The following is a 60,948-nucleotide window of genomic DNA, read 5'->3' as shown; positions in this document are numbered from 1 at the left end:
TCATACACTTGACACCCACAACTCATCTCTATTCCATTTCATCAGAATTTTCATTGACTTGCTGTAAGTCACAGTAATGTGAGCAGAAGTTTGGACATTATATTTCTGTATCTCTAGTGCACATAGTGGGGAACCTCCCATGAAATTTGGAGCTCTTGCATCATCTCAAAAAATTACAAATTTTGAAATGGTGTCTAATACTACTAAGCAAATTTAAATGTTTGTGATTGGTACAATAATTTGCTCCTTTTTGAATAAGTTTTCATGACAGGACACAACTTTAGGAGACATTTTATATTGTCAAGTTGATGATGGATATGTGAATGAGGAGCTACGGCACAGAAATGTTTATTGTAGCATCTGGACATAGAAAAATAAAAATGAATAAAATCTCTAGATAGGATGGATAAAAAATTGTGATCTAATTGTGATTCAATGGAAAGCTGTATAGAAGTGAAACTGAAGGAACTGGAGCTAGATGAACAAGTTGGTTGAATCACATCAAAAAGTAGCAAGTCAGGGCTGGGAGTGTAGCTCAGTGGATACAGTACTCACCTACCACACATGAGGCCCTGGGTTCAATCCTCAGCACCCCACACACACAGAAAATACACCTATCCTGAAACACATTAAACCTTTAAAAAGATTGCTTTAAAAAAATAGCAAGTCAAGAGGTTGAGGTTGTGGCTCAGAGGTAAAGCACTCACCTCACATGTGCAAGGCCCTGGGTTTGATCCTCAGCACCACAAAAAGTAAATTTAAAAAAAAAAAAGTATTGTGTCCAACTACAAATAAAAAATAAATAAATAAATAGCAAGTGAAAGAAAATACAAAAGGTACTATTTATATAAAATTCAAAGACATATAAAGATGAACAACATATTATTTAGGAGTTCATAAATAGAATATGCCTATACATGTCTTTACATACTGTCTTAGCCTGTTCAGACTGCTATAACTGAATACCATAGCCTGAATGGCCTATAAACAACAGAATTTTACTTCTCATAATTCTGGAGGCTGGGAAGTCTAAGATCAAGGTACCATCAAATCCACTGTCTGATGAGAGCCCACTTGCTGGTTCATAGCCTGGATCTTCTCACTGTGTTCTCACATGGCAGAAGGGACAAGTCAACTCTCTGGGGCCTCTTATAAGAACATTAAACCTATTCATGAGAGTTCTTCCCAAAGGCACCATCTCCAAATATTATCACATTGGGGATTAGATTACCACACACAAATTTAGAGGGGGACACAAACACATGTGCAGGGAAATGATAAATCCAGAAATGAGGATAGAGATCTCCTCTGGGCAAGAGGGAGGAGATTTGATCAGGGAAGTGTATATGTAATGACTTGGGCTTACCTGGGTTTTCATTTCATTATACAATATGCTTCATAAATAGGCAAACTATATTTGATATATATTTTATAAAAATGACATTAAAGATAAATTCATTAGCTGATTTTGAGACTATATTCCTATCACTTTAAAAAAGGAAGAGGGTTTTTGTTGTTTTTTTAAAAATTCTTACTTCTTTTCTTCCACAGTTCATGGGTTAAGTGAAATCAAATCATTCCCCAACTCTACCTAAAAGGTTAATGGTAGAAATACAAATTGCCATGGCTCCCTGTTAGTTATCAGTAACAAGTAGATTAAGTAGACAGATCATCTGTCCTCTCACTCCCATCCCTCTCTTGTTCATTTCAGATGTTGCTTTTGTAGACATGAGTGACTTCTCCAGACAGCCTTCCCTCTTCTACCATCTTGGAGTCCGTGAAAGCTTTGACATGACCAATAATGTGATCCTGTACCATGATACTGATGCAGACACAGCACTGTCACTGAAGGTAAAGAACATCGTTCACCTTCCTCTGAGTGCATCATTTTGGAAAAGCAGAATTTTATGTCAAGCTGAAATGTAACATAGCACAGGAATTATATGTGAGAAAAGTAATAAAAATTGCTTTTGCAATACCTTTTTTCCTACCACTGGTTCTACCTCACACTTATAAATTTCTGGCTGCTCTGTGAGCATCATTGCTACATTATGCTTTTGCAGGCAACCTGAGCACTTCCAGACTCATTAGAGAAAAAGCAAAAAATATTCACTTCCATTGACACAAACATACTACTCTGAATCCCTTTGTGGACAATTTGATCCAAACTTACATGTTATAAAAATTAGTTCTTGACTTGGATAATGACAGGGATATATTTAACAGTTACCAAAATAAGCAGAAAATTTTACCATAGATATAATCGACATTTAATTTGTTATTATACTCTAATCTGAAAACATAGTAAAACTGAAAACAAGTGTATTCCTATATAAAACAAGTGTATACCTATATTTTCAGTAATATTGAGAATTTCTGAAATGTATTTTGGCAAGATTGAAACAAACATTTTTTGATAATATAGAACATTTAAAAAATATCTTTATTTATTATTTATGTGGTGCTGAGGATCGAACCCAGTGCCTCACACATGCAAGGCGGGTGCTTTACCACTGAGCTACAGTCCCAGCCCATATAGAACATTTTTAAATGCTTATATTTTCAAAATATAAATGTCTGATGTCCGTTATTCTAAAATTCTGCTAATATTGTTGAATATCTTAGAAAATCCTGCTTTATGTTAAATCATTTAAAAATTAATAGTTTTACAGCACTGTTTCTCAACCTTGATTGCACTTTAGAATTACCTAGAGAGCTTGTAAATATCCCAGGAGCCAGGCCACACCCCAAACAATCACGTCACAATCTCTGGGGTGTGCTGCACAGGCATGGGACTTTTTTAAACCTCCCAAATGTGCAATCAGGTATGAGAACTAGTGGGTTTAGAGATTGGTCTTTACAGACATCCTTTTTAAGTGTACAACTCCCTCAGTACTGTAACAAGACAATTTTATGCCATACTTGGGCTGTGTGTGTGTGTATGTGTATGTGTTTCTTGTTATTTAATATTAACCAAATTTTTCTGGGTTCTATATTGGTTTGAGATTATTTCCTGATAGAAACACCACCTGCTTCTGTTGTATAATCTGTATTATGTGTTAAACCTCACATGCATTTTATGTAGATAGGTGCTCTGTAGTTATAGCACATAGTGTATTTGAAGAAGTCATTTGTATGACAGTGAAAAAAAAGAAACTTATCAGTGTGCTTTATGTTGTAGAATAGTTTCTACAGTTTAGAAACATATTTAAAGTCTATAAGCCAACCTAAATAACTTTAGAGATTTAGATATTAACTGCTGCTTTTACTGATTTTTCTCTGTGCTTAGAAGTATTTAGAATACTTAGAATTTAGAAAATATGAAAGTATATAGATTATTAATCTATACTTTGATGGGAAACATGAAATTTTAACATTTTTTCCTAATTCAATACATTTTTCCTCAGCTGTGCTTTAGAAAAGCCCTCTGGAAAGTTCTATGATCTAGATAATTTTAAAATTATTTTACAGGGCTAGAGATTGAAAATTTTTGATTTTTAACGAATCAGACAAATATTTCCTACAATGGAAATGGGTAGTTAGTCATTCCAGAGGAAGCAATCTGAACTTCTTATCAAAAATAGAAATCTTGGGCTAGGAATGTGGCTCAGTGGCACAGTGCTTGCCTAGCATGTGTGAGGCCCTGGGTTTGACCCCCATCGATGAAAAGAAAGATTCTCTGATTATATAAAACTTGTTTTACAGGGAAGATATTTAATTATGTTTTCTCTTGCAGAAATGTTGGTTTCTAGCATATAAATAAATAATATATACTCAAGGTCTGCATAACCATCCTGTTGTTAAGTGGCTAAAATGGACATGAATTTGAACCTGCCTAGACAGTTCTAATAGGGTGTCAGGAATACTTCCAGTAGTACTCTTTCTGTAGGAAGGGTGACTATGGTGTTTCTGCAGCCTTTGCATTGATCTATTCAAACCCCAGGATGGCACAGTGTTTCCCAAGTGCTTTCTTACTGTCACTGTCATTCTTCTCTGGGAAGGTGGGATGCAGAGCACTCGGTGCCACAAATATGAGTCTCAAAATATCTTTTGGGGGGTTAGCGCTTTAGCTCAGTGGCAGAGCATTTGCCTAGCACATGTGAGGCACTGGGTTGGATCCTTAGCACTACACAAAAATAAACAAATAAAATAAAGACATGTCGTTCACCTACAACTACAAAAAGTAAAATAAATCTTTTGGACAAAAGTATTGTCACTGATATGGGAAAACCATCATAAGCAGAAATGCCCTCCAGTACTTCCAAAGCTAAACAATTATGGTTAGTTTTCCATAGAATGTGAATTTTTTGATTATCAGAGGTTCATTTCTATTTGAAGCTTTCAGATGGTGGGGGTTCAAATGATTAATTCTTGTTTTAAGGTGGGCACTATATGATGTGGGGAATATTGACTAATGCTTATGAAAATTAACTGTTTAGAAAAACTATGTTCATCTTTTGTTTTTCTTTTCAGGATATGGTAACTCAAAAAAACACAGTAAGTATTACATTTTCAAATTTTTAGCCTCAAAAGTGTAAATTTTTTTAAAAATATAATTTTTTAGTTGTAGATATACACAATACCTTTATTTTATTTGTTCATTTTTATGTGGTGCTGAGGATCAAACCCATTGCATCACACATGCCAGGTGAGTGCTCTGCCACTGAGCTACAACCTCAGCCCATAAGTATAAATTTATAAAATATTTGCCTGAAAATATCACAGGTAGCAAGGTGATTTTTAATCACATGTTTGTTGTTTTTAAGGAGGACAGTTGGAAACCCTCTATCCCTCAATCCACCAGTTAGCTTAGGCCCCACTTGGCCCTTTGAAAGTGTGGGACAGGAGGCAAGGTCAGACAAGTGTATATTCTTTATTACTTCATAGGGCTTTGAGCTTGGAACCACCTAGGTATATCCTGAGCTGGACCTGCACTCCCATGGACCACCAAGAGTCTTTTTACTGGAGTCAATACCTCCCATACTTCCTTACCAAAGTCGCCCTGATGATGAAGGAACATGAACTTATACCCCAGTTAACAAGGGGATCAAGCCTGAATTTCCCTGCTACAAGCTGAAAAGAAGTGGGATGAAATTCTACTTAATTCTGCTCCTTCCTATTCCTTTATTATGTACTGAAATTTCCTGATTCAGCTTATAAGTTCTTGTGATTACCTAGTCTTATTGCCATGTTGGTTTAGATAGTATAATGAAACTAGAAACTACCATCCTAAAAAAATATTTGAATAAGATTATGTCCTCAGAAATTGTGCCAGGGTTATCCTATACCATTGTATGTACCCCAAGCTTCCTATTCCCTTAGATCTGTGGTGGTGTAATTTGAGAATCCATGACCTAGACTCTAGACAGGGCCTTGGTCCCTTTCTTTTGGATCTCAACATCCCTCTTACTAGCACTTCTATAAGGGAAGGGTCTCTCAGTACTTTTCCTATTCTAGTTGGAGTTCCTAGAGTGACCCAAGAAAAGGACACAGGAGGCGAAGCTCTCCCCAGGTTGCCCTCTGCAGGGGAGTAGGAGCTTTGCATGACTTTACCCCTCACAAAAGGCCCCTAGCAGGGGAGGGGGGGCTCCCCAGTACTCCACCTAACAAAAATACCCACCTAAGGGGGAAACTTGGACCCTCCTTCCCCACCAGAGGATGAAATTCTATAAACAAAGCAAGTGAGTTAGTTCAATTAGCATTGGAATGTGGATTTATAAGCTGGTTTGTAAAATAAGGCAAGAGGTTCTGGTTTCAAGTTCCTCTTGGAAAAGAACAGGACAATGTGTCATTTTGTTTTGTCCCATTGACGTACTGATGTTTTTCCATTTATGGGAGTCTGTCCTATTCTTTCCAGATCTTGATTTTTCATTTTACCTCCTTCATGGAGAAATGGGGGAACAATCAAAGGAGATTGGGCTTGAGGCCCAGGAGGTGTAGTTGGAGTCGCATCCAACTTAAGTCACATTGGGCAGTTGTTCTACCCTTGTCTGGGTCATATCAGTAAAATGAGAAATGTTGACCTCTGTCCTTTTGTTTGTGGATGCCTTCCAGTATTCAACATCTGTGGTTCCATATTTATTGCACAAGCAAAAAGTTGTAACTTGGATTTAATGCAAGAAATGCCTATGAAACACTATTCCTTAAAACAAAATGAGCTACATGAAGGCAAGAAGCTATCTTTTTTCATTTCTTACTGTTGGGTGTATATATACTTCTATCTATCTGGATTTTCTTTTGTACTGAGTATTGAACCCAGAAGTGCTTAAACACTGAGCCACATCCCCAGCCCTTTTTTTTAATTTTGTTTAGAGAAGGTCTTGCTGAGTTGCTAAGGGCCTTGCTAAATTGCTGATGCTGGCTTTGAACTCACAATCCTCCTGCATCAGCCTCCTGAGTCACTGGGATTGTAGGTGTCCGCCACCATGGCTGGCCTGCACTTTGAAATATTTTTGTCTTCTAAAAGACTTAGTGTTATAATAAATGTTAAGTAGTGTTATAATTCTAGTGTTACAATACTATGTAGTGAATTCAGTTATAATTCCACTATGTATTCTCCTTCTGGCAAATACTCCCTTCTGAAATACCCAGGAATTCCTTTAATATTGATAGTAATTCTAAGCACACTTTGGCACCATTCTTCCTAGGTGTTTTGATTGTTTGTTAGGAATTAATTTATTCTACAGGATTTGACAACTAACGTCTCTAAATTACATTAGAATTCAGTGCCCAATATTGGTTATCATGCTTGGAAGGTGTGAAAAATTACAGCATTCAAAAGAATTTTATTTTATTTTTATTTTTTAAAAATATTTTTAATTGGGGGGATGGGGTTGTAGCTCAGTGGTGTAGAGTATTTGCCTAGCACACGTGAGGTGCACTGGATTTGATCATCACCACCACATAAAATAAATAGATGTCTACAGCTAAAAAAATTTTAAAAAATATTTTTAATTGGCACATAGTAATTGTATGCTTTTATGGGTACAGTGTGACATTTCAATACATGTATACAATATGTATGAACAGATCAGGGTAATTGGCATGTTCATAACCTCAAGCATAATTTCTTTATGTTGGGAGCATTCAAAATCCTCTGTACTACCTATTTTGAAATATTCAATTTTGAAATATTCAATTAATAATTGTCAACTATAGTTACCTACTATGCTATAGAACATTGGAAGTTATTCTTTCTATCCTGCTGCATCTCTATACTTTCTACTCTTCCTCTAAAGCTCCATTCCTCCTTTTTCACACCCTTCCTGAGTGCTGGTAACCACTCTTCAGAAGAATTTTGAAAGGGACCTGAGATAACTTGAAGGCTAGAAAATAGTACCGAAGAGTAAATGCTGAAGGGATGTAAACCTTGGAAGATACCATTGATGGTTATCCTTAAATGTTATCCTCTTTCTGAAAGTAAGGAGACAGTTATTTTTTCCGCTCCAGATGGAGTGGAAATAGGGCAAATAGAAAAATGGTTTGGATCAGCAGAATGAACAGCTTGCAGTTAATGGCGATTAAACATTAAAACAGAATGTCAAAGTAAATTGGGTGATTTTTAAGGAGAGTTTGCTTAGTTGTCTCTTGCATGTGGATTGGGATAACACTGGAATCGGGGAGCCTGGGTTTTATGACTCCAGACGTTTCTGGAGACAATCTGATAAAATCATTGGTGATCATTTTGGAAAGATTTTGGTAAAACACACATAGATATAATGTAGCCAGAGTGAACTTTAAAGTTCTTTCAGTCAGGGGTACAGCTTACATGCTACTGCCTGAACATGTAGCCAGATATTTGTGTGATTGTGAATATATGAAAACCAAGGTGCTTTGAGATCTGTCTTTAGGGAGTTATGTGCCTGATGCCACATTGAATACACCTTTATTTGGCAGAAGGTTGGGCACATTCATTTCCATTTCTAGAAGTAGTTGCTTAGCAGAGATGGAAAGGCTGGGAAGCTGATCTCAGGGCTTCAGGCTGGGCTGCCCATAGCCATTCTGTGTGCCTTTGCTCTTTGGAAACATGACATCACCTTTTGTGCTCACCTCTTTTTCAAATGATGCTCATGTTCTTATGTACCAGGTTTTGTTTTTTTAAAAAAATTGCTTGGGGCTGAGGCTGTAGCTCAGTGGTAAAGTGCTTGCCTCCCATGTGTGAGGCACTGGGTTCAATCCTCAGAACCACATAAAAATAAATAAAGATACTTTGTGCTCATCTTCAACTAAATAAATATTTTTTTAAAAAACTGCTTTACAGCCAGGCATGGTGGCGCATGCCTGTAATCCCAGCAGCTCATGTGGCTGAGGCAGTTCAAAGCCAGTCTCAGCAAAAGCAGGCCACTAAGCAACTTAGTGAGACCCTGTCTCTTAATAAAACACAAGGACTGGGATGTGACTCAGTGGTAGAGCACTTGCCTAACATGCATGAGGCACTGGGTTCGTTCCCCAGCACCACATTAAAAAAAAATACAACAACAACTTTACAAAATAAGGCTGGGAATGTGGCTCAGTGGCTGAGTGCCCTTGAGTTCAATCCCTGGTACCAAAAAACTGCTTTACTTAGGTATAACTTGCATACCTACAAATTCACCTGTTTTAAACACACATAATTCAATGACTTTAAAAAAAATATTTTTAAAGAAAGAGTGAGAGAGAGAATGAGAGAGTGAGAATTTTTTAATATATATATTTTAGTTTTCGGCGGACACAACATCTTTGTTTGTATGTGGTGCTGAGGATCGAACCCCGGGCCGCATGCATGCCAGGCGAGCGCGCTACCACTTGAGCCACATCCCCAGCTGAACTTTTTAAATTTTTACATAAATTTTTTTTTTTAGTTGTAGATGGACAACATGTCTTTATTTTATGTGTTTATTTTTATATAGTGCTAAGAATTAAACCCAGGGCCTTACAAGTGCTAGGCAAGTGCTCTGCCACTGAACTAAAGCCCCAGCCCTAATTCAATGACATTTATTTATTGATTGATTAATTTATTAAAGTTTTTCATGCCTCTTTTTTTTGAGAGAGAGAGAATTTTAATATTTATTTTTTAGTTTTCGGCGGACACAACATCTTTGTTTGTATGTGGTGCTGAGGATCGAACCCAGGCCGTACACATGCCAGGCGAGCGCGCTACCGCTTGAGCCACATCCCCAGCCCCAATGACTTTTAATAATCTGGTTTTGGAGCGTTTCTATTACCTCCTCAAATACCTTTTTACAGACCATTCCTGTTCCTACCTCCAAACCCAAACAACTTCTAATCTGTTTTATGTCTTATAGATTTACCTTTTTGGGCTTTTCAGGTGAATGGAACCATACCATATGAGGTCTTTTGCACCTGGTTTCTTTCAATTAGCATGTTTTTGAGGTTTTTCTATGATGTAGTGTATATCAGTAGTTTTATCCTTTTTATTGCTAAATGACATTCTACTGTATGGATAGTCCACATTTTACTGGTCCTCTCCCCATTGATGGGCTTTTGGGTTGTTTCCACTTTGGGGATACTATGAATAATGCTGCTCTGAACATATGTGTACATAAAGACGTACACATATTCATTCTTCTTGGGTAGATACTTAAGAATGGAATTGTTGGATCATATGGTCTATACATGTTTACTTCTTAAGAAACTGCCAAAATGATTCCAAAGGAACTGTTCCATTCTAAATTTCCACCAGCACTGAGAGGTCCAGTTTCTTTACATCCTCATCAATACTTGGTTGAGTCCATCAGCCATTCTAGTGAGTATGAAGTGATATCTTAGTGTAGTTTTAATTTGCATTTCCCTAGTGACTAGTGATGTTGAGCATCTTTTAATATTCTTATTAGTCATTCATGATCATCTTTGGTGAAATGTCTACTCATATATTTTCCCCATTTTAATTGGTTGTGTACTCACTGTAGAGTTGAAAAAGAGTTCTGGAAGCAAGATTTTTTATCAGAGGCTTCAGTTACTCAATTCAGTTATCAGTTATTACTTTTATGGATCAGGCCCTTTTTGTATCTAAGAACTTTTAGCCCAACTCAAGGTCAAGAAATATTACTCCTATATTTTTTAAAAAACTGTTAAACCTCCATTTAGGTCTCAGATCCATTTTGAATTCATTTTTATATCTGGTATGAGATAGGTATCCAAGTTCATTCTTTTGCGTGTGGATATTCAGTTGTCCCAGCACCATTTTTTTTTTTTTGGGAGGGCTATCTTTTTCCCTATTGAATTGTCTTGGCACCCTTGCTGAAATCAACTAAACCTATATGTAAGGTTTATTTCTGGATTTTTAGTCCTGTTCCATTGATATGTATGTCTAACCTTATACACAAGGCACACGGTTTTGATTACTGTTGCTTTGAAGTAATTTTTTAAATTGGGAGGTCTGAGTCCTCCAACTTTTTTTTTTCATCCTTTCTTGGGACATTTTGGCTCCCTGCAATTCCATATGAATTTAAGAATTGGCTTTTCCATTTCTGCAACAGCAATAATAAAAACCCTCACCATTGACAGGGATCGCATTGTATCTGGAGATTGCTTATTGATAACAATATTAAGTCTTACAGTTTATGAATATGGACTGTATTTCCATTTATTTAGATCTTCCATAATTTCTGTCAACAATTTTTATAATTTTCAGCAAACAAGTCTTCACCTCCTTGACTTAAACTTATTCCTGGATATTTTTTCCTTTTGGATGCTCTTGTAAATGGAACTGTTTTTTAAATTTTCTTTTCAGGATTAAAAAGTGTTACAAAAATCTTGTGAATACTCATCACATTTTAATTCATAATTAAATATTTGATTAAGTTGAAATGTAATTCAGTTTTCAGCCAGAGCTTTACAAAAATGACTTTTTGCTTTTCCTGTATTTTTATCCATTTCTATTTTTATGATGTTGCTTCAGACATAACAAAGGTAGTCAATCTTAGCATTTCAACAATTCAGAAAACTTGTTTATATAATTACAGATCAAGGTTGCACCTTCATGAAAGCAAAAGAATGAAAATGCAGCCAACCACGAGGCTACTTTATTGGTTAAACCTTGGAACTTCCTGATGGTTTGCCTCTAGTGTACATAGTCCATAGGTATTCTGTAACTTCCTTTGTTTTCACTTTCCTTTGCAAGAATAACCAGTTTTGAATTTGTAGCATATTTCACAGATTGATTTCCCCTGAAGCAGAGTCTGAGATTGAATTTAAGGTCCAAGAGGTTCATTAAGGAGTGCCTTTGGGATTGACACTGGGCAAGGGGAGGGAATGAAACAGCACTGGGCAGAGGGAGAAATGGAGCTGTGATGCAAGACCAATGACAGCCTTGGCAAACCCCTAAAGGAAGTCAAGCTTGACTGGCCTTTCTGAGCTGTCCTGTGTGAGGATGAGATGGCCAGGGTTTTATACCCCTGCATCCATCCATCATCAAAAAGAGTGTAACCTTGGATAAGGTGCTTTCTGCAACTAAGGCAGTTCCAGAAGGGGCTGACAGTAGGGACTTCAGGTTAAAGAACTTCCAGTAGCTAGGGCAATATATCCTTCCCTGAAAGGGGGTCTTGGTAGCACACCTGAGTATCTATCACACATAATAATTTCATATGGAGAATATATAAATTATATATACCCCAGGACTAAAAAAAATAGATCTTCAAGGCTGATAGGCACAGGAATAATATTTTCCTGTTGAATTGGTTGGTAATTACCTGAAAACTGCCTAGTCTTGCCAGAGAGAAAACATGGGGACACGCGCATTCCCTGTCCCCAGTAGACTTACTGAGAGAAAATGAGGTGTTCCACCCAATACTTACAGTTGGAATTGTTAGAAGTATACTAGATCACATTTTCATTTGTCATGTCCTGAAGCCAGAGTTCACAGTTTTTTTTTTTTTTTAAAGCAATGTTTCCAAGCTTGGATCACATTATTAAAAAGTACTTTATTAAAAATCATGTTATTAAAAAACTAATCTGGTTCCTGACCTCTGGACTAGGTGATTTTCTTTTTCTGAAAAATCGGTGAGATTTAAGAGAAACTTGTTCCCATTAAAATGGTTATCTTTATAATCCCAATAAATTGGAAATTCTTTGAGAAACACACATTGGCAATACTGAGGGCATTGTGTTCAATACTGAAGTCTTCCTCCTGGCTTGTGAACATGGTTAGAGGGTAACAGAATTTCTCCTGTTCTTTCTTTCTTGCTTTCCACAAGTCTAAAGTTTTCTATGAACTGGGCTCCAAAATTATTAAACATATAGAGTGTTTAGGGACAGTTTGGTAAAAAGTCAATTAAATTTCTTCTTTCCATGTCTTTTGGGTTTTCTGAGTTGAAAATTAAGTTTTCTACCACTTTTATTATTAAAGACTCCATTTCAAATGGGAAGGCTTCATCCCACAGAGATGGAAAGGAAGAATTTTATTTTATCCACAGAATATGAATCATGTAAAAATCTCTGCTCTTTGAGTATTTATTTAGCTTGTGTGGCTATTTTCTATCATTTCTACCTCATCTTAAATTCCCTATTACAGTCTTTTTGTTTTTTCCTGCGTGGCTATGTTTTCGCTTCTGTTTGTTCTCTTAAATTGAAGTGCTCTAGAGGTGTGAAATATAAAACTTTGCACTGTACGTCTTGAATATCACAGGGGTAACATCAGATGTCACAGGACCAATGTCAGAACCACATTATTGATATTAAATTCTGCCTACCAACTGAACAAGTCCTTGGAATTCAGGACACCCATTTGTTTTCTTTAAATTAAGATATAATTCACATATCTTAAAATTCACTATTCCCTCATATGTTTGTGTTGCAAATTTTGTGTAGCTTAATTTATTTAAGGGCATTTCAGAATTAAGTTGAAGTGACAAAAGTCCTAGGAAGGGAGAGGAAAGGCCTGAGATTTGTCGAGCTCTGTAAGTCATCTGTGTGCCAGTTGCTTAACATTCTTGGGTCTCAGATTCCTCCTCTATAAAATGAGACAATGGGGCTGGAGTTGTGGCTCAGTGGTAGAGTGTTTGCCTAGCATGTGTGAGGCACTGGGTTTGATTCTCAGTACCTCATATAAATAAATTAATTAAATAAACATCCAACAACTAAAAACTAAAAAAAAATGAGACAATAGGGTGCTTTCTGAGATTTGTGCCAGCTTTGAAAAAATTGTCATGTTATGAGAATCATTCAGTTGTTTGAACAAAGTGGATCAACTATTGCAATAGGTCAGTTAGCACTCCATGGTTTCCAGCAGGGATATTTTCATTTACTTTTAAGTGGTACAGTAGCCTGATTTTGCTATTGAAATCATTATACAGCTTCTGTATATTTATTCCTCCTATGACCAGATAAATATGGAAAGGTAACAATGTGGAATGTTCTTTGCATTGATCATGAAAAACAAAAACCAACCTACATTTTTCTGGACATGCATATGTGCTGATTTTTTTTGGAGGGGGTACTGGGGGTACTGGGGATCGGAACTCAGGGGCACTCAACCAGTAAGCCACAACCCAGCCCTATTTTGTGTTTTATTTAGAGACAGGGTTTCATTGAGTTGCTTAGCATCTCGTTGTTGCTGAGGCTGGCTTTGAACTCTCAATCCTCCTGCCTCAGCCTCCCAAGCTGCTGAGATTACAAGCATGCCCCACTATGCCTGGCCATATGTGCTGATTTTTAAACTTCTCTCCTAACTGGCTAGACAAAGATATGTTTATGAAACTTAATTTTTTTGTGTGTGAAAAGTATTGCCCCGTATTTGTTCCTTAGCTTGCTAAATTTTCTTAGACAGAATCTTCTGGGCTTTTTCAGTTTTGGTCTTCATTAAAGATTTGTGACTTATTTGCATTACAAGATCCAAAGAACCACATCCTGCCAGCAGACAAGATGTGCATTCTTCTGCAAGTGCTCAGAACTTAGTTCATCTTGGCTGATATTAAACCACTGTCCATCTGCCATTAATGCTTTCCCCTCTCTTCTGATGAGGCCATGTGTTGACTGATTAAATGTTTGTATCAGTATAAAAAAATGTTCTCTGAAAGGTCAACCTGAAAGTCTCATTATGAAGTTCATCAGGAATAAACTCTAACATATCATATTTTCTCCAAAGAATTAATTTATAAACCCTGTGCTGCTATTAACCACCAGCAACTAGCCATAAATAAAAATAAGTGCTGCTCTAACTAGGTCCCTTGGTTTGTGTTTCCATCTTGGCTTCCTTGGTTAGTGGCCATGATAGAACCTGATGGACAAGAGGAGGTTCCAACATACTCTGGTCTCCTGAGCTGTCCTGGATAATCCAGGCAGCTATTTGTGGATGAGAAATATGCTGAATTACTAGAAAGCTTTATTTGTGTATCCAATGAAGGAACATTGACATTTTTTGGCTACAGCTGGGATGTTACATATGATGCCTCTGCAAAGAGTCCTGAGAGGCAGTGCTTAGCCTTTTGGGGATGTGGGATCCCTTTTTCATTCTGGAGGAGCCTATGCATTACTTTTGAGAATATGTTTAAATATGCTTAAATACAAAGGATTACAGGAAGACTATGTTGAAATGTAGTTATCAAAACTACATTTAGATAGATAAGTACATCTAGGTTGGACTGGTACTAGGATTTAATCCTTGGCCCCCTGAATCCTTTGAGTTGGGATGAGACTGACTTCTTATTTCAATGCTAATAGGGTCTTTCTTGTTCACCTAATCTAACATATGTGAAAAAACAAAACACTGCTCAGTTCTGTTTAGAGGGTGATGAAATTGGCATGTCTTCATACTCTGCTGGTGGGAGTGTAAATAAATTGCTTCATCTTTTATGACACCTAAGCCACACACATCAAGAACTTTATACTTGTTTTAGTAATTTCACTCCTGGGAAGCTATCTTTAGGGAAACACCATGGTACAAAGATGCTATATGCAAAGATGTTCATCTTAGTGGTACTTAGAAGGAAAATTTCAAATCAAACTGAAAGTAAAGCAATAGGAGAATGGTTAAGTGTATATAGTTAATATCATAACGTTTAAGACTATGTAATTAAGCTTTTTTTTTTAGTGATGATATAGGATGGTTTGGTTATGGTAGTGATATTTATAGATGGTATTAGTTCTGTAAAATTGCAATTGCTAGATTAGGAACTCAAAACTTTACAGTATCTTCCACTTTCTACCCCCACAGTGTCGGAGATCAGTGGTTTTTACTCTGCTCTCTGACCTCACTTACTATATGAGAATCATCCTTTTAGAAATATTTGGAGGGTGTTTAGAATAAGAGTTTACATATTAATGTGGCTAGAACACTGATTCTAATGCTTCTTTATGTAGGAAACTAAGCTGCCTTTGTTAAATTTGTTTTAATGAGCTGGATTCTTGAGATGTTTTCATTTAAAAATGTAACAATTAAAAATAGCTGATCCTCGTTCACTATTGAACATGTATTATGTTAATCATTGTTTTTCTTTTAAGTTTCTGGTCTCTCCACCAACAAAAGTTTGAATGTGGTCCATCATTTGGAGATGTTTGGGCCCATTCTTCCTCTTTTTAAGAATAAAAGTACTTGCACTCAAAAGCCTGTGCTTTCATTTGGAAGTTTATGAATTGCTTTTTAAAATGTAGTCATTAGTTCCAATTTCTTTCTGTCAGATTTCTTAAACTTTAATACAGTTTCTGAAAGATTTTTTCAAAGGAAGTATTTTTACCTTCCCAAGTCTCTAGATTCCTGCTGTGTCTCCTCAGTCCTGTTTATTAAACTCTCAGCTGGTTTCAGAGTTCATGCATTTCCTCTCTTTCTTCTCATTTTTCTCTAACTATGGCTAAAAATTTGCTCCAAAGATCACCTCCTATCCTAACTGCAGGGTCTCTGCTGCTGTTGCTCTGCCTCCTTGAACAACAACTTGTCACAGCACATATCTTATAGCTGTCAAAATCCTATTTTTCACACCTCATTATTTAGGGTTTGAGCAGGACTGGGGCAAAGTTTATTCTTGTGCTGTTTGGGAAGACTAGGTTTGCTAAAGAAATAATGTAAACAAAATTTCAGTAGAAACATTTGTTTTGGAAACAGTTGAAGATATAATAATTCTTTACAAATAGATTTGATCGTTCACCTTCAATTTACCTATCTACCATACAGAAGCATATGATTATTTATTTGTAATGTTTATGAATACTTTGTTATAATTCTTTTGTGTGTGTGTGGTGCTGGGGATTGAACCCAGAGCCTTGTGCTTGTGAGGCAAACACTCTTGTCAACTGAGCTATATCCCCAGCCCACAATTATGTCTTTTAAAAAAATATATCTTTAAAAAAAATACATATATATTTTTATTTGTAGTTGGACACAACACCTCCATTCCATTCATTTATTTTTATGTGGTGCTGAGGATCGAACCCAGGGCCCTGCGCATGCTAGGCGAGCTCTACCACTGAGCCACAACCCCAGGCCCCCCACCACCACAAAAATCTTTATTTTATTTATTTATTTTATGTGGTGCTGAGAATCGAACCTAGGGCCTCACATGTGCTATGCGAGCGCTCTACCATTGAGCTACAACTCCAGCCCCACAATTATGTATTTTAATGAAACTAAGAAAAGGAAAGAGAATTAGGAGAGGGAGAGAGAAGGAGAGTAAGAGTATATGTGTGGTATCTATTTTTTATTTACCATTTTTTGTTTTTTCATTTGTTCTTGTGGATTTGAATTACCATTTGGTGTCACTTCCTTATTCCAAAGCAATTTTATTCCCACTTGTGTGCTATGCTTTTTATTGTTATTGTCAAATAGCTTACATCTCTCTATATGTTATAAACTCCAAAATATGGATTATATACATCCTTTTCTACATTTAATTTTTAAGTTGGTTAAGAGAAGAAAGGAAAAGAAATTTATGATCATACTGCATTTTATAATTGCCTACGTAACTACTTTTATTAGAATTTTTTGACTACTCTCAATTTCTTCCATTCTAAAGAACTTCCTTTAGTATTTTTGTAAGATAGGTCTACTAGCATAAATTTATCTCAGATTTTGTTTATCTGGAAATGTCTTTTTTTGATCTTCACTTTTTCAGCCTTAATCTTTTGGAGGGGGTACCAGGGATTAAGCTCAATCACTGAGCCACATCCCCAGCCCTATTTTGTATTTTATTTAGAAACAGGGTCTCACTGAGTTGCTTAGGGCCTCCGTTTTTGCTGAGACTGTCTTTGAACTTGCCATCCTCCTGCCTCAGCCTCCCGAGCTGTGTGTCACTGCACCCAGCTGAGACTTTACATTTTTAAATGTCTTTATTAAAAAGAATTTTTACTAGTTATGGGTTTTTTTTGGGGGGATAGAATTTGAGAAGCTTTTCACACCTCCAGCCCAGCTTAATTAGGATTGTTTCTTCAAAGGTATTTTACCTTCTGTACCTCACTGATCCACACAGCCCTTTCTTTCCTCCCTCTCAATCTGAAATAGGAGGGCTTTTACCATGGACTTAACCAATTTCAGATAGAAGAAAAATATTTTCACTTCTGAATTTATAAATGGCATTTAATTTAGCAACATGGTTTTCCTGGCATGGATGAGGGAGAAACTTCTCTAACCTACCAAAACCTACTAGTTTGCTGGCTAGTTTGAGTCTCTTTGAGAATTCAAAAGTGTTGCAGGGAGGGGAAGAGTCTTTGTTCTTTTGGTACAGGCAGTTCCTGCTGATGAAGAAGTAGATCTGAGCCACCTTCCTCAGCAATCACCCCCACACACCTTAATTCTTGAGCCTTCTATTTATAACACTGGCATTTGTATTTTGAGGGGGTTAATGCCAATAGCTGGTACCCACAGGGATGGTCACCCAGCTGCTGCTTTGCAGCAGGTTCAATATTCGCAGAAAACCCTCTTTTCAGGGATAATGCAATACAAGAAAGTGTAGTCTAAAATGTTGACCCATCACCTGTTTTTGTATGGGTTGGGAGCTAAGAATAGATTTTTACTTTTTCATTTTTATTTTTTTTACCCTTTTAAATGGTTGGGAAATATGAAAAAAGATGATTATTTCAGGACATGTAGATTATTTCAGGACATGTAAAGACGTGAAGTTTGAATTTGTGTCCATATATAAAGTTTTGTGGACACATGGCCTCGCTTGTGTATTTGTGTATGGTCTGAGTCTGCTTTTGTGCTACAACAGCAGAGTGAAAGAGTTGCAAAAGACACTGAGATATGAAAGGCCAAAATATTATCATCTGGCCCTTACAGGAAGTTAGCTGATCTGGTCTAAAAATGTGTTTTAGTGGAATAATACCAGTAATTTCTTTTAACAAAATATTTTAGGATTCAAAATGTGTAATAACAGGGCTCTAGAAGCCCACTAACATCCAAAAGAGAGAGGTTTCAATACAATTATTTATGTCTTAAATTAGGATAGAAATGTCTTCCTCTAAGCAGATCTTATTCAAAAGTAAAATTTCTTAAATATATATTTCATGTCATTGAAACTAATTCCTCCATATTGTAAGTTTTCTAAAATGGGCTGTTTGATCTGAGATCATGATATTCAGACAGTTTTCTGTGTAGCTAATGAATTGGTTTTTAATTTAGAAGAAAATTTAGTTCTTATTCTATGTCCCATTCTTGGAAAAGGAAAAAATATATCTGTCTATATTATGTCAAAACTACCTAGATACCTCCGTTAATTCATCTGACTTCTTACATTTTTTAAACTGAACTATTTCTGGCATCATATAAATTCTTTATGTAGAAATACAGGGATTTAAAAGTCTGAAATTTTAACTTAGTTGCATTTTATGATAGTGTAGGCAAAAGATTGATGATGATATAAGAGTGTTGTTAGAGAATTATATTTCAACCTTCAAATGTGCTAAAAAATTGAGCATAGATATAATGCTATTTAAAGATGTTTATGCTTTATAAAGAATTATAATTTTTAGTCAAACTATAATTATTCCATAGAAAAAGTCTACTGTTTTACCTACTATTAAAGGTAATTTGAATTTTTTATAAAAAAAATTTTAGTGGATCTTTTCAAAAGATCTCTAAGACTAATCATAGTTATTAATATATGCTTCCCCAGGGCTGGGGTTGTGGTCTCAGTGGTAGAGCACTTGGCTGGCATATGTGAGGCATTGGGTTTGATTCTCAGCACCACATATAAAGCAACAATTTTAAAAAAATATATGCTTCACCTAAATTTTTTTTAAACAAAGTTTATATTTCACCTGTATCAAATTATCAAATAATACATTTTCATATATGTTGAAAGAAAAATGATATGCCATATTGTAATCCTTGGTTCTCACTGGGTTCAAGTCCTTCTGGTTTGAGGGCCATAAAATGAATCGATTGTTTTTTTTTTTTTTTTACACTTTTAAAAAATTGATTTTATTTTTTAAATAGATGACAGTGGAATGCATTACAATTCTTATTACACATATAGAGCACAACTTTTCATACCTCTGTATATAAAGTATGTTCACACCAATTCATGTCTTCATACATGTACTTTGTATAATGATGTCCATCACATTCCACCATCCTTGCTAATCTCCTACCCCCCTCTTCTCCTCCCAAACCTCTGCCCTATCTAGAGTTCATCTATTCCTCCCATGCTCCCCTTTCCTAACCCCACTATGAGTCAGTCACCTTATATCAGAGAAAACATTCAGCATTAGTTTTTTGGGATTGGCTAACTTCACTTAGCATTATCTTCTCCTACTCCATCCATTTATCTGCAAATGTCATGCTTTTATTCTCTTTTATTTTTTTATTTTTTTTAGTGTATTTTTTTTTTTTTAGACTTCCGACTCTAACATTTCTGCCAGTGAAATTCATAGACATTTACAGGTCAGCTCAGCATTTGAAACCAAATTTCTGTCCTATTATTTAAATGATAAGAGCTTTTGAAATTGAGAGGTTTCCTTTTTTATGCCTAATAGACTCGTAGTGATATTGCATAATTTGTTGTTCATATTGAAATATCTTTTTCTTCATATCCCACCAGGTCCTACCTACTCAAAGTCGCAGCTGTGCTTCTGCAACAAGTACTTTCTGGATCATTTTTGTTTCTTTTTTTTTTCCAGGCATCTAGTGGAAATTATTATTTCATCCCCTACATTGTGACACCATGTGCTGATTATTTTTGCTGTGAGAGTGACGCCCAGAGGCGAGCCTCGGAGTACATGCAGCCCAACTGGGATACCATTCTGGGCCCGCTGTGCATGCCCCTGGTGGACAGGTTCATTAGCCTCCTCAAGGACATCCATGTGACCTCATGGTAATTCTTACTATCCACCAACAGCCCTGGGAGCCTTGTAAAAATTTCCCTTTCCTTTCAGAGAGGTGGTACACCTTGAAATTACCAGTATGCCCAGAGAATAAGGAGCATTGGTCAATCATTTAAAAATCATCCTGGAATCCAGCCTCACTAATCTGAGTCACTGAGGTAAAGCCAAAAGAGAATAGAACTGGAATTAGGAGGTCAGAATTGGGCCTGTGTCTGCTCCTGACTCCCTGTGTGACCTTGACATATACCTTCTCTTCTCTGTGGCTGTTTTCTCCTCTAGGAAACAGGGAAGTTAAATCAGTAATTTTTTTTTTTAACTATCTATTTCAACTTGGAGATTCTGTTTCATGATCACTTCTGAGCACGATTTTACATTCCCTTAGTTATGGGGGTTCTTAAAATGCCCCAGCAAGGTCATTCTGACCTTGAGTTCTCATATTCTTGAGAACCTACATATTTTCCTGACTTCAGGAGATGTACTGTGACATGTTCTCTTTGAGATTTATATCAGAGGTAGTATGCACTACTCACTCAGGTAGAAAGGTTTGAATGTAAGTCCTGGTAAGATGATTCCTAGCTGTGTAGCCTGGGAAAGGTCACTTCCCTTCTTTGAGTCTCAGTGCTCAAGAAACTGTACCTTCAGTGTTCTTACTCTAAAAATTAAAGGCAGAAAAATTATTCTTAAACAAGCAATCCAGTTGTTTTGCTTGAAGCCAATTTAAAGGATTTATTCCTGTAAGTTGTGTCACAAGGAGGAGGATTTGTACTTCCAAAACAAATGAAAATCCAAAGGACTGGCAGAACTGGCTTATAATGAAATGTCAAGGACCTCATGTCATGTTTTGGCCCAAATCATGGCACCTTGAACCATGGAGGGTTACTACTGAAATATTGGCATGAAGTTCATACTTTGTTCTCCTTTTCTATGCCATTGCCTCTTTTCTGGATACAGACTTTCTTTTAGAGACCTTAGTGGGGAAGACGACTGGAAACCTAGACATATGTGACCATATGCCAACACAAAAAGCAAATGGCAAACTTTTTGTGACACAGTCCTAGCAAACCTCATTCAGTTTTACTTTGCTAACTTTTGTCTAATTTCAAAACAAACATTTTAGTGATGTTTAGGGAGAAAGTTCTTCCAATATCATATTTTCAGGTCTGACAAGGAGGTCGGCTAACTTGAATCTTCCAGATAAGTCATATCTGCAAGAAATGGGTTCAAGTTTGTTTCTCATTCGGTGTATGTATGTATTGGGAGGAAAAGAACTTTTTTGATTTGTTTTAATTTCCAAGGGCTTGAAATGTGTATTAGTGGATTCCACCCCACAGTTGGCTGGGGTCTTGACAATAATGAGACAGTAAATGGTACTTGTGATTGCAAACATCTGTAATCAGGATGGCAGGTAAGTTTTAAGCTCATGAGCCAATTCTGATAGATTTATAAAGTATCTTGAGTCCTGTGCTATAAAGGGCTTTGAAGCCATTTCCAAGTTCATATTGATTAGCAACATCTTCCTGGTTGCCAGAGGCAGAAATGGCTGCATGATTATTACATATCTGGAGTCCCCAAACCATAATCAAGTCAGTGTTTTATTTACCTAAAAAGTTACTGTTCTTATTAGATTTCTTCATTTATTAAAACTATTTTTCAGAATTACCCTTGAAAACAAGACTGAAGTATAACTTTTTACCATCAGGCCAAACTAATAACACTTTAATAGCTTTCATGCCTTTATAGTCTACCAAATGGGCAATGGCTGTCACCCAGTTTAATGACTCATTCAATTAATGACAGAATTTTAAACACTGGCAGAGTTTGCTGATTTGCTCATCATTGGGGTAATGGCAGTTGACAAATAAGGAAATAAAAATGAAAGCATTGCACTAATATTTTTACATCAAAACCCTTTCTGTGGGATATCACTTCATTCTTTAAATGTTAATTGAGGTCTTATTATAAGCATTGGACCAGGCTGTGTAATGTATGCACATTTTTATGGCATAGTTTTATAATTATTCAAAATAAGTATGATTTGTTCTTATTCTCTCTTGTGTTGTTTCTCTAGGAAAGATGATTTATCCTACTGTCTTTTTAAAGAAACAGCTTAATTTTTCTCTCTACAATTAAATCATTTCAGCTTCTTAATGGGTTGGCGGCATTACTGCTTGGCAGTGCTCATTCTCTGTTTAAAAATTAATTGGAAAATAGGCAAAATATTTAAATCAATCTGTGGTCATTGTAAGTTGGCCTCTGTACACCAAATTAGGTTGTTTTTCAAGGTTTTATTCCAAGGTATCAGATACTAGCATTGACTTGTAAGAGGCTATGGGCACATTAAGTGTGGATTTAAACTGTTTTAAATGTTCTTACATATCCACATTATTATCTAGACACCCTCATAAAGGAGATTTTTATATTTTACATTAGGTTTTTATATTTTACATTATGGCAGTCAAATAAGACAAGGGAAGTGTGTGTGTGTGGGGGGGTGAAAGGCAACGTTTTCTGTAAGCTTCCTAGCATGGCTTCTGTGTACCCCCTTTAGATTGCTTGGGGACATGATACCAGTTTCCAGCTCTCCTTCAACTGGTGAAACCTTCATGACTACTAGGGACACTTAATAAATGAGAATATTTTTAAAATGAATTTCTGTGTATTTCATAGCTCTGGGAGTTTTGTTTGGCTTTGTGATTATCTGTTGCTGGTAGGGAAAAATAAATATTCAAGTAAGGTACCATCTTGCCTTCTATGTGGTTCAAAATACCAGAGGAAATAGATTGAGCTGTATAGAAAGTTCTGTATATTGTTTGAATATTTCAGCTTTGAAAATATTTTTAAGGTTGTAATGAGCTGGTTTTTATTTGTTAACATTATTGGCTCATTTTAGCAAAATATGAATAACAAGTTGAAGTGTCTTTAGTTTGCTGCATGAGGAGGCTCGGGTCTGGGCCAAGGTCTCCATGTGTTAGCCTCAGTCACATAAATAAGAACCATATTTGTTTGAGTGCCAAGGAGGAGGGTCCTGGATGCACATAGTCATATCTATATGACTGGAGGTTTTCCTGTTCCCCTGTCTAGTGTTTATTACAAAGAAACCTTGTTGAATGACATCCAGAAAGCCAGAGAGAAATACCAGGGTGATGAACTGGCAAAGGAGCTGGCTCGGATCAAACTCCGCATGGATAATATTGAAGTTCTGACATCAGACATCATCATTAATTTACTCCTGTCCTACCGTGATATCCAGGTATGAAATGTGCCTAATTGAGGCTAGCATATAGCAAAATTTCTCTTGGCATGAGGAACTCCTCAGGTGAGTGTATTCTCACTAGGTGTATGGTGTATTCTCACTAGGTGTGTTATTTTACTAGGTGTATGGTGAAGTAGCTATTTTATATAAATGGATCTGTGACCAGGTCAGAGGTCATCCAGCTTATCCATCAGGGTGAGAGTTTTAGAGAAGAGTTTTTCATATTAGGGCTGGTGTGAATGCTCCAACAAGAGACCACATATATGGCACTGCTTAGTATAAGTAATTAATAATTTAACACTTTATGCTATGCATAGTTCCAAGCCTTTTGCTAATCCTAAATTAATTCACTATTCTTAACAAACCTATGGTGTAGGTTTATTTTGTTGATCCCCATTTTTTGGAGGGGGGATACTGGGGATTAAACTCAGGGGCACTCAACCACTGAGCCACATCCCTAGCCCATGGTACCACATCCCACAAGTCCTGTCTCTAGAACTCTTCAGTAGCTTCTAAGGTCTGTTTTAGACTAAATATCTATATTCTCTGAAATATAGATTCTCTGAAAACACAGTAGCCATTTCCTGGTTGCTAGGCTTAATTTTTTCTGCCTTTGGATGAGTGGTGGTAAATAAGAAAAGTAACAAAGGCCTAAAGGACATAGCAGAGCAGAGAAGATAAGAAGGACAATGGAGTCAGTCAGCCTCAGTCTAAATCCTGACTTCACTAACTGCTGTGTGACTTTGGGCAAGTTATTTAATTTCTCTGTGCCTCATTTTCCTCATTTTTAAAATATTTAGTCTAAAACAGGCCTCAGAAGCTATTGGAGAGTCCTCAAGATGGGGCTTGTGGGATGTGGTACCATGGAGGAAAATCAGCATTTCCTCTTCTGAATTTAATGCCTTTGAGACATTCCTAAGGGAGTCTGCCTCCCTTTCCTTTGGCACACGGGGTAATGTACAATACTTATAGACTCCTATAAAGCTACATTGGAAGTTGTTGGCCATGTTTCTTTAAATCTAAATAATGGAGATATCCGTTTATGCCTTGGACCAAGAAGAGTCAACTGCTAAGGAACTCATACCCCTAGTGATGAACAAATGAAACTAACTGATTTTAGTAGCAGGTGCCATTAGGGATTGTGATAATGATTAAAGCATGCACCATGACCAAGGATTAACCTTTCTTGAAGGTTTTCTTCCCTTGAGTTCCTGACTTCTGGTTTCCTTCTGCCCTTGCCTTCATGTATTATCGCTTTCTTTCTTTCTTTTTTTTTTGTATCCTTTCATTTCTTAACCTTTCATTGATGGGCCTCTTGGGCTCAAATGTGAGCCAAGAGATCTGTGGAATCCACTACTGTCTTCTCTTTCCTAGGCCAGTAGTTTCAAATGCAGAGCCATAAGACAGGTTTGGGATTTTAGTAGGAAACCCTCCTCTTCAACCATAGCTGGCAGCAAGTTGGCTAATACCAATGATTGTAAGCCTGGCTAAAATGTTAACTGGTAGCGCTACTAAGAGGGGACCCAACTGAGACACACATGGTAGCAATTTTTCCCTAGATGATTATGTAGCATTTAGACCAGTGGTTCTCAACCAGGAAGCATCTGATAGCATCTAAACACATTTTAGTTGTCAAAACTCTGTGTTTGTGTGTGTGTGTGTGTGTGTGTGTGTGTGTGTATGTATGTATGTTTTGCTAGCTTCTAATGAGTAGAGGCCAGAAATGCTACTGCCTTTCCTATAGTGCACAAGTCAGCATCCCACAATTAAGAATATTCTGGTTTAGATTAATTTTACTGATTATGATAAACCAAGAAGGGCTAAGATATTTTTTCCCTTTACATGGGAAGTTAACTGTAGATTTTCTTATGTGTATGTCTAGCTCATTTTAAAATAGCTTTTCTGGGTGGTTTTAATCCTTTTCCACTGAAAACATAGTAGCCATTTCCTGGTTGCTAGGCTCACTTTTTTTTCTGCCTTTGGATTTAACAGTTTTTCTTCAATCCCTTTGTCCTCTTTGGTAACAGGAATTTCTTTTCTGCCCTCTCTCTCATTTATCTTATTTTCTGTTTTTTTTTTTTTTTTTTTTGTTCTAGTGAAGGTTACAAGTAACTTCACTAAACACTCTATGCAAGGAAAGGTTTGTCTTAAAATCTGGAGACTGGCTTATGTTTATAACTATTCAGAAAAATCTACAAAGACCTGTATTTCTTCTCTTTTTCACCTTGAGATCTCTCGCCAACAGGACTATGATGCGATGGTCAAGCTGGTAGAAACTCTGGAGATGCTGCCTACATGTGATTTGGCTGATCAGCATAACATTAAATTCCACTATGCATTTGCAATGAATTGGTAAGAATGATAATGTATGTGTAGGGTCTTGTGTCGCCCCCCCCCCACATACCAGTGATTGAACCCAGGGCACTTAACTACTGAGCCACATCCCAGCCCTTTTTTGTATTTTATTTACAGACAGGGTCTCACTGAATTGCTTAGGGCCTATGCTAAGTTGCTGAGGCTGACTTTGAACTTGCAATTCTCCTGCCTCAGCCTCTTGAGCCACTGGGATTATAGGAGTATGCTACCATGCCTGGCTGTGTAGGGTTTTGAAACATGCTACCTATTGAATTCTGCTTCCTTCTTTTGTTTAACATTCAAGTATAAGCCAGGTCATGTGCTAAATGCCAAGGTCACGGAGATAGACAAGGCACAATCTTCCTTCAGGGACTTAGTCTTTGGAACATGTATTCGAGCTGTGAGATCAGACATGTAAAAAAATCCTAATAGCTCAAGGTGGTACATTGTTTAATGAAAGTTTGCCCAAAGTGATAAGGAAGTATAGTAGAGGGAGGGAACCATTCTACTTGGAGGTTTTAGAGAAGCTTATTCATGGGGATGGTGAAAACATTATTCCATTTGGCCAGACCAGAATATGAGCATAGAGTTCTTCATACACAAAGTGCTTTCAAGGAACATCCATTGAAACTAGAACACAAGATGCAGTGTGGCAAATGCAGGTGATGAAGCTGAGACCATGGATGGAGGATGGGACCACGTCTTGAGAGGACTTTGCATGCGTGAATAAGAAGTTGATATTATCTTGTAGACTGTGGATGACTAGATTAAGTGACCGGATTGATGTTGTATGTAAGGAGAAAGAACTTGGGAATTCAAACTTCTGGGCTAAGCAGAGTGTGAAACTTGGAAATTCATGCTTGGAGATCATAAGCCTCAGAAACTTCACTGGTAAGGTATTAGCTAAGATTATATAACAAAAAAGCCACAAATGCAGTAATTTAAATTAGATTAAAATTTCCCTTTCACATGGCAGGCTAGAGTGAACCAGCCTAGCACCCAGCCTTGCTTCAGGAGTTGTTGAAGCACTTAGCATCCAACTACTGTAGCTCTTTTCATCCCCTGGAATGTTGGTCTTTTCTGCGTAGTTGAAGCTAAGTTACCGCCACTCAGTGTTCCACCCCGACTCCATTCCATAGGTAGGAGAGGAAACCCAGGGCAAGTCATTTCCTTTAAAGCAAGTAGAATTTACACATGCCACTTCTATCACATTCCATTGGTGAGCACTCAGTCATATGACTCCATTTAATTAAAGGGGAAGCTGGTAAGTGTAGTTTGTAGCAAGGTAGTCATATACCCAGCCAAACTTGGCTACTATGGATTTGCAGGATAACTAGAAGTTTGCCACATTCAACCTCACAAGGCTCTAGATGCACTTAAATGTCTTAGTTCTGCCTTCTCCCTTTCTCTGTTGATAGTCTATAGGAAGAGAAGCAGCATTAGGTGAATATAATGAGAACCATTCCCTGATACACTCCTTACTGGGCCTGAGCTGGGAATTAATTATGTCAAATCATACAGCAGAGTACTCTGGGAGGTTTTCAAACTTATCTTGAGAGCCAGAGAGTTCTGGCACCTCCTTATCAACCTTCTATAACTGATATCTTCAATAGGGAGTGAAAGAGATGAGGGTTGAGGATGAACTAAGTTAGAGGACTGCTGTATTGGATTTCCCAGTTTCAGAGGCTCTGCTTTGCCTCAGCAGTTAGATTGGGCTATAGGTTGTTGATCTGCCATTGGCTGTTTCTGCAGGACATTAGCAAAATTAGAGCTTATGGCTTTTTGAACCTTGTAATAACATGTGAGGTCACACTTCTCTCTCTTAAATCAAGGCAAAATTTACAATCAGTGAAATGCATACATCTGAAGTGTATAATTTGATGAGTCTGACAAATGAATACACACATGTAAACAACACCCCAATCAAAATAGAAAATATTTCCATCACTCCAGAAAGAAGTTCCTAGTGTTCTTTGCCAGCAGCCCTCACACTTTTATAGGTCAACCACTGTTGTACCTTCTATCTTCATAGGTGAGTTTTGCTTGTCCTTGAACTGTTATCACTTATGAGGTCTTTGGAAGAAAGCTTAGCACACTGTAAGTGCTATAAAAATTGTCTTATTAAATAAAAACTGAGAGCCGTGTAAGTTATTCATTGCCATGTATTTTCCCCAGACAGAGTAGAGGTTAACTGTTGTCAGAGAATGAAACAATTGATTACCATCCTATCAAGGGAATAAAAGAGTAAAACAGATATGTTAGTCAGCTTTCTGTCACTGTGACAAAACACCTGAGAAAAACAACTTAAAAGAGGGAGAATTTATTTTGGCTGTTTCAGTCCACTTGTCTTCATCACAGGTGGGCTTGTGGTGAGTCAGAATATCACGGTGAGGAGCACATGGTGGAGCAAAACTGCTCACTTCATGGTATCCAGGAAGCAGAGAGCTAAGAGACAAAATATCTCCTTCAAGGACATCCTCCCAGTAACCTGCTTCCTCCAACTAGGCTCTGCTTTCTATAGGTCATATCACCTCCTAATAGCACCACAGGTTGACAACCAAGTTTTTAGCACATGGCCTTTGGGGAAAATTTCACATGCAAACCATAACAACAGGGCTTGAAATGGAAAAATGGGTATCTAAGAGAAGTGGGTGTAACAGGATGAGGTGATCCTGAGATGAATGTGCATCCAATTTAGAAGCTGAATGGCCAGGACTGCATGCCAAAAAGCTATCTTTCTCTTGACCTTCTAGCCTTCTTTGCCTTCTGTTAGACAGAAGCTCTGTATTGTAAGCCAGGCAGGATACTTGATGCTGAGAACCCCCTGCACCAGACTAAGAATTTTCTATAGAATTGCAACATTTGCTTTATTGATATAGGCAATCCAGTTCTGATTTTTTCACTTTTTTTCTTTAGATTCAACTTGGATATCTGTCAGGATAGTTTCAGTAGGGTTTAGCATTGTGTACAGTTTGGGGGAATTTTATGGCGTTTCCCATAGGGGGAAAATAGTCATGGGTTAAAAAAAAATGAGTCTTCCTGCATTACTGTTGACCTTTAACTCTTAGGAAGTGGAACAAATCATTGTCATGAATTAGTTACTAGAGGTTGGGAGGAATGAATGACGTTTGACACTCAGATGACAAGGTAAGGTCTCCCTGTCAGTGGGAAAGCTGGTTTGAGCCAGCCAGCTTTTCCTGGTATCTTCCACTTCACTGCATTCAGAAGCTCATTCAAAGCTACTTCAGGTTTCCACTGAACAGTTAAACTACTGCCTCTCAATGGCATGGAATCCTTTGTGAGCAATTGTTGTTTGCTGTTGCTTTTACAGGTAGGACTTTATTACTTACACTAATGCATGCAGAATATTCTGACCAGAGATCCCGTCAGTAGGCACAATGGTCCAAAAGAGAATATCAGAATCAGGCTTAGATTTAAAACAAAATAAAGTTTGCCTGTTGCAAAATAGAAGGCATGTACTCATATTTTCCGTCCTACATCTTTTGATCAAGACCACCAATTCCAGCAAAAGTTACCTCTGAATTACTTAGCACCTGGAGGGGAAACTGAATGTATATTGCATTTATTGGAATAAGTAAGTTAAACTGAGTGGTAGAGGAAAATGCTCTTTGGGCCCTAGAAATAAATGTGGGGGAGAATAGATGAAAGTGACTGAATCCACCCCACATCAGAGGGTCTCTGTGCTTGCTCCAGAACCTATGGCTGGCATCTGTTTCTCCTCCTCTGAGCTTGCCAAAACATTGCTTGGGTGAAGGGACAGTTTCCCTAAGAGGCAGTGTAGGTTCATCACCTCTTCAATAGCCATCAGTCTCCTTTTGTCTCATTGTTTATTTTCACTGTTCAATATCACCATCTTCATTACTAGATTTGTATAAAATTCTTTATTCTATGTTTATCCAAAGTAGAAAAATGAGATCTACCCCCTGTTACATAGTGCATTGTTTCCAGGCACTTGAAAACATTACAAAAGGAGATAAATTTGTTGTTGCTTTCTCAGTAGCAAAGATAACCAAAAAATCTGTTGACTTAGAATTATGTACTCCTAACTCTGTTTAAAAGTAGGCTTCTGGGTCACGTGGTAATCCTGTGCTAGATTTCCTGGGGAGCCCACCACACAGTGGCTGTCCCATTTTATATCCCCACCAGGAAAGGCAAGCACCCATGTCACCATCCTCATCACACTGGTCACGTTTTGTCCCTTTGCCTGCTTCTCTTGGGACAATTATTTCAGATCTGTCCCCTCCACTGGATCATGGACTCAGGGAGGTCAGGATATTCCCAGGCTTCAGTGCCCCCAGCACCAACATGAAGCCCATGCCCAGAGGGCATGCACACATGTTTTCAAAGAAGGAAAGAATCAGTCAAGCAGGCACATCAGCACAGAAGAGCAAAAGTAAATTGACCTTCTCCTTCTAAATTCTTCAGTCTTGACCATTTCTCTGCCCAAAATCCTCCAGTAGCTTCCACTTTCATCAGAGGAGGAGCCAAAGTCCCTACCATGGCCTGAAAAGTTGCACAGTGCACCCCCTCTGCACCCCTGCGGCAGCTTGAAGACCATCCCCTGCTTTTCTCCCCTGCTTTCTCAACTCTGGCTACACTGCTCAATCCTTCCAAGCACCAGACCCTTCACACCCCTTCCCGGTCCCAGGAGCCCTTCCACCAACTGTCCACACAGCTTTCTCTGCCCTTAGAGAGGCTGTCCTTGACCGTACTCATCAAAATCTCTCCCACACACACAGGCACTGGAGCAGCACAACCTGCCCCTCCCCCTTCCCTGCTGCTTTGTCCCCTCAGACCAATGTTTCCTGTGTTCATTGTTCACATCACCCCACCTGAGCAGCAGCTCCTGAGGCCAGGGATTTTCATCTGCTTGATCACGTCTGTATCCCTAGGCATGCACATAGTAGGACCTCAGTCCACACCTGTGTGAAGGAAGCAGCAGGTGCATGGAGTCCCTCCCCTCAGGACTCCAGGTCCTGACTCTGCCTCTGAGGGCAGGTGTCCCTGTTTCCACCGCCCTGGGCATTAGACCGATGGGCAGTCTGTCACCTAACAGGAAGCCCAGTTTCCAAGGTGCCCAAGTTACCCCTGGAGCTCAAGGGGCACTCTGGCTAGTCCTGCTCTGGCCCATGCAGCCTTAGTCACAGTCAGGGAGTAAGTTCCAAAATGCCCCTGGGCAGTATTACAGGCAGGCCAGGGAGGGCCTGCAGGAAGCCAGGAAGCAGTCCTGGCTGGGGTACGCTGTGCACACAGTGTGCCCACGCACATGCGCGCACATATGCTCCAGGCATATAGGCAACATCATCATCATAGATGTGTGGATAAAGTCTTTCTGCCTCTGAGCTCTCAGGGTTTTGATGGTGACTGTAGCCATGAGACTGTAGCTCACTGTCCTTCGAACTCTGGAATCAGAAGCACACAGTCTGCCACTTTGCAGCTGGGTAGCTACGAATGCATCCCTAGCCTCAATCAGTCTCACTTTCTGCATCTACACAATGGGGACAGTGCGGTACCCACTGCAACTCGATGAAACATAATTGAAATGAGGAGACGTGTGTGAGACACATCCGCACCACTCACAAGGTGTTCCCACCCTGCACATGTGCTTATGTGGCATCAGGCCTGTACCAGGCCCTGTGCCATCATCTTCCCTTACTGTTATGCTTGATAAAGACCCAACCCCACCAGGGCTCGCCCTTGGAGCGGGGGCGGAGGAGGGGGGACAACTGTGAATTTTAAATGCATTTATGTGCCCATGAAATTAAAATGTCAAATGGTTGTTCTGAAGGAAAGCAATAGTTTTCTTGCAAAGCACACAGTCTAATCCGGTGCTAGCAGAAAGGAAATCTTGATGGTGGAAGGGACATTTGAGCAGAAGGTAAGGCAGAGCACTAGTTAGTGGAAAGAAGAGGGCTGGGAAAGCTCTTCCCTCAGCTGCCAGGGGCCTCGGGTCCTGCTGTGACCAAGATATTCCTGGTTTTAGCACTGAAATCCCCACAGGCTCAGGGGACCCCCCCCCACAACTCCAGGCAAACTGGATGGCTGGCCACTCTAAGTCAGGAGAATTCTATGTGCAAAGATCCTGAGTTGGGGGAAATACGTCCCATCACAGGAACTAAGAGAGGCACATGTGGCTACAGCTTAAAGATGTGTATAAAGAGGCAGGAGAGGTGTCTTTAGAAGGCTTCATGTACTGAAGGAACTGGTTCTTGCTCTGAGGAGCCATGGGAAGCCACAACAGAGCTGCAGGGGAGAGACGATGTGAGCAAGGTGGGTTATTATGATGTTTCCTGCCGCTGCTGCATGGCGAATGGGCCAGAAGGCACCAAAGCAAAGGAGAAGTCCCAGGCTCCGTGCAGGCGGATGTCTGCACGTCATTTCAAAGTGGGGAGAGCCACTGTTTAGGCCTGGGGTATTTGGGCTGGCGAGCACAGCCGTGGGACCTCTGCCAAAGAGAATCGGGTTCTCACTTTCCATCACTGGGACTTCCAGAGAGCAAGGGGCCAAAGAGTGCATGACGCTTTGACAGGGTCAGCAATACCCAGCTCCCCACTGTGAAGGACTGGATCCAGTCAAAACTTTAATTTTTTAAATAAATAGAACAGAAAGGTCAAAATTTCTGCTGGCAGAAGCAGGGATTGGAAATGGGAAAAGGCTCCGAAATGTCTTTTACCTCCTCTCTGTTCCATTAATGACTTTTCAAACCCACTCCCAAAGGAACTTCTCTTAGATATGCTAATGTTACTCCATTGCTCTAAAATCCTGTGTCAAACACTGCTACGGAAAACACCCTAATAGAAGACACACTTGGGGGGCTGGGGATGTGGCTCAAGAGGTAGCGCGCTCGCCTGGCATGCGTGCGGCCCGGGTTCGAAACTCAGCACCACATACCAACAAAGATGTTGTGTCCACCGAGAACTAAAAAATAATAAATATTAAAAATTCTCTCTCTCTCTCTCCTCTCTCACTCTCTCTTTAAAAAAAAAAAAAAAAAGAAGACACACTTGGAAATCGCCTGTGATTAGTGGCTTTATTTAAAAGAAAGATCCCTACAGATTCAAGTTGCAAAATCCAACAAGGAATGTTCCCTAGATCCCCATCACTGGAGGGCAACAGGGACACTCCCCCAGTCTCCTGCCTCTGCTGGGACCTTCTTATTTCTGCCCAGCCCCCCAGTCTCCACCCCTAGAGATGGGGCTCCAAGGTCCAGTTTTCTCCAGTCCACCGTACCCTGTTAATGACCTTCCATCACTAACTCAGGCCAACAGGGCACTTCCGCTTATCATCCTGCTGTTTTGTTACAGTGAGGAATATTTCTCTGTAGCCACGCCTCTAGCGGGAGTGGGACCATGAAGGAGGCTTAGAGAGCCCTGTTTGTCCTTGATCTCGCCTTTTCCTGCCGGGTGTGTTGTGTCCTCACCGATGCTTGTCTTCTCTGCTCTGGTGGGACTGGGGTCTGTGGGACACACTTTAGAAAGGGCACATTGCTCAGCGCTATACCACGGGGGGCACACATGTGACCCCCACATCTACACATGCCCCTAGGATCAAGGGGTCTCTGCCCTCACGCCTTCTGTTGCAGACTAAATTGTGTCCCCACAGAATTCCAATGTCGAAGTCCTTCATCGGACTCATGTGGGACTAGGGCCTTCAAAAGGGTGATGAAGTCAGAATGTGGTCGAAGGGTGGAGCCCGGATCCAATAGGACCAGTGTCCCCAGAAGAAGAGAAAGAGACGCCGGCATGTGTGTGCGGGCTCAGGGAGAAGGCCCTGTGAGATAGGGCAGGTAGTCATCTGCAGGCCAGGGAGAGCCTCAGGAGAAACCAACCGTGCTGGCATCTGGATCTTGGACCCCTGTCTCCAGACCTATGAGAAGCAAGCATCTGGCATTCTGTTGTGGTGGCCTCGGGGAAACAAAATGCCACCCTTCCTCCAGGGCACACTGACACTATGTCGTGAGGAAATGCACGATATTCTCGGGGCTCTGGGGTAACCTTTGCCTCTTCATGCTTCCAGGATACAACCCCTGGCCCCCCTCATTGCCAGAAGTCGTTCTGGGGTTCTCTGGTCCACTGCGGCCCTGCAGGCCCAGGGGGAGCCCAGTCAGAGACGCTGCCGAGCGCCTGCTCCGAGGCAGTGCTGGGGAGGGCAGCTCCCTGAAGACGGAGAGAGTCCCCATGACCTCTGAGGAAGGGCCTCTCGTGGTGTGGACTTACCCTGCAGGACTGTCCTTCTTTTCCTGGGGCTGCTGTCTTGCTCCAGGGCAGGGCTGGCCTTCTGTCTCCTCTTCTCCTTGCCCTTGCTCCCCCCTGCCCCATCACCAGGACCCTTCAGGGACCAGGTCAGTACTCACCAGAACCAGTGAGAGTGGTGAAGGCCGAGCCTGTCTTCCTCACTGTTTCCCTGCCCACAACACATGCTGACACACAGCGCAGCGCTGTTGCGTGTGTGTTGAATTAATAACGTTTGCTCACTCAACCAAAATCACTGATGCAGAAAGAGAATGAGAATTACCTGTAAAATAGTGTAGGGTGGTGGTCAGATCTAACTGGAACTCAGCCCCACCGCCTACTAGCTGGATCAGGTTGGCCGAGTTCCTTGGGTTCTGTGACCTTCCACCCCTTCATCCGAGGAATGAGCTTCATAACAGAGCGCACCTGGGGCCCTGTGATAATGACAGTGATACAGTGTTCTGCACAGGCCAGAGACACACACAGCAAGCCCTGAAGGCTGCTCACAGGGGGTCAGAGGGGCATGGCTTTTTTAGGGTGTGGGGAGCAAGAGCTGGGCCATTCCCCCCACCCCCACCCCCATACCTGGTGCTGGGTTGTCCCAGAGGTGTGACCATAGACTGTGGTTATAGTGGGAGTGTATTAGCTTATCAAATAACTGAGGGAGGGGAAATGTCCAGCTCTGAATGGAAGATCAGATGGAGGAGCATAGATTGAGTGGGAAGAAGACAGATGAAATGACGTCCCCAGGGCTTCTTTCAGCCCCTGGAGTGATCTCCATGTTACCATCACCCTTTTCAGGTCCTCACACCCCGTTTTCCTTGGGGAGCCACCCCTCCCTCCCCCTCAACCAAGGAAGTTGGGGTGGGGCACACTATCTGGAGCTGGAGGAGGGATCTGGAGCTGTCAGCATAATCCCACCCACCGGCCATGATGACATGCAGGCTGTCCACTCTAAGTCCACCCAACCACAGTGAGTCCACAGACCTCACAGGCCCACCTTAAGATTGTTCTCTCTTGCTGGAGATGAACCAGAGAAAGCGCAAACCCAGAGGATGGAACCTGGGATTGTTTGGGGCCATGACAAGAGGAAGCCTGACTGAGCAGAACAAGGCTATGACCATGCTATTAGAGCTAGGAGGTGGAACGAGAATCCTGTTGCCACCACTGGAGCACTAACTGGATCCAGCCACACCTGAGCCCCGGAGCCCTGTGAACTTGGCAGTGTCTTTGTAACTAAACCAGTGTGACACAGATTTCTATCACTTGCAACTGAAATGACCCTGAATAATGAGGACAATTTTAAATTATCTTCATTTCAAGGTAGATTCATTTCCAAGTGAGGAAAGTCAGAATGGTGGATTACAGATCCTTTATCACTCAACAGCTACCTTTTTCAAATACCTACTATGAGACAGGAACCAGGCTAGGACCCTCGCTCCTTCAAACAGCTCTGCCATAAAAACTTGGGCCTACCCAATCATCTCTTGAGTCCTCTATTTTTTAAGTAACATAAATAAAACACCCAAATTTCCAATACCCAGCGCTCTCTCTCTCTTTCTCTCTCTCTCTCTCTCTCTCTCTTTTAAAATGAATTCTGTGTCTTGGTTACCATTCTCTATGTCAGAAGGAAGAAAAACACGTACAAGAGAGAATCTCCCCACAAATCAATCTTTATTCCATTTCAAAGCCTGCAAGATTTTCCAGATCTTCCAAAGGCCTCCTTTCTTGGGTGAAATACTACATTTATTTAATAAAGCAGGTAGGATTTACTATCTGGGCATGGGTAAGCACTTTTTATTTTTCACAAGATGGATGACAGCATTGAAGGCTTTTTCTCTCTCCTCTCTGTTTTTTTTTCTTCTCCATGCTCTTTTGCTACAACTGCACAACTTTACCCGTCACAATTGAATTACCAAACAGAGCCAAGGAAAGATTGTCCCGGTGGGGGTGCCATGTAGGTTGCAGCCTTAATCTTCTTTTAAAGAAAACTTTCAAGAATTAGAAATGAATGTCATCAACTGTGGTTTTAAATGGTGCTGACACATTGCTTTGGGGAGCCCTAATGCCCCCCCCACAGTGTGTGTGACTGTGTGACTGTGTGACTGCGTGTGTGTGTGTGTATGTGTGTGTGTGTGTGTGTGTACTTGTGTGTGCATGCACACTCCAGGCTCTCCCAGCTGAACTTGCCAGAAGCAGAAGCCAGGTGAGGGTTCTGGGGGAACAGCGCTCTGCAACATCTGGATGAGGTTCACCAGAGGAAGACAAAGACAGCCGCAGATGAAGGTCACTTGGCTTCAAACGAGTTAAGGAGCCAATAATGCTTTTAAATTTCTCTCCTCCAGCGGAGGAGAGAAAGCAGCTGGAAGAGGAAGAAAAGCGGTTTGTTTTCATTTGCTGCCAGCAGGACAGAAGGTGAGGCTTTCTCTCTGGACATCTTCACCCACGAGTTGGGCAGCGCGCCAATTTGCTATTTGGCTGAAAAACTCCAATTAAAAATGTATGACTTCGGCCTTCCAGAGAGGAGGGGCAGGAAGTCAACACCAGGCTGTGCAGACCCTGGGGGCAGCAGCAGAAGTCCACTCCCCCGAGCCCAATCCCCTGCTCAAGCGAACCGGCACCTGCCGATGGGATAGAGTGGGCAAGATCCGGGCACACTCAGCCTCACCAGTGCACAAGTGGGCGGTGAGCGCACACACACACACACACACACACACACACACACACACACACACACCTTGCTAAGTCTGTCTTGCTGTGGTACTCTCCTCCCAGTCTCCCTCCCCAGCGATCTGAGGTGCTGGGGCCATCTCCTCTGGTCTCTTCACACCTTGGTTAACTCTGGGTGCCACTGCACTGGTCTTGCGTCTCTCCTTACCCTCAGCACTCAGTGGCAGGTAACTGCTAGTCCACCTGTTGAATGGACAAAAAGGTGAATAAGTGGACGATGGGCCGTTTCCCACTGTCCCTCCTACGGGTGCCTGACATCACCCCTCTTCTCCCTCTGTCCTTCTGGCCTCTCCTGCAAGATTCCCTTTCCACAGGTGCTAGGGATCCGTGTGGAAGTCCCCTGGTGATTTTGCCAGGGGGACATATATGTGAAGAGGATCCTCTCCCTTTATCAAAGCACAACCCCTCTTCAGGTATCTGTCTGATATGGCTCTGCCTCTCCACTCCCTGAGCAGTTCAGATCTGCACCTGAATCCCACTGTACAGCTTTCCTCAGAGAAGAATCTGCATTTCTGTCTCGGGCAGTTTGTGGACCACTTACTAAGAGAAGTCTCTCTCTATTTCTGATGCTGTCAGCATCTGTCTTCAAAATTTCCAAGTTCTGTCCCTGACTGAGGTTCTGGTACATCAAATTTTATTGGTTGGTAACCTTTCAGTTTCAATCTTAGCAATTAGCACCCCTATAGCCCAAGGGTGTCCTTGAATACCCTTGTTGACTGGAGCCTTAGAACTGGTTAACCCTGAGGGCCAATTGTTTTATGCCAGATACCATTGTCCTCGGATCCTTTAGAGTGTTCTTTTGATGGTTTGCTTTAACTGCAGAAGGCTTCAAAAATGTTTGCCATTAGCTGGGGTGGTGGTGCATGCCTGTCATCCCAGCAGCTGGGGAGGCTGAGACAGGAGGCTCACAAATTCAAAGCCAGGCTCAGCAATTTGGTGAAGCCCTTTAGCAAGACTCTGTCTCAAAATAAAAAATAAAAAGGGCTGGGGACTTGGCTCAGTGGTTAAATGCCTCTGGGTTCAGTCCCTGGTACTCCCCCCCCCCAAAAAAAGCTTGCACTTATTATTTTATCACTCTATGAGGATTACCCTTCCTAGCATTCTCTTCTGTAATGTCATCTTTCCAGTGATGGCTGATGTGACTAACGAATAGAACAGACAGAAGCCATTGGACAACACTTCTCAGATCAGGTGGCAAGGGCATGGCTCCACCTGGCTGGACCTCTGTCAACATTCTGGTCAGCACATCTTGATGAAGCAGCTTCTAAGTGACCAAAACCTTAGGCCAACTTTCACTCAACCACCAGCGAAGAGCTAAGGATTCTAGTTTGTATTTGTTGAGAAAATGAATCCCATGAATCCCTTTGCAGTGCTCAGAAGATAGCACCTCCCCTGTGAGGCCTCAAAAGAGACCACGGCCTTCGCCAGCAGTTTGACTGCGGCCTCTGAGAGCCCTTGAGCTGGAGCACATGCTACCTTACACTCCATTACTGACTCAGAGAACCAGCAAATCAAAGAGTGGGCGTGGATTTAAGCCACTAATGGTGGCGATTTGTTTCATGGGGATGGGAAACTAGTTGCCTGGAGAAGGAGATCTAAAGTGTAGACCACTTCTTTTTATGCTAAAGGTGAAAAATACATTTTTAAACCAATATTTCTCCTTAGATATAAAAAAAAAACACAGAGAAACTGTCTTGAGGGCAGGGAGATTTAACCAGAAAATATATGGTGTGTGATTGTGTGTGTGTGTGTGTGTGTGTGTGTGTGTGTGTTTGTGTGTGTGTGTGTATTTGTTTTTTCCCCAGGTCCAAAGATTTGAGTCTATTATTTAAATCTATTAACAGTATATTCCTTATTTTATGACATGTCCTTAGACCCAATGGCCTGTATATAACATTTTCTTTTAATTTCTAGGATGAAAGCCCCTTAAGAAAGTGGACTTGAAATCAAGATGAATTGTGTTGGTATGCATGATGTCATACACCTATAATTCCAGGTAGGGGATTTGAAATTTTGCTTCTTTAGGAAGACTAATAAAGAACAAGAAATAGAAACAAGTGTCACTAAATGGGATGAATTCAAACTTAAGAGATTCTTCTCAGCAAAAATCAGTGAGGTGGAAAGTGATACCAGACAATGGGAGCAAAGATGGAAATATCTACCTTACTCATAAATAGGCAGAATTAATATTATCAAAATGACAATGCTACCAAAAGCACTATACAGATTTACTGCAATTCTGATCAAAATTCCAGTGGCATTCTTCATAGAAATAGAAAAAGCAACCATGAAACTTATCTGGAAAAATAAGAAACCAAGAATAGCGAAAGCAATCCTTACCAGGAAGAGTGAAGCAGGTGGCATCACTGTACCAGACCTTAAACTAGACTAAAGAGCAATGGTAACAAAACAGCATGGCATTGGCAAAAAAAAAAAAAAAAAAGACTGGAAGACTAATGTTACAGAATAGAAGACACAGAGACTAACCCACAAAATTATGATTATAATATATTAGACAGAGGTACCAAAAACATGCATTGGAGAAAAGATAGCCTGTTCAACAAACCACTATCTCTCACCATGCACAAAACTCAACTCAAAGTGTATTAAGAACCTAGGAATTAAACCAGAGACTCTGCATCTAATAGAATAAAACACAGGCTCTAATCTTAATCATGTGGGATTAGGCCCCAATTTCTGTAATAAGACACCTATACCACAAGAATTAAAACACATAATCAATAAATGGGATGGAATCAAACTAAATAGTTTATTCTCAGCAAAAGAAACAATCTGAGGTGAAAAGGCAGCCTACATCCTAGAAGAAATTTTTTACCTCTTAAACTTCAGATAGAGCACTGATATGTGAGGAGTACATAATGAAATCTAGGGTACATAAAAAACTCAAAAAACTAAGAAAATCATCATCATCATCATCATCATCATCATCATCATCATCATCATCCAATCAAGAAATGGGCCAAGGATCTGAACAGAGAATTCTTAGAAAAGAATATACAATCAATCAACATTTTAATTATATATCTGATTGGTTATGGTGCTCCCTTTACAGGGCCAAGCATAGTTCACGTTCAGTTACTAAGGAAGGGAAACATGAGCAAGAAGGATTCTCAACTCTCCTTTATAACTTATCAATGCAATTTTCTATGTCAAATTTCTAAACATAGTTGGACATTGAAAATATAGGCTTTAGGAAGAGAATATTTTTATTAGAAACACAGTGTAAAAGAAAGACAAAAATAAACATAATTATTTTCACCACATTGAACCATAAGAGAAATGGAACCTGGAATTTAGAAAAGAAAGATTCAAACTTTTATATGTGAGAACGGGGATGACATGGATGCCTAAAGTGAAAAGGTTATTACAAGCTTTGGAAAGAAAATTTATGTGAGTTGCAGATAATGGTTAACCAAATAGAATCTGCACAGTGTTTTCTAGGGTTTTTGTTAGCTGTGCACTACAGAAAATACAGGTATTCATAGCCTCCATGAAGAGCATTATTCATCTATGCCCTACAAAATTATTCCCATCATAGAGATGAAAAAACATGGGTATCTGGATACTAAATGAAAATTCAGCAGCCCACAGAAAATTACCCAGAGACAGAATCATATGAAATTTCTTCAAAGACCATCAATGTATTGTTAGCTCCTGACACAGGGATGTCAGTCTGGGGAAATATTATTTTCTCTCATTTTGAAGAGAGTGCATTGAGAATACATTTCAGGAGCAACAGATAGACTTTTTTTTTTTCTTTCATGTTAAGAAACTATTCATAAACTGAGCTCACAATGCAGATTTCTTAGAAGGGTAAATGCCTGGAGATGAAAAAAAAAAAAAAACATTAGTTGCCCTGTGTGACTCAGTAAGGAAATAAATCTAAAAGGCTTATTAGAAACTGAAAAAAAAAGTAACTATTTCTAAAAATAAATATGTTAATTTGTTGCTATCTCCACAAGTCATTAAGTAAACAACAAATTATGTATGAATATTTCTAGGATTGTAATTTTATTCCATATGATTTTATATTAAACCTCAAAATCCAGATAATAGAATTTATGCTTCACTGCCAAACATATTACAGAAAAAATTTTTAAGGAGTGGATATTTAGTAAAATGTCATTTAACAATTTTATTACCATATGATTTTGAAGAAATTTATTCCTGCAGCCATAGTGTAGAGAAATTTCTTATTCATTTTTCCTGTAGTAATAACAAAGATAAGCCCTAGAATCCACTTTAAATAACCTACCCTTACAATCACACAAGAAACCCATAATAAATGATGAGGAAAGAAAAAAGTCAATTTGAAAAAATAATTAAACCTTTTTTTTTTCTTGAAATCAATCCCTAGCTGCATTTTTTGATATATTTTCTCATCTTTTGAGCCAAAAAGATATAAAGAACAGACGTTTGAACTGCGAATTTATACATGAGATATGTTTATTAACTATAAAAATTCAAAATGTTTAGAAATTTAAGAAATACAAAATAAAAACCCATCATGGGAAAAATTAAGTAATATTGATGAACATTTAAAACAAATTAATAATCATTAACTCAAAAGTAGTTTAAATTAGTATCTATTTGTGGAAACTATTTTGCTATTTAAAATACATGACACTACTTATCACAGAGACTTACTGAAATTAGAGCATATGTGATCATGATAACATATAAGTGATGCTACTCATTCAAACACTTGAAGCCCGAGGGCATGGCTCAATACAGTATACATCTTGTAAGACATAAATAATAATCTGTACAAAAAATGGTCACTAAGGTCCGTCACATTTCATAATATATCCAGTTTAAAAAAGAGCATAAAACACTGTGCATAAATTTTACATAGGTGCCTTATGCAAGTGGTATTTCATATGTGTACATTTTTAGAAACAAAATATGCAAAATTATGAGAAAATAAAAGTCACAAAAAGCACATAATAGACTGAATTGTACATCTCATGTACAGAGGATAAAACTCATCATTATAAAGGTGATAATTTTCCTTCAAATTAAACAATATATATCACCAAAATTGCTATGTACAAATATGAATATATCATATGAAGTCTACTTTTATGTGTATTCTATAAAGCAATAATAAAAAATGAATAAATAAATATACAATAAAGAAAGTAGGAGAATAGGGAAGGTGAAACTACTGGATACTGAAGGGGAGGAAATTATATTCCATGTTTTATGGTTATGTCAAAATAAACCTGACTATTAAATACAAGAATAATGCAATAATAAAAAAAATCAACATGCTTTACTTTAAATGAAGAAACCAAAGCATAAATTTTTAAAATTCATCTTCAAAGTTATATGTAATTTTAGCCAAAAACCTTTTCAATTATAAGAGCAAAAAAAGAACTGATCATGACCTATTATTATATACATTGTGAAATTATAATATTACAATAATCATCAAAAAATCAAAATATAAATAAGATCCCTATATGAATATATATGTATGTAAAAACTGTATGCTTTATTGCAATAGCAAAGTCTAGATAAATCAAACCATAACAAAAATAATCTAAATTTTAAGGGTCTGGCGAAACGTCAGAGGGAGAGACCACCCAAGAGACTGACTCCATGCAATTGGCAAAAGGGGATATTTATTGGGGATCCATTCCAGAGCGCTGGGACTCTGTGCTCGCTCAAGGAGGGAGAGCAGCCCAGAGCCCCGAGCAAAGGTCAAGCAGAGCTTAAGTACACTTTTTGGAGGGGGCGGTGGGCTTTGCATACATCAGAACAAATCATCATGAGGTGCGGGGAAATTGAACAATAACTCTGAGACATGATTGGCACATTCGGGCGGGGTGATTGGTCATTCATAAGTGGGTTACACATTCAAACTGATTGGTTCGGGCCCTGTGAGGAACTGCCCTAGGCTAAATGGCCAGTAGGGTGTTGTTTTAACTATCTCAGGAATCTGGGTGTAACAGAGGAACTTAATAATACCTGATCTTTTACATTCAAGCTTTCCAGCTTAGAAACTTTACCCTTTCACAATAGCTTAGATAGGACCTTTCTCAAAATAAATTTAAACCTGTCAGGGCTGTTATCTGGTGAATAGTCCTTGCTTCCCCAATGCTGAGGTATAACACCAGAGAAGTACACCAAGGCAAGTTTACAGTGGAAAGTAAAAGCTTTATTAAAGACAGCAGAAAATACTTTTCCCAGAGGAAAAAGGGCACTCAAGAGGTAGAATCATGGAAGGATTTTTTTTTTTTGTTTGGTTGGTTTTTGGGGTTTTTTTTAGCTTTTTTATAGCTAAAGTCTTCATTCAGCTATCCCGCATTCCTGTCACATTGCTGTTCTTTGTTCTATTATCTTGCAGTGATGCAATATAGGTGGGAAGACCCAAATTGTTCAGAACAGGTGGGCTGAAGGAGTAATATGGGCAGGAAGGGCTTTTTGATTAGCATCACTATGTTTGCTGGGAGCTGCTTCATTAAAATTTCTTTGGGATGGGCTCAGGGCCTTGGGGACATTTTCAATTTTCCTTTTCCTGGACTCCATTCTCAATATGATGTTCATTCTCTATTTTACTGAATATTAGACCCAATTTACCTAACTACATTAACTACCTATCTGTAAATCTGGCTTCACTACCAAGGATATGGCTAAGGAGTACAGTATCCCTCAGCTCACCTAACTTTTACAAAATAATAATAATGAAGAAAGCAAAAAATAAAAGAATTTCAAAATGAAAATTACTAGCTCAAGCGGAAATTTAGGTACCCAAAATGACAGCTCTTCTCCTGCAGGAAAATGGCCTTTGGAGATTTGATTTTGATAATTATTTCACCTGTCAATCTACAACATTTGAGCTGCAGGAACACACCTGCCACAATGTATTTTATGCAGATGCTGAGGATGCCCTTTGAGCATAAGAAAGGCAGCAAAGAGTCTCTGCCATTGACATGTTTCCCACCTGGTTGACCAGTAGGACTTAGAACATAGTGGCCCAGTGGAGAACTTAAGCCTGTAGAATCCACAGACTGCCCAGAGGATCAATCTGCTAGCTCCTGTTTTCAACACAGCCAGTCTTGTGGTTCCAATAGTCTTCCTCCCCCAGCCTCCCTCGCTAGGCCAATGCACACTCACCATTGCCTGGTTCACAGGAGTAGGGCTACTTGGGATCCTCAGTTCCTGCACAGCCGAACAACCTGTGACTCTGAAGTATGAGACGAGAAATGGCAAAAATGGAGGACTCAGGAGATAAAAAGTGAAAGCCCACCCTCTTCCTCCCTGATGACACTCAGGATTGGACAGATCCCACAAAATGCTCTTGATTGGAAGGGGCTTCAGATCATGAACATTGAATCTGAAAGAAGTGAGCCCTTTTTTGAGTGACAGGGAATATTATCCAATCCAGGCAGAATAAGGGTTGAAATCTCAGGTCGTTGAATGGTGTTTTTTTTATATGTTTGAATATTATTAAGGAGTTACTATAAAATAATTACAATAACTATCAAATTTTATTTAAAATTTTTTGATCTCTGTTCTTTTTAGGTGACAGATTGAACTTTGAACTGGAAAGAAACCCCCTAAAGTAAAAATGCCAAATAAAAACAACACATAAGAGGCTGGAATTTTGGCTAGGAAGTAGAGTGCTCACCTCACTTGTACAAGACCCTGGGTTCAATCCTCAGTACCACATAAAAATAAATAAGTAAAACAAAGGTATTGTATTCAGCTACAGCTAAAAAATGCATTTAAAAAACATAAGGTAGAAGGTGAGAAACCAGCCTCTACCTCAGAGCAAAGACTGTCCAAGGAATGGGGCATGACCCTTGTCCTTGGAAAGACCCACAGAGCACTCCCAGGCACATACCCACCCTGCTAAGTTGTTTTCCTACAAATAACAGGAGAGATCTGCTGTGCCTGGTGTCCCTTACTCAGTCAGGATAGGTGGAGACCATAGCAACCCCCTAGCAGCCACCAATCAGCATGTGACTGGGAAAATACCTGGGATGCCAGATGACCCTCCCAGTAGTTTATGGTGGTTGATAACATTTGGGGAAACCATATAATTCACAGATACTACCCTCATGGCCTAAGCCAATCAGTTCAAAGTAATCCCCATCTTGTTCAAACCAGTCACCCTTACCCAACTTGTTCCCACCAGTGAATGTGCTAATCATGTTTTAGAGTTGTTTATGATTTTCCCAAGGTGTGTGATGATTTGCTAAGAGATGTTATGATGTATGTGTGGTACCTGCTTTCCCCAAAGAGTGTACAAAACTGCTGCAAACCCTGGAATCAGGGCCTCTAAGCAACAAATTGCTTTGTGTGTGGAGGACTGAACTAGCTCGCAATAAACACTCTTTGCTGCTTACATTGGTCTTTGTCTCTGGTGCTCTTTTGGGGGTCCCGCATTTGAGCATAACAGTCTCTCCTGAAACCCATGGGAAAAGTCAACAGCACTCCAGTTCTCTAGGACTGTAGTTTTATAGCACAAAAAGTTGCAAAAGGGGGGTGTCTTGAAAACTTACATGGATAACAGGATTTTGGAAAGGTAATACAAAGGCAGGTAGTAGGTTAATGGTCGAAATGTTTCAGCATTTAGGGAGTAAGTTTAGATCACAAAATCGGAATTTATGATGCACCACTAAAATTTCAGAGTGTTATTTGGTCAGAGAAAGCCATAATTTATGAGTCATCATTAAAATTTAAGGGAGGGTTTTTATCTAATCAGGGAAAAACAGACTTGGGTAAGTTCAAGGCACTGGCAGGCATTTCAAGCAAGTTTACAAATCACAGTAATTTATAATGAAGCAGAAATTAACTTTTCATGCCTTTGTTATGGGATGGTTCCCAATCTTAAAAGAAAATTAGGCTAGATTTTTCACTTGCTACAGCCATAGCTTTTAAAGTATATGTTTCATACTTTAACAAGTATGAGAATTAAGTTATTAATATTAATTACTACTAATTTTTTAAAAGACTGAGTAAAATAGGAACTAAGATATTTGTTATTAAATGCATAAAATTTTGAATAATATATTGATAATATAAACATGGAAAATTTTGACAATGATAAAAAACATTTAACATAAGGGCTTCAATATTATAAGTCTTCATGTTCAGTGGGTCATCTTTCAATGATTTTTTCATTTTTTTAGGTCATTTTGAATTACACTTCTGCAAATGTTTGTTAAGTATACAAATTTAAGATTTTGTATTTTGTAAAGTAGAAAAATGGCAGATTTGAGCTCCTGTCTGGATTTTAAAACTTATAAGCCATGTGGGGCATCTTAGCACTTTTTTTTCATATTTGCACACAGTCCAATTCTAGAGAGGAATGAGTTGGAGATATAGTCTACTGTCCTGAGAAAAGAGAAATTTTCTTAAGCTATTTCTAAAGATTTTAACTTTTCTAACTTTGCAGAATTTTTAGTAGTTTGAAAAAAATTATTTTAAGAAATGAATTGTTTGAAAATAATTATTTATCTTTAATGCATTCTTTTTCACTTTCATGGATTTTTTTTAAAAGAACAGAACAGAATTCCAAAAGGGTTCCATGTAAATTTAAAGGTATGTTTTTAAAAATCAAGTTAGAAAGCAGAAGCAAAACATCATCTAGTTTGATGGTTCTGCCTCAAATTAGAGAGTTACCTATTTATTTCTGCTATTATTCACTAGGTACCTGAGGTTGCAGAAATCACAAACAAACAAAGAGAAAAGTCTTTTTAGTTTGTTTCTCACAACCAATTCAAGTTAAAACACACTAGTATCACTGTAGGTTCAGACCAACGTATGTTTCTATATAATAAAAATATGTATACATAAATATATAAATAAATATAAAATAAAATATAATATTAAATAGATTTTTTTTCCTGGATAATCATCTTGTACATATTTCTCTTTAGACACAGTTCTAGGAACAAAGTGTCAAAAATAAGACATGGATCCTACATTGCTACACAGAGTAATTAAGGCACATAATGAGAGCTTGGTATAAAACTTGGCATAGAGTCATAAATAACTAGAGAATACCATAGAAAGTTATACCTAAATGCTAAGCAGCAAATTCATAGTCCTTAAGTACATGAAGAGATAAGTTATCATAGCAAATTTTATAACTCAGTTGCTGCTAATATACAGAGATAGAGATATTTATTAAGAGATGGTTTTATGCAGATTTTTGGTTTAAAAAGGGAAAGATCAAATAATGTAGGTGACTTAAACATGAGTGATAATATTTTTCTGCATTCAGTACCTTTTTCGCAGATATATGAATTATAATGAATTCCAACCAGTAAAATGAAGAAATAGTTTAAAGATTATTCACTATTAGTAAAACTACTTAAAAAGATAACCAAATCTTACATTCCTGTCCAAATGTTTATTCTGGACAAAAAATGCTTCTTTTGAACCATTTCTGTAGATATGATTTTTTTGTAATAAATATTTTGGTGACTTTTTTTGCATATTACTTAAAATATTTATGCTTCACATTTTCTCATTCATCCTATTTTACTACCTATATTCTGAAAGAAAAAAATTTGTAACTCCTAAACTCCCTTGATATTTGAGATATCTTTTAATTTTTAATCTTATATCATTTCTATGATAAATACTCTGCTTTCAGTAAAGAATCACTATTATTATGCACCTGGCTCATTTACAGGAGTTTTATTGTGTTATTTGGTTTTATTAACAGTGAAGTTAAAAAAGAAAAAGGTTAATGTTGAACCAAAACACAAAGAAAAGACCACCAACTCAAATTTTAAATCAAATTAAATCAAGATTGTATTGTGTACACAAAAGCTGGCCAGGACTGTCTCTTACAAGATACCATGCTAGAAATCATCCCCCTGATCTTCAGGAAAAAGTTTTTACAGCACAAAAAGTTACAAAGGAAGTGGGTGTCTAAGGCACTTACAGCTAACAAGATTTTGACAATCATAATACAAAGGCAGATAGCAGGTTAAGGATCTACATGGCTAACATTTCAAGGTATAAAATAAATTCAGATCCAGACATTATAATTTATGAGCTGCCACTGAGATTTAGAGAGAATTGTTATTTGGTCAGTGGGAGCCAGAATTTATGAGGCACCAGTAAGGTTTTAGACAGGGTTGCTATCTGGTAAAGGATAGCCAGGCATAGGTGAATTCAAAACACAGGTAGAAATTCCAAGCAAGTTTAAAACATCAAAATATTGTCAGGTAAAAGAGAAATTTTAGTTTTCTTACAAAAAACAGAAATAAACCTTTTACCTCTAAAAGCTCCAAGAGAATATTTTATTTTTTTTGTATTTTCTCACATATAATGGCTTCTGGCATTCCTTTGTTTGTGACCATAAATGCTTCTCTTCTGTGTTCATGGGGCTTCCAAAACAAAAAAATATATATATATAGATAAACCCTTCTCATAGGGAAGATGTTTCTAACACAGCAAGTAGAAACCTTTAACCTCACAGGGTCTGACAACCATATTATAGAATATGAAAGACCCTCCAATATGCTTGTTCTTCCAACCATTGTTTGCAGGGATTAACAAAAGTCAATTCATTGCACAGAATGAGTGAGGTGGGTCTCTGCTCTGCAGTCCAGAGCAGATGGTAAAAGAGCCCCCAAAGTGAGTTTAGGATAGGGCTTTACATGACATAGCTGACAAAATCCTAAAAACAAAAGAAAACATAAATTCAGAGAGAATCATACCCACATAATTTCATTTGACAGAATCAAATTCATAAGAACAGAGGACAGAGGCAAATCTAAAAGGATTTAAGTATATTTTCTTTTTCTAAATTGCTATTAATGTCTCCCACAAATTACAGAGTTCTGGATCTCCTCAGTTAATATTTTATCATTACCTTCAACCTACAATGCATGAGGCACACTGAATTTACCCTCATATTCATGTACTTATCACTTATTTTTTTCTATTGAAATGCATATAAATATGAATATATTTTTCCCACATTTCCAAGATTCTACCCTGAAAAATTCTGTGACATCACTTCCCTGAAATGCATTTTCATTATTTCATGTCAGTTCATCTAAGTATTCCCTATCATGTGTTGGAAAAAAATGAGACTACTCTAAGGCCCTTCTTGTTTGACTATTTATAAACTATAATTAAAGGTCAACTTCAGTACCTTCACAGAACTTAAGTCTCATTCACCTTTCTCATTCATAGTTCTTTATTTTTTAAGTAGGTAGCAGTAATTTTATTTTGAAGAAGAGTAAATGACTTAAAGCCATTCAGGGTACTTTAGAGGATCACAAAAACCTATGGTTGTGGTTTTTAAACAACTTTATCACTGAAAGATCTGGATTACACTCCAAGTTGGACACTGATACTATGCTTCCATGGGAAATGGTTTCTTGGTTGTGAATATTGTCCTTTCCCTTTTTCCTATAGTCTTGGAAATGTGTGGATTGTGTGAACTTTTAGAATCATTATTTTTAACACACTTAGCATGGACATATTTGATAATAGGAGACATCCATATTCTGAAAGAAAAAAAAAAAGAAGACCCTTCACCAAGTCCTAAAGAAGTGATAAAATAATCTCTGGAAAAAAACTAACAATCATCCATTAGATTATTTTTCTAAAAATACTAAGAATAAGTTTAGTAAGTAATACATTACTGTACTAGGAATAGTGATACAAATGCAATTTTAATTTTTAAACTTCTTTCTGGTTACTACAAAGAGAGCATAAAAAGCTGGGTACATGGGCTGGAGTTGTGTCTCAGTGGTAAACAACTTTGCTAGCATGTGCAAAATACTGAGTTTTATTCTCAGCAAAACATATAAAGAAATTTTTTTGGTTTTACTTTTTAAATACATGAAGCATATTGCATCATAATTCTTATTACAAATATAGAACAATTTTTCATACCTCCGTTTGTATTTAAAGTATGTTCACATCAATTCCTGTCTTCATATATGTACTTTAGATAATAATGTCTATCACTTTCCACAATCCTTGCTAATCTAATCTTTACACAACACTCCTACACTGGCTACTTCATATAAAATTGCCTCAGGGATTTAATACATTAATCAAATAGATTTTCTGCAGCCTATGCAGTGCTGTTGGAATGACTATTATAAAAATCTAAAATTGTCATGTATGGTGGCATATGCCTGAAATTCTAGAAGCTATTAAAAATGATGCAGGAGAATTGTTAGTTCAAAGACAGCCTCATTAACATAACAAGGCTACAATCAATTTAGTGATAGCCTGTCTCAAAATATAACAAAAAAGAATGTGGATGTGTCTCAGTGGTATGAACCCCTGGATTCAATACTCAGCACCAAACTAAAAAAAAAAAAAAAAAAAAAAAAAAAAAAAAACAAGCAAATATCTCATAATTAATAGGGATTCCAGGGCACACAAATATGTAAAAATATTGGTGACAATATAAATTTAATAAATATATTTTTATAAAAGTGTTAAGAATCTTTAAAAGCCCCAAATAAAAATGCCACATAATCCACTAGTATTAATTTGGGGTAGCAGTGCAAGGTTGTAGCCGCCTGTACTCCCAGCAGCTTAGGAGGATAAGAGATAAAAAACTAGGGATTTATTCTCAAGGTAAAGACAAGCCTCAAGAACTTGGCAAAGTTATAAGAAACTCAGTAAAACCCACTCTCAAAAATAAATAAATAAATGAAAGTGTTGGAGACTGGGTATGTCGCACACTGGTAAAGTGCCCTGGTGGTAAATCTTCAGTATTTAAATAAAGGAAAAGATATAAATAATAATTCTTGGTAAAAAAAAAACAAAAACAGTTATACAATTCACTAATAATAACTCTTGGTATATATGTAAAGAAAATGGAATCCTTTTGCTAAATATATTGCCACATATCTATTTTTATTGTATAATCACAGTATCTGATAAAATGAAACAAATGAAGTACCTTTTAGATAGAAAGTATATCAGAAAATACCTTCCAGTTGCAAAGCATCCAATTAGTCTATCCCTTCAGAAGCTACACACTTAAAATTCAAACTGGTCCCTAGAAGTCAAGACTCAGATAGTGGTGTTTTCTAAATACTCCAAATAATTTGGAATCTTTGGGAACCTTGTTTCAGATATTCTAAAACTTAGGACTAAGTTCACATTACAGTTTTTAAAATTTCTTATTTGGGACACATAAACCTCATTTAGGAGAGATTTATTCTTTTCATGTCACCTAATTTTATTCTACTTTCTTCTCATGTGAAAATCTCAGAATGATAAATTAAAATCTTTTAAAAATGCCCTTCAGTTCTTTTAGAAAAACATAAATGATGCATCTACTTGAAATAAAACATGGGAAAATAATAATGGATAATACTGAAAGTGAAGTTTTGATATAAGCCAAAATTTCTTAGTTTGCCAATTGAATCTAGGTGCTTGTCAGATAAATTTTAAAGAAAAAAAATCTAAAAAATAGAACTCCCACCATGTGGTATGAGGAATGACATCAGAAAAAAAAACTCATTTTGGTGTGCCATCTCAGAAGTTTACTAATGGTTTAGACAGGACACAGAGCAAAATGCATTCAGAATAGGCTTTGAAAAAGGCATCCAGACTACCATATGTGTTCACTTTCATTCTTTGAGTGACCCATCCTTTTTTCTTCAAATTCAATCAGGAATCACCCCTGAGACAAAGGACTTTGTTGAATGTGTTCTCACAAGTGGTCTTCAAGGTCTTTTACATTTGAAATAGGCATTAATGGTGCTCATTAATATACCTTCCAGTTAGCCTCCATGTGTGGTTGAGTGAGGCCCATTATCCACATTACAAGGTCATTCTACTATCTATTTTATTTTATATAGTTATTCTCTGTGAACAGAGAACCCTAGTTTTGGAAATGTGAACAGAGAGCTAGAAAACTAGAGATTTATTCTTAGACCTATGGAGGGCTAAGCTGAAGTTCTGGATTTCAGATTTTTGTTCTGATTTGAGATACTGCTTCCCCTACATTTAAAAATCTCAGGACTCATGAGGAGAATGAATTAAAAGCCAGCATCATCAAATTTGTGAGGCCCTAAGAAACTCAAAGGGACCCTGTCTCTAAATAAAAATATAAAAAATGGGTGGGTATGTGAATCAGTGGATGAATGCCTCTGGGTTCAATTTCTGGTACCAAAAAGAAAACAACACACAAAACCATACACAAAAAAATTAAACAAACAAACAAATCCTCATGAGTAACAAGCCCTAAAATCAACAGACTATCTCATGCATGAGTACAACAAATGGATTTGGGGTTCTCTCCTGATAATTATCTCAGTCTTCATTGTGCTATCTGGAGATATGCTGGACTCATGGGACATGGAAGCCTACAAAGGACTTTAGAAAGAAGCTGAAAACACCATACAATTATGTAACAAAATGCCCAGGTTTTCAACTGCTGATCTAAGCCTTACTAAATTAGTCAGAGGCAGAGGCAGGTGAAGGATAAGCTGCCCCTCAGAGACCCTCTGACCACAAGATTCTGGAGAGGACAACAAAGAGTCCCTAGCTATGACTGCCAGTTTCCACCATTGCCACTCCTGTCAGCTTTAAGTTACTTTCCTACCCAGTCTCAAGATAACAAGGCACTCTTACCATTTCCTGGCTTTCAGGATTTTCAGCGTTCTCCCTGTGATTTGTTTTTAGATTCTGCATAGCACAGACACCTGGGCTCCGGATCCAGGACAGAGGCCTACAAAAAGATTGAAAAAATGGTGGGCTCCAGATGCCAAGGGAACAGAAGATTGTGGAAGCCCACCCCCTCATCACCAGCTGCGTGAGGATTGGACAGTTCTCAGCTAAGAGACTGATTGGTCAAGGCTTTAGGCACTGTCTCAGCCTGAGCCAATTGGGTGTAGAATACATCTGAATGACAGGCTGCTCCATTGTCATTGTTAAAAGACTACAGATCAGGGCTGAGATTATAGCTTAGTCAGTACAGTGCTTGTTTTGCTTATATAAGGCATGGATTCAATCCCCTGCACTACACGCATACACTCCCACAAAAAAAAATAAATAAATTAAGTAAAGAACTTTGGGGACTAGGGTTATGGATCAGTGGTAGAGTGCTTCCCAAGCATGTGTGAGGTACTGGGTTGAACACCCAGCACCACATTAAAAAAGCCAACCAACAAACAAACTACTACTAATGGTATTGTGTTCATCTACAATAAAAAATATTCAAGAAAAAACAAATACTGTGTATTCTACTTGTGCACACTCACTACACAAGTTGAATAAACATAAACACTTTTTATATATAATTTATACATATATGTATTCAGACAGTGTATAAAATTCTCCCATGATGATTTTTCAAGTAACTTATATTACAGGTATGCTTCAAAACCCTGAAATCCTCCCCACTTCACTTACTATAATTATTATTAGTAGTATTGGTGGTATTATTATTATTATTATTATTTGAGGGTCTGTGAATGTGGTTATTTTAAGGCAAAGTTTTCTTCCAATACTAGGATCTATCCCAGAGGGAAGTGCATTGACATTTAAAACTGTTTATAAGGTTAAAGCAATTTGTGAATAAATATGTCTATATTTTTATTTATGAAAATGATATCACAATTTCTTTATTTTTTTTAACTTTTCTGTTCTTTGTCTCATTAAAAAACAGTTTGAGCTTTAAAGTCATTAGCAATGTCCCCATATCCCATTCTCCCAAAAAATTGACTCACATGTATAATTCAGATTATTAAGACTCATAAATTTTGGATCCTTTATTTTAACTAGTGAAGTCTATAGATTTTCTTTTTATTTTCACCCTTAAATGAAGCCCAATTTTTATAGCTTTCTTGTTGTGTAACTGACCTCTAATATTCTGCATATTTTACCCAAAAATCTGATCACTTTGGACTATTGATGTCTTGATGGAGGGGATCTCAAAGTGGTCATGCACAAGGCATGAAATGGATATAGTAAGATGTAAGACTGGAGATTGCTGAGTATGTAGACTTTGCATTACAAAATAAATATTGGTGGACTATATGGGAGTATAGAGAAAAATGGAATGAAAAAAATAGAAAAACTTGAACAGTAGAGGGGTTCATATGCTACAAGTCTACAATGATGGTATGAATGTAGAGGGCTAATGTTCTTGGAAGCAGCAATAAAATTTGGGGGGAAAGAAAAAGGTAATTTTTGCACAGTTCCCAAGTAAGAGAGCCAGGTTAATGGGTTCTGTGTTCAACTCTTCTCACCTAGGAGTGGAATTTATAGTTCATATGGTATGTTTCAGTAAGTAGTAAAACACCATATCCATGTACCTTTACACTTTGTCATGCCTACAAGCTGACTTTGACAATTTCAGTCACATTACATCTTGCACTCGTTATTAATTAATTAATTAATTAATTCCATTATTTATTTGTTTGTTTATTAATTCACTTTAGTTTTCATGGTTTTTACATTACTGGTGATTATATAATTGCATAAATATTCTGAATGTTAACTTTTTCTTAAATATTGTTTTATGTGTTTATTCATACCTTTACTTTTCATTTAAATGTTTTTTCCTTGGCCAAGCCTGATTTATATTAGACCTTAATCTTTGTTTTTGAAGACTAGATAAAATCACATTATTCCAAATAACTCAAGGCTCTATCATCTTGGCAGAACCCTAATCACCCACTAAAGTTGACCCAGTCTGGGTCAACTAAAAGCTGAGTCAAAACTCCTTTTTTTTTCTTATAAAAAGCTTAATAAGGAATTCCTCTCTAACTTTTATATGTTGGAGAACAGACTAACTTTCCAAAGCAGCAGTTAATAATTTAGATGTGTTTTCCAACTAGCTCACTATTACTTTTAAATTATTTACATCCTTGACACTAAGAGTGTCACTGATTACTTTTTTTATTTGTGCAAGATCTCAATCTCTCTCTCTCTCTCTCTCTCTTTCATATTACAAATTGAAACCAGATATGCTGTTTTTGCTAAGAAACACTCTCAGCCTTTAATAAAATATTCTATAAACAAAAAGGGTTTTACTGATATTCTTACAGCCTCACTAAGTTGCTGAGGCTGACTGACTTTAATGTTTTAGAATATAATGTTATACAAATAAGCATTTATATATATACCATTGTGTGTGTGTGTTTGTATCATTGCATACTCACCAGGAGTATATACACAATAACAGTAAAGCAAAAGTGAATGAAAAGAAATTAAATGAATAAATGAATAAATAAATAAATAAATAAATACATACATAAAAAAGTACAAAGATTTTATGTGACTGGAATTGTCAAATGTTGACTGCAGCCACACAAATTTGTAAAGCTACTTGAAAATTGTTTTATACTACCTACTTAAATATACTCTGAATTATCAATTCCACTCCAAGATGGGAAGAAATAAACACATAATCCATTCATCTGACTCTTTCTTTTGGGGACTGTGACAGAGTTACCTTCTTCTTTTGCTTCTACCTTATATCTGCCTTCAAAGAAACTACCCCTTACCCTCATGCGACTACTGATCCACCACTAGACTTTTTAAATCTGAACTCTTGAGCTGGTCATTCTTTCCCTCTTTCCTTCACAGCACTTTTTTCTCTACCTTTAGCTATTCCACCAATACTTTTTCATGAATACTCACTACTACATACTCAGCATCCACAAATCTCACATCCTGACCCATCCCAATCCTGCCTTTTCCATGGATCACTTTGAGATCCCCTCCACTCAGATATCAATAGTCCAGAGGAAGGTCAGGTTAGGGTGTTATATATACAGGTTTTTAGAAGTCATTTACATAACAATAAGCCTATAAAAAGTGGGATGTATTTTATCTGAGATTAAAAATAAAATTTACAGACTGCAGTGTTTAACTGAAGTGTCTAAAATTCACTAATCTCAATAATTTGAAAAAAGAAATTATGTAAAAAGGAGTGTAAAAAAAGAACATAATACATAAAGTAACAAATTTGAAGACACACCAAGTACATATATCCAAAGAGTGTCACATATTGGTGCTTTCAAAAGACAAATTAATTTGAAATATATGTGGTTAATGTGAGATGTAGTAATCAGTTATCAATTATATATAATGGTAGTATATATGTATATGTATAAAGTGCATCTCATATAATTATGAGTATATGTTGCAAGAAATGAACTCTACAGTAATTTTTTAAATTTTACTGAAACACTATACATACCTAAATCTGGGTTTATGTATTACCAAATATTCAGGATACATTTTATACTTTATAAAGTTTATCACTGACCAATAGACTTTTTTTTTCAATTTTTCAAAGGAGTAGTATTTATTTTCAATTAGAACATAAAGCCATCATTTATTTTTCAATTTTAATTACTTTTTAATTATATATGACAGTAGAATTCATTACAATTCTTATTACACATATAGAGCACAATTTTTAATTTATCTGGTTTTATACAAAGTATATTTACACCAATTCACTTTTTTATACATGCAATTTATATAATAATATACATCATATTCCACCATCATTTATTTTTTTAATAAAGTTTTTTTGAGAGAGAGATAATCTTTTTTTTTGTAGATGGACACAACACAATGCCTTTATTTTTATGTGGTGCTGAGAATTGAACCCAAGGCTACCCATGCTAAGTGAGCACTCTACCACTAAGCCACAATCCCAGCCCTCCACCATCATTTCTAACCCCATGAACCCTCCCCTCCCAATCCCCAACAGGTCATTTTTTTTTAAGAGAGAGAGGAGAGAGAGAGAGAGAGAGAGAGAGAGAGAATTTTTAATATTTATTTTTTAGTTCTCGGCGGACACAACACCTTTGTTGGTATGTGGTGCTGAGAATCTAACCCGGGCGGCCCGCATGCCAGACAAGCGCGCTACCGCCTGAGCCACATTCCCAGCCCCCCAACAGGTCATTTTAATACACACTGAAGTATGCTATGAAGTTATAGAAAAGAGTATATACTTTATAATAATATGAACAGATAAACTTTTTAAAATAATACATAGCTAAATAATAATAATAATAATAGTAATAATAATAATAATAATAAACTTTCCATTTAGAAAATAATAAAGTATACACCTGGTACTACTGACATCTTTTCCAGAGGAAAAAAAAATGACATCTTCTCCAAAGAAAAGTGGTTATTTGTGGGGAAAAAATGATATTCTATGCTTTCTTAATATCAAGAATGAATTATTTTCAGAAGTAATATATATTTTAATATAAAAATAAAATAGAACAAAGTTCCATGGCACACACCTCTAATCCCATTGGTTTGGGATGAAAACTGTTTATGTATATATGAAGTACTCCTCACCAAGCAGCATAGACCTATAGAAATTATAGTATGTGTGTACTGTGACAGTTTACAGTTACATGATAGCATAAGGCTAGAGCTATACTTGTCAACACAGGGGAAATCTGGGGCCTCAGAGGAAAGAGGAGGTACATTGAAAAAATAAAATAATGAAGTTTGAGAAAAATTGGTTTCTAGAGCCCCAAAAGATTTTTGATTTAATTAGAGTACAAAATACCAAATAAAAGTATTATACTGAAGTTATATCTGTTAAATACATTACATGTAACTGCTTTCAAGAAAAATATGTAGAATTTATCACAAACTAAATAAAAATTTACAAAAATACATAAAATACCATGTGTGTAAGTAAAACTAATCATTAAAAAGATAATTATTTTAACTCAATTCAATATATAATATTTTCCCATCGAAATTTTAGCATTTTTTTTTAAATACAAGAAGAGAGCTGGATGTGGTGGTGCACAATTGTAATCCCAGCATGGTGGGAGGCTGAGACAGGTGTATTATGAGCCCAAAGCCAGCATCAGTAAAAGTGAGGTCCTAAGCAACTCAGTGAGACACCATCTCTAAATGTCATACAAAATAGGTCTGGGGATGTGGCTCAATGGCTAAGTTAACCTGAGTTTAATTCCCAGTACCAAATAAAAGAAAGGAAAAGAAGGGACCAAATAATTTCCATCTTGGAAATAAAATATGTAAAATACTTCAAAACCTTTAATTAAAAAAATACAAATATTATAGTTATTTTTATGTGACACGTTTAATTATATTGCAATAATAAGGAAGAATAAATCATAACATGAATCAAATCTGAAACCATATGAATATCAATAATATTGTTAAGAGCAATAGAAAGGCATATGGAAAACCAACCATATGAAAAATAACATTAGATTGAATGAACGAATCTATCCAACCTAAAGTTAGAATTGGGACCTAGTGGCAAAGTTCACGGTAAGAGTGTGTGTGCAGAATGTGCAAGATAGTAAGTTCTAACCTTAGCAACACTGTAAAAGGCAAATGTTAAGAGGGAATAATGTTGAAAATAAAGCAGAATATTAAAATGAGACACTCTCTCTCCATCTATAGATACATTTAAGAAAAAACTACTTGGAGTGTCTCTTTGACATAATTATAATGAGTAGAGAGAGATTTAGATACACTGGATATTAGTCCTGTCTTGAGCAATGTACCACATTTGAGACAAAATCTCCAATTACCATCATCACCTTTAGTAAACAGAAATATGAGAGAGGGGCTGAGGATGTAGCTCAGTTTTTAGAGTGCTTGCCTTGTATGCAAAAGGCCCTAGATTCAATCTCTAGCACCACAAAAAAAAAAAGAAAGAAAGAATGAAAGAAAGAAAGAAAGAGAGAAAGAAAAAAAAAGGAATATGGGAGAAGTGATAAAGTGATACAAAAAAAATTGTGGTGATATCTAGGAGCCATAAAAACCTTTTCAAGTGTTTCATTAGCTGTGATCAAGACACAGAAATACCCAAATATCAAAGCTGTCAATTTATCTAAAAAAAAAAAAAACAAAAAACAACATCTGCAAGCATATTTTCCCAACTGCTGTTGCTGACAGATGAAGTTCACTGTAGCTTGTATTTTAGGGGAAATAGGGAGGAATCCAGTAATCTACTCTTAGCTTGAGTGAGTTTCTAGCACTTCCTGAATCCTTCCCCAACCCTGACACACAAGTAATAATGCCTGAAGTACCAATTTGATCCTAGAAAAAGTTGTGTGTGTTGTGTGTGTGTGTGTGTGTGTGTGTGTGTGTGTGTGTACTGAATGTCTCAACTTTAACATATTTTGTTTATGTTACTATGTCCTGAAGATCTACACTCTGGAACAAAAGTTGACTGAGCTTTTGTAAATCTCTATAGATTTCAAACAAATGAATTTACATCCTTTCCCAGCACTTTTATGAACTATGATACCAAACAGTAATTCAGAAAGGAATTTAAAAACCAATGATCCCTGTTTATTCCAACAAATCTTTACAAAATATTCCTACATTGGCTACTTCATATAAACTTTCCGCAGGGATACATTGCATCAGTAAAAGAGATTTTCTGTAGCCTGAGCAGTGTTGTTGAAAATGTTATTATAATAATTTGAAATAGCTAGGTGTGGTGGCAAATATAATAGTGGCTGGAGAGGCGAGTAAGGAGGATTGTAATTTGAAAGACAGCCTTAACAACATAGCAAGAATATAAGCAATTTAGTGAGATATTAGCGGTATATCACCTGTCTCAAAAAAAAAAAAAAAAAAACAAGGACTAGGGACATAACTCAGTGGTTAGCACCCCCGGAGTTTAATTCCAAAACCACACCAAACCAAACAAATATTTGAAAGATAGTAGGGGCTTCAGAGTATATGTGTATAGATAGATAGATAGATAAAATTTTGGTTAAAATATAAAGTTAATAAAGATACTTTTGAAAAAACTATCATGGTCTTTAAAAGCTCAGAATACAAATGACATATAATCCACTAATAGTAATAGTTTGAAGCAAAGTATTATTGTGAATGTCTGTACTCCCAGTGGCTTTGGAGGATGAAACAGGAGGAAATTAAGTACAAGACCAGCCTCAGAAACTTGGCAATTGTTTAAGTGACTCAATGATACATTGTCTCATTAAAAAAAAGGGGTGTAACACAGTGGCAAAATGCCTAAATAAATAGAAATAAATAACAATTCTTGGTTAAAAATGTCCTATAACCCAGTAATTATTAATCTGGATATATATCTAAAGAAATTGGAAATTTTTGTTAAAAAATTACTTTATTTCCATTTTCATTGTAGGTTTATTCACAGAATCTAATAAAAGGAATCAAATGAAGTGCATTTTAGATACAAGGTATTGATGAAAAGTTTCCTTTTATCTACTTGCCTTAAAGGCTTCATACTTATAATTCAAACTGTTCCCTAAAAGGCAAGACTCAGATACTGATTTTTTCTGAATACTCCAAGAGACTTTGGTACCTCTGGGAAAATTGTATAAGACTTTTCTAAAACTAAGGACTAGGTAAATATTGGGTTTGGAATATGGACAACACAGAGTAAATTCCTCAAGGGGGAATCTTAACTCAGACACTGTGATAAGGTGCCTGAGTCTGGGGAAGAAAGAGGAAGTAAAATCAGAGTTTGAGATAAAACTAGGCTCTCAGCTTCACTGATTTCTAGGTTATTGATTTAATACAAATAGATATTGGAAAAGGGTTAAGGCTACTACTTAAAATTTATCTAAAACAGGTATTTAAAAAGTACCAGGAAAGAGCTGAAGGTATGCCTCAGTGGGACAGTTCTCCCCTAGCACATATGAGGCCTTTAGTTTAATTCTCAGCACCACAGGTAAATAAAAAAATTCAGATGGGCAAACTGCTCAAAGCCATCCATAACAGGGAGCATTGGGGAATGCAGTCTTTTTAAGATAATGTATTGTTTTATATAGTATGTCATTTAAAAGGTCCATCACTAAAATAATATATAAAATATTACCCTAAAAAGTTTACATATTCAAATTAATGCTTTTCTTTTTTTAAAAGCCCTCCTTATTAGGAGAACACTCAGGTGCATACTGTATACATTGAATGACGCCCATGTGTCTGGCACCAGGCTGCATCCTGGTGCGGCGATCATGGCCATCAGAACAGTGTGGTTCTGTTGTCCACTGGGCTTTCAGCCTAGAATTAAAGAGGAGCCCAAGTTTATGGCCATGGGTATGAATGACCTGTAATGCTGATAACATCTTATAAGAGGCCTTCCTAATCTTTATGGGTCACATG

At 37.6% G+C, this 60,948-nt stretch overlaps 1 protein-coding gene across 1 annotated transcript; it reads left to right on the top strand.

The window, feature by feature from the left end:
* Positions 1-1,714: 1,714 nt before the first annotated feature.
* LOC144369798 (mitogen-activated protein kinase kinase kinase 15-like) lies at positions 1,715-27,993 on the top strand. Its single transcript, XM_078030082.1, has 6 exons — positions 1,715-1,851; positions 4,474-4,497; positions 20,047-20,240; positions 23,332-23,500; positions 25,749-25,855; positions 26,428-27,993. Coding segments are annotated over exons 1-6 (618 nt in total). The 5' UTR covers positions 1,715-1,728; the 3' UTR covers positions 26,429-27,993.
* Positions 27,994-60,948: the final 32,955 nt, after the last annotated feature.

This window comes from Ictidomys tridecemlineatus, chromosome 2 (genome assembly GCF_052094955.1).
Source record: "Ictidomys tridecemlineatus isolate mIctTri1 chromosome 2, mIctTri1.hap1, whole genome shotgun sequence".
In the NCBI taxonomy this organism is placed as follows: Eukaryota; Metazoa; Chordata; class Mammalia; order Rodentia; family Sciuridae; genus Ictidomys; species Ictidomys tridecemlineatus.
Note: the sequence above shows the minus strand (reverse complement) of the source record. Positions and strands in the feature narration are given on the sequence as shown.

Coding starts and splice junctions, on each gene's coding strand:
- LOC144369798 (XM_078030082.1), top strand. CDS start 1,729: ATGAGTGACTTCTCCAGACAGCCTTCCCTCTTCTACCATCTTGGAGTC. Junction 4,498..20,046: donor TGGTAACTCAAAAAAACACA/GTAAGTATTACA, acceptor TTTTTTTTCCAG/GCATCTAGTGGAAATTATTA. Junction 23,501..25,748: donor TGTCCTACCGTGATATCCAG/GTATGAAATGTG, acceptor TCTCGCCAACAG/GACTATGATGCGATGGTCAA.